Consider the following 72089-nt stretch of genomic DNA (forward strand, 5'->3'; position numbering starts at 1 on the left):
TGAAAATATGGTATAATGAGTGATTTATAAGCTATTTTTTATAGGCCGGTCATTTTTGACCGGGAACACCACAAGTGTGACTATGTGCCATATTTTTTACAAAACAAAAGTTTCAAAACAAAATTCCTATTGAAAATTTTAAGTTGACTAGTGTGATCAACAATACCAATTTTCTTCAGATTTTATTTAATATTTCCAAAATTGTTCAAAAATTGAAAAAAAATTACTCAAAAAATGAAATGCCTACTCTCAAATAAATGAGGTCTATGATTATTCAGATGCAAATCAAAATATAAAACCAGTCCTAATTGAAAGAGAACATGTTGACACAAAGATTGAATCCAAGATTGGGTGAAAATATGGTATAATGAGTGATTTATAAGCTTTTTTTTATGGGCCGGTCATTTTTGACCGGGAACACCACAGGTGTTAGGGTTTTGAACACCACATGAGGGTTAATAATAATAACCAACTCTTTATTACCTTTGTTACCACATTCAGTGTTATGGAAAAGAAAAATTATCCTGGGTCCAATTCAATTAATATTAAAATAAAGTGATGCGTGATAAAGACAACCAACACTCTGGTGCTGATGTTGTTGGTTCACTAAATAAAAATTGTGTAATTATTGTCTGTTTAACATACAAAAAAAAAAAAAAACTGTCTAGGAGTTTTGAATATGTTGGCAAACATAAGCTATAAATGAAGACAGGTGACATGAAACTGTGATCAAAGATCTACAAAACTGCCAAAATGATTGGGGGGGGGGGGGGTTATGTCGCCACCAATGTCAAAAGCAAACCTACGCCGTTGGGATACAGTGATATAACTGCAATTTATTTACTTTTCAAATATAATATCCATCCTACAAGTCTCTGTGATTTCAGGTTTCCAATGCCTAAACCTTTAGGGCAAAAAAACAAACAAAACAAAACCAGGTTCCAGCACCACCTCTGGCTATATAAATTAGTTCACCACGTCGTGGAAGAAACATTATTCTCTTTCATGGTCATTCTCACTTCCGCTGCTGATTTCTAGTCAACGTAAGCTTCAGTACTGTTGTAAACCTGCGTGCGTGTTAGGTTCTCTGTACTTTCGCCTGTTCAAATACAAGTAAACAAACGACATACTGTATACGAGCTCTCAAAGCGCAAACATACGGTAAGAACAACTGTATATGAACTTTATACGGCGATCCTGCTCTTTTAAAGAAGAATGATGACCGTTTTATCCTGTTTGACTGTGGTCTTATTGTTTCATATCGTCTGCGTCAGAACAGGTAAGTTTTATTCGTAATATAACAGGCTTTACGCGAATGAATGTACCTCAGTAATTAAAAAAATAAATAAATAAAGCTTTTAGCTAATAATTCATATTCTTTAACACTGCTTTCTTGTTATCAAACTTTAGTCGTGGAGTATGTTAGGGGAAAAACGTGTCTGTGTCTCACATTAAATGTTCTGAACTTCCTGTTTCTGTATTACTGGATGATTCACGTCAACAGAGATTCAGACACATTTTTGGACTAACTATAACTATAATACTATTACAGGACTAACTGTAATACTGTACTACACTTTAGGCAAACTTTTAATGCATTGTATTATTTGTGTTTTTAATTTGTATTTAGTTAAGAATATACCTCAGTAATAAAAAATAAAAAAAAATTTAGCTAATAGTTCATATTCTTTAATACTGCTTTGTTGTTATCAAGCTTTAGTCATGGTATTAAGCAGTATGTTACGGGAAAAACATGTCTGTGTCTGACAGTAAATGTTCTGAACTTCCTGTTTCTGTATTACTGGATGATTCACGTCAACAGAGATTCAGACACATTTTTGTACTAACTACAGTATAACTATAGTACTATAACTGGACTAACTGTAATACTATACTACACTTTAGGCACAAACTTTTAATGCATTGTATTATTTGTGTTTTTAATTTGTATTAAGTTAAGATCTATTTAGGAAATATAGTTTTGATTTATTTTTTATTGGTTTATTGGTCGCTGCACAATTCGCTTGGTTGTGGTAGTGTGTATTTTAGTAAACCTTTGTGGCAGCCGTTTAATTAAATATCTATATGTTTGTGTTTGATTGCTGTCAGAGAAGGTTCCAGCCCCTGAGAATGTGAGAGTGATATCTCTGAACATGGGACTAGTTTTGGAATGGGATCCACCACAAAGCACCATGTATAAACCCTTCACCTACACTGCTGAAAAGAAGTAAGTTACTGGTCAAGAGTCAGGTCAAGGTTGATAAGTGCCCTAAAGAAGGTTTTAACAAATGTAGGTTAGTTTAGCATAAGCAGCAGCAGCTTGACAATAATTCTATACTAAAACCTGTTTTAAATCCCAGGATGTCTTTTCAGGTCTTAAAAAAGAGACCTGTGTTTGAAAAGAGACAAAAGTGAAAGTCCAATTTTAATCATGAAGGAAAGCAGTGGTGTACAAAGGATTTAGAAGCAGTCTGTGTGTGAAGCTGTGCTGATCTAGGTGGATGGCTGTTCATTTTTGTTATGTTAATTGTTTTTTTAATTTTCTCCCTGTAGAGGATGGGATAAGTATGAGCCAGTATGTCTAAGCAGCTCATCACTGAGCTGTGATTTCACTGATAGCGTTTCCATTTTTGGAACTTACCAACTTCGTGTTCGGGCAGAACTACATGGAGAGACTTCTGATTGGGTGAAAACTAAAGAGTTAACGGTGGATTTAATAAGTGAGTCACTCAATTTATCATCTTATACATTTATGCTTATTTTGACTTTGTTGCCATTTACCTAGAAAAAAAAGCCTCAAGCTTTTTTTCTGTTCAACACAGAAGAAGAGTTTTTTTAAGTATGTGGGTAACCAAAGAGTTTCTGATCCTCAATGACTTCCATAGTATTTTATTTTCCCATACTATGACAGTCATTGGGGATCTACAGTATATTGCTGTAATACAATATTTGAGTTATGGAAATTATTTAAGCAGGTCATAGACATTAAAATTCAAGCATATTGTGTTTTTTTTAATGCTGTTTATTAAGTTTTACTGTGAGATATACAGTACAACATACAAATTAGTTTGAACAGATCTTCCCATACAACCCTACAACACAACCCTACAATCCCACAGTGCCACAGGTAAACCGAATAAAACAAAATAAAAATAAATAAATAAATAAAACAGTTATTTTGTTATAATCTAGAGATCTACTCTAAGTAAGGGAGCATAGTTTAAGTTATATACAATAATAGAAAAGTATCCCTGGGTATTTGTAATCCCTGATATGTGAATTTATCTGTACTCCAAGAAAATGGAAAATTTTTAAGGGGAAGTCGAGTAGCAGCCATACTGAGAGGCATAGCAATACGCAGATTCACATTAGCTTTATAGCTGTTCTCCTGTAATAAAGTCATCAAGGCTGGTCTATATTAGTCAGATTAGTCAAATACAGCATGGTATCATCTGCATCATATGTATGAATTGCATTGCCATTCAGCTCGGTCAAAGGCCTTTTTGGCCTCTAAAGAAACATCAATAACAAGGATGTCCACCTGAGAGGCAGACAAAGTTGCATTCGGAAGTCTCTGAACATTATCAACAAGAGATCTATTCTGAATAAATCCTGTCTGATCAATGTGTACCAACTGTGAAATTACTTTTTCCAATCTTAAAGCAATAGTTAAAGTATGTGTATTTTTGGCTCAGTGGTAGAGCATTGCGTTAGCAGTGCAAAAGGTGGTGGGTTCAATTCCCAGGGAACACACATACTGATAAAAAATAAAATAAAATAATAATAAAAATAGGCTGCCTTTTTGAAGATGTCATTATGTTTCATGGGAATTTATAGCTTAGTTTCTGTAACTGAAGAACTGGGAGGTGTCGGTGTGCCAAGCACCCACCGGCAGAAAAAGAAATCCGCCCCTATGATGTAGAGCTTTCTTCAGTTGTCATTACTTTCTTGTTCTTTCTTTGGTTTCTTAGGAGACATCCTCAAAAGTTACTCATCGAGGTCTATCCAAGAAAATTAAAAGTATAGTTGTGCTTTACTCAAATAAGTGCAATACAAACTGGATTGTTTTCTATGAGTGTATACGCACACTGGCTTTGTAATATCTCCATGTTTTCATGCAGCTTCAAATGCATCAACGCCATTTTGTTAATTTTTAAAGCTGAAAAATGCCATTGGGAACTTTAGCACAAAAGTACAGAATGATGCTTCAAGTGTTCAGGTGTCCTAGCCGTGATGCAGCTTTGGGCTTCTCGTACAGTTTGCTAACCGCCTTTACTATACTGGAATCAAGAAATGTAAACCAAACTGGACCAAGGACAATAAAAGACATTATTTTAGAAGAAGATGGGGAGAAGACATGAGATAATGAAGTAATTTGCACAGTGGATGTTCTGAAAAAGAAAAAAATAAACCATAGTTGTTCTTTCAATTTAATTTTCTTTGTATAGATCTTTTCACAATACTTTTTTTTTAAACAATGTCATACTTTTAATATTTATAATACATTATTTTGATCACAAAAAATGCACCTCAGTATTCAGTCCTAAATTTAAGTCAAGGCAAGGCAAGTCAAGTCACTTTTATTTATTAGCGCTTTATACCATACAGATTGTGTCAAAGCAGTATACATATATTCCAGTGGCAACAGTGTCAAACAGCAAAATAGTTTGTAAATAATGCTAGAAGACAATAACAAAGAGTACTTTTTTCCAGATAAAGTGAGTTCATTAAAGATTCAGTGATGTCATCAGTGTCAAACAGCAAACTAGTTTGTCAATAATGCTAGAAGACAATGACAAAGAGTCATTTTTCCAGATAAAGTCAGTTCATTGACAGTTCAGTTCTTTTCCAATAGTGTCTGTGCAATCAGTCAAGTGTCCCCAACTAAGCAAGCCAAAAAGACGACAGTGGCAAGGAACCAAAACTCCATCGTTGATAGAAATGGAGAAAACACCTTGGGAGAAACCAGGCTTAGTCGGGGGGCCAGTTCTCCTCTGGCCAGATGACACCAGCATGGCATGGTTTAATTCAAGCCTGCAGCACAGGTGCAGAGGACTTGTCTGGTTCCTGTGGTCTTGTGCCGATGGTCATCGAGGTGATGAGGTTTTCACAGGGGATCTGTCTCTGGGTCGCATCTACTGTAGTTGACATGGTCTCCGCTGACATTCAGGGCTGTAGAAGTCTCTAGATGCTGATCCACCATCTGATCTGGATACAGACTGGATCCATATGGCTACGGTGACCTCGGAATAAGAATGAAAGAGACTAATATTAGTGTAGATGCCATTCTTCTTACGATGTAGCGAGTACATCAGGTGTTATGGGAAGTGTTCCCGGTCCCAGTTGACCTAATCGATGCAGCCTAACAATCCTTTAACAGATTTGAATTATAGAAATGTGATGGTGTATTATGTGTATGCCAGGTTAAAGAGATGGGTCTTTAATATAGATTTAAACTGACAGAGTGTGTCTGCCTCCCGAACAAAGCTATGTAGATTGTTCCAGAGTTTGAGTGCTAGATAGGAAAAGGACCTGCCACCCACAGTTGATTTTGATATTTTAGGTATTTTTAAATGACCAGAGTTTTGAGATGGCAGCGGATGTGAAGTACTGTAATGCAATATGAGCTCACTCAAGTATTGAGGAGCTAAACCATTCAGGGCTTTATAAGTAATTAGCAAGATTTTAAAATGTATTCGTTGTTCAATAGGGAGACAGTGCAGAGTTGACAGAACCGGGCAAATGTGGTCATAGTTCCTGGTTCTAGTAAGAACTCTGCTGATTTTGGACCAGCTGGAGTTTGTTAATTAAGCGCGCAGAGCAAGTACCCAATAAAGCATTACAATAATCTAACCATGTGGTCATGAACACTTGAATGAATGTTTCTGCATTTGACATTGAGAGCATAGGTCATAATTTCTATATATTTTTCAAATGGAAATATGCGCTTTTTCAAATGCTAGAAACATGGTTTTCAAAGGAAAGATTGCTGTCAAATAGCACACCTAGGTTCCTAACTGATGACGAGGAATTAACAGAGCATCCATCAAGTGTGTTAGACAGTGTTTTAGGTTATTACATACAGAGGTTTTTGGTCAAATAATTAAATCCTCTGTTTTTTTTTTTTTCAGTAGGAAATGACTAGTCATCCAGTTTTTTATATTAACTATGCATTCTGTATGTTTTGCAAATTGGTATGTTTCATCGGGCTGCATAGACATATAGAGCTGAGTATCATCAGCATAACAGTGAAAGCTAACACCATGTCTCTTGATGATATCTCCCAAGGGTAACATCAAAGTCCTTTAAGGCAAGTCGTGCAACTCAGCCGCCATCTTGGCAATGCCTCCGGGCAGCTATTTCGGACTAACAAGACCAGGCTCCTATCTAAATGAATGGGCAGTGAGTCAGAACTGCACTTTCACTGGTCACCGGGACATAAAAACTGCATGTATAGAAACAGCAGTAAAATATGATAAAAATCGCTGAAAAAGTTTGATGACTTTGCCCCAAAATAAGGTTTAAAACGCCTTTTTCCCCACAGGTAATACTTTTACTACGCATGCGCAAGGGTTCACGACACCAACTTCATTTACGTCTCTATCCAGAATGCCGGTGTTGTGCCAAGCACTTAAACAAATGCTCAATGTCATTTGTTTTATCAGTGTACAGTACAATATTTTTGAATTATTTTCTTGTGTCTTGTTCTTCTTTTTCTTTGCTTTGTCTACCCCTGATATGGACAGAATTTTTTGTAATCTCATTGTATAACGTTATGTGTTCTGTTAAACAAAATTATTTTTTAAAAACCCTTGAAATGCTGTGCTTATTGACGTTAGGGATACAGTCAGCATATAACCGGAGACAATTTATATAACATTGCCATCTATATTTACACAACACACATACACTGCATATCAAATCTGCCGCCTTTTCAAACAGTAACGTATTTTGGCGGACAAAAATAACATTAGCATCAAGACAGTAGTCCGGTGCCTTCACGTTGTTATCACCCTCTTCTATGTGGATTCCATCTGATCTTGCACACACCACAACTCGCTGTCGCCAAATCGTCTCCGCTGTCGCAAAACCTCAACTGTGCACATGCGTCAGTGGAACCAGACGATAGGCTTAAATGTTTCCCGGCTTGACTGTTAAATGCAGATGATTGGCTTTCCAGCGGGAGGGGCGGGACATGTGCATACAACCACCATCTTTGCCGTTACGGGTTTTCCTTATATAGTTGAGGAAGTGACATGTTTCTTATAAATTGTCTCTGGTAACATGTAAAGTATGGAAAACAACAGTCCTAGTACTGAGCCTTGTGGCACGCCATACTTTATTTGTGATTGATATGATATCTCTTTATTTACTCCTAAGAATTGATGACGGTCAGATAAGTAAGATTTGAACCATGACAATGCAATTCCACTAATGCCAACATAATTTTGTAGTTTTCTTTAAAGAATATTGTGGTCAATAGTGTCAAACGCAGCACTAAGATCCAGTAGTACTAATAGAGAAATACAACCATGATCGGATGATTAGAGGAGGTCATTTGTAACTCTGATGAGAGCAGTCTCAGTACAATGATACGGTCTAAATCCTGACTGGGAATCCTCAGAGATATCATTTCTCTTTAAGAATGAACATAGCTGAGAGGATACTGCCTTTTCTAGTATTTTGACAGAAAAGGGAGATTTGAGATCTAATAGCATTAATCTTGGAAGTAAAGAAGTTTATAAAGTCATCAATGCTGTGCTTTTGGGAAATGTCTGCTTCTGTTGATGTTTTATTTTTCTATAATTTAGCCACTGTATTGAATAAATGCCTGGGGTTGTGTTTGTTCTCTTCTAAGAGAGATAAAAAATAGATCTAGCAGTTTTTAGAGCTTTTCTATAAGTAGAAGTACTTTCCCGCCATGCAATGCCGAAGAGCGCATCAGAAACATAGAAGGTTAATTCAGAAAAGAGCAATATGGAAGAAGCATCTAAGCACATTGCTTTTCTCACACGCAAGCTTGATGATCATGAAAACTGTCTGCGGAGATCGAACCTCAGGTTGGTTAATCTTACCAAAAAGGTGGAAAGTCCAGATGCAGTTGCCTTCCTGGAAAAATGGCTGCTTGAAACGCTGGGTCCTGAAACCTTCCCTGCACCGCCTATTATAGAGAGAGCGCACAGGCTACCTGGTAGGCCACAATCCAATCGATCATCTCCAAGAGTGCTGATCATGAAGTTTCTGAACTTTCAAGATAAATTCAGAGTGATGCGTGCTGCCAGGGCGAAAGGCAGAATTATGTATGGTGAACTAGAGGTTAAGTTTCTTCTTAACCTCTTTCTTCTTTCTTCTCTGCTTCGTCAGAGGAGACGATTTGACAGTGTTAAACAGTGACAGCGATCCTTGGACATTAACTATGGGGTAGTTAACCCAGCCAAAATTCATCTGACAGTTGAGTGAGTTTGAAGACCCGTCTGATGTCGAAAAGTTCATACAGGGAATACAGAGTGCAGCTGAAGCATAAAGGACTTAAAAGGAGGTTTGTCAGTTTTCCCTGTTTAAAAATGCTGTTTAAAAAAATTTTTTTCACTTTTGATATGCAGACACCTTGTTTTCTGCTGGGTATAATGTGGTAATTCTCATTGTTTCCGTAATGACAGTAGCCAATGCAGGAAAGAATAAGATAATTAGACGCATTGTTAATGTCTATTTTCTTCGAAGTGTTCAACTATATAATTTGAAAGACCTTTCTGGGGTGAATGTTCAAAAATCTACAGAGTGATGCCAGGAGTTTCACACAATTCCAATTAGTTTTTGTTTTTGTTTTTAGCTAATCGCTTAGTTTTCTTTAACTGCTCCCTTTTTGATATCAAATCATCTTTTTTACATAAACATCTAAGTTAATTTTACGTGCATTTACGTAACAAATACGTGTTACGTTACGTGTTTCCCGCTTGAGGTACTTTGTGTTGTATGACCAAAGTTTGTGACGTGTTACATACTGGCTTGTTACATGTCCTCTTTACGTAACAAATACGTGTTACGTTACGTGTTTCCCGCTTGAGGTACTTTGTGTTGTATGACCAAAAGAGTGACCAAATGTCCTCTTTTTCCAGGATATGTCCTCTCTTTGGACCTAAAAAAATGTCTGGGATTCAGCTTAATCTTAATCCCGCTCCCACTGAATTTCTGACCATTACAGCCTGCTCCCATGATTTTTGTGTCCAGTGCTCCCGCAAACATTCTAATATTGCCTAATTTTTGCGCATCAGGGAGCCACTATCAATATGCAGAGTATTTAAATCTCTTTTAAATGAACTCTCTCTGTTCATGTCACTTTTGATTTTGCGATCACACGCACTGTGTAAAGGAAGATCATATATTTGTCAATGAGCTCAGGATCTGTTGAGCAGCAAATCCTCCAGCATAGTCTATCAGCCATCTCTCATTCCTCTCAACCTGTGATTAGTGAAATCTGACTCCTGCAGCTCATGTTAAATGCAGGGCTGCCAAGTCTGCATTTTTTTCCTATAGAATTTGGGTACTTTAAAACTGTTAATGTGTTGATTTTCCCCCATGGGTTAAATGTTTGAAATGTTGCTTTAATTACATTTGACTGAAATGCTTGTATTGAAACATTTTGCATTCTACCTATGATAAAACAGATGTTAAGTTTTGTGAAGGAGGGCCACAGGTAGGAAGCTTTTAAGTGTTGTTTATGATCAATATGCATAACGGTGACTGTAAAATATGTATTTTTGGTATGGAAATGACATATCTTCAGTTTTGATATTTGTGATATGGTTATTGTGCTACTTTGGGCACTACTTTAACCACCAACCAGCTACACCCCAGCCCCCCACCCTGCCCACGACCGCTGACCTCTTTTTGGAAAACTAAAATATGGTCTCCCTACATGACTCAACATTTCACAGACACACCGTGAAATTAATGTTGAATTCTTTTGCTTGTTAAGATAATGTAAACCCATGAGGCAAGAAAAACTTAAAAGTATATTCATATATCTTAAAACTTCCGGTTACATGAGCCTAAATGCTTTTCAATAAAATCCATGCAAAATTTAATATCAGATCATTTTAGAATAAAGTATAGGATGTACTGAATATTTTTCAGTTTTATGCAAAACAGAAATACGACAAATAGAATATCAGATCTCTGTCATATGGCCAAAAATAAATGCACACAAAAAAGCTTTTTTTGCATAGTTGTGTTGGAGACATGAAAACTGAAACAACGTATCTTACAAGATAACACGATGTAACCTTGCTCTCACTTGAAATGTGTCCCCACATTAAGTCCTTCAATTTGAGGGTATTGGACCTGGAAAGTCCTTGAAAGGTCCTTGAATTTGAAGTGAACCAAGGTGTGGGAACCCTGATATAAAGATGTACAGGTGCATCTCAATAAATTAGAATGTCGTGAAAAAGTTCATTTATTTCAGTAATTCAACTCAAATTGTGAAACTTGTGTATTAAAATAAATTCAGTGCACACAGACTGAAGTAGTTTAAGTCTTTGGTTCTTTTAATTGTGATGATTTTGGCTCACATTTAACAAAAACCCACCTCATCTCAACAAATTAGAATATGGTGACATGCCAATCAGCTAATCAACTCTAGCCTTCAAAATGGTCTCTCAGTTTGTTTCACTAGGCTACACATTTATGGGGAAGACTGCTGATCTGATAGTTGTCCAGAAGACAATCATTGACACCCTTCACACGCAGGGTAAGCCACAAACATTCATTGCCAAAAAAGCTGGCTGTACACAGAGTGCTGTATCCAAGCATGTTAACAGAAAGTTAAGTGGAAGGAAAAAGTGTGGAAGAAAAAGATGCACAACCAACCGAGAGAACCGCAGCCTTATGAGGATTGTCAAGCAAAATCGATTCAGGAATTTGAGTGAACTTTACAAGGAATGGACTGAGACTGGGGTCAAGGCATCAAGAGCCACCAGTTGGCTACAGTTGTCGTATTCCTCTTGTTAAGCCACTTCTGAGCCACAGACAACGTCAGAGGCGTCTTACCTGGGCTAAGGAGAAGAAGAACTGGAATGTTGCCCAGTGGTCCAAAGTTCTCTTTTCAGATGAGACCAAGTTTTATATTTCATTTGGAAACCAAGGTCCTAGAGTCTGGAGGAAGGGTGGAGAAGCTCACAGCCCAAGTTGCTTGAAGTCCAGTGTTAAGTTTCCACAGTCTGTGATGATTTGGGGTGCAATGTCATCTGCTGGTGGTGGTCCATTGTGTTTTTTGAAAGCCAAAGTCACTGCACCCATTTACCAAGAAATTTTGGAGCACTTCATGTTTCCTTCTGCTGAATAGCTATTTAAAGATGCTGATTTCATTTTCCAGCAAAACTGATTTCAGAAACCTTGGCTTCCATACCACCTCAGCAGTGCCACAAACTGATCACCTCCATGCCACGCCGAATTCAGACAGTTATTAAAGCAAAAGGCGCCCCTACCAAGTATTAGGTACATGTACAGTAAATGAACATACTTTCCAGAAGGCCAGCAATTCACTAAAAATGTTTTTTTTTATTGGCATAAAGAAACATACTAAACAAACTATATAAAAAAATTCTTTTTAAATGTTAGCCAAAATAATCACAATTAAAAGAACCAAAGACTTAAATTACTTCAGTCTGTGTGCACTGAATTTATTTAATACACAATAGTGTTGTCAAAAGACCCGGTACTTCGGTACCAAGTCGGTACTAAAAAAATGAAAATGTCACAGTACCAAGTTTCTTCAAGTACCAGTGGTACCGAGTACACGGTCAACCCGGTTCTTGACGCATACAGCGCTATGATTTCCGCGAAGCAGAAAACGCGGACGGAATCTCAAAATCCAGTCATGAAAATGAAACCTAGATTTTAATATGGACAGTCACGGAATTTGTCAAAGTTAGCATAAATTAATCAAATCAAATCTCCATATGGACCAGTATCTGTAAATGTTAAGCGCAAAAGTTGGTTGAAATATGAATCTTGCATGTTCTGCGCGTCTCTGTGTGAATGAATGAAGGGCAGAGACTTTACTTTACATAGACTGAGGCGCATGACGCTTGCAGTAATTTCAGCATCTGCCGTCTCAATGAGGACATTAATACATAAACAACATCACCAGAACTGTTCAGAGTCACTTAAGCATTTTACCGTTTCATTTGAGTAAAACCAGTGTCAATTTAAAGGTATTCACGGCAACCCATGGTTTCCCACACATTAATTTATTTGTGGCGGCAATAAGTGGTGGCCATAATATCAAAACTGACCGCCACAAATAGATTTTCCAAAAGGCTTTGACTATTGAATAAACATGAGCACTGCACGTTTCAAAATCAAAAACCGTTGCGGGTGTTTTTATATCACTGTATTTCAGAAGGAAACCGACTATATTTAGAAAATTTTCGGTTTCATTTTCATTTCATTTTGCATGTAATGCTTGACAAGGCAGCGTTTGTGATCTCAGCGCTGCTTTGCAGCCGTTACCGGAGAATCCTGTATCTCTCCCGCTCTTAAAGCGCCTCCTGCTGGCAGAAAATGAATTTGCATATATATATATATATATATATATATATATATATATATATATATATGTGTATATATATAAATATGTGTATATATATATATATACAGACATCCCAACCTGCAAAAAGTCATTTCAGGGAGGTATCCCGAAGCCAACCCCCCCCCCCCCCCCCCCCCCCTCCAAAAAAAAGGGGGAAGGAGGACAAGGATATGACATTTCACCACAGAACATGACTTTACTAAAAAATATAAAAGCATAAAATATTATTTCTATAAGCTATAGGCCTGTGCAATTATTCGTTAATTATGTTTAAATATGTAGATTACTTTTACTATTTACATAAGCTGCTTATACTATTTATGTAAACTGCTTTTATTTATTTTCCATTGCACTCTCCCTCTGCCATTGTGCTCCTGTTTCTAGATAGACATAAATGATTAATTTGGTTCGGGAGAAGACAGATAAAAGCCCGCCCACACTGACAATTGATTGGTTGATTTGCCGAAACAGGCCAATCAGGATGCTCTCTGTCTTACGTGCGCTTCGCACACACGCACACTAGCACATACACTCAAGGTCTCTCGCTCCGTCTCCCTCTCTGCCGTGCGCGCGCTACACGATTTGAAACACAGTCTCTTCTTTGCGCGCTCTTGCTCGCTCGCTCTAGATTCCGGGAGATTCTAACTAATTTGCGGGCATCAGGGAGCCGCTATCAATATGCGGGAGACTCCCGGGACTTCCACAAAACTATGCATCATCCTATATATATATATATATATATATATATATATATATATATATATATATATATATATATATATATATATATGTGTGTGTGTATATATGGGGGCGGGGGAGTGCCGCCACAAATAGAGTGTAAGGCTGTGGGAAACACTGCAAAAATAAAAAATAAAATTTAAATAAAACAATAATGCAATAAACAATAAAAATAACTATTATTTAATAAAATGTATGTGATACTGCTACTACTGTTGAAAAAATTAATAAAACTTTATTTTTTAAAGAAATAAATCACACAATATTTCTTCCATGTTTTATTTTAATAGCAAATCCCCTTTATTTAACAAAAAATAAAATGTGTTTAAATTTTATTAATTAAAAGAAATTAAATATGGGTGAAACTTGTTTACTGTTTTTCATAATTATATAACTTGTAGAAAAACTAAACAGAATTGTAAATAAGTATAAAGAATATCATTGGTTTTATTTTTAGTGATAAAAAGTTATTTTTTTTGTTTTGTTTTTTTAATTAGCATATTTTTGTGTTTTGCTTTGGTACCGAAATTGGTACAGAGAACCGTGGATTTTCACTGGTATCGGTACCAAATACTGAAATTTTGGTACCGTGACAACACTAATACACAAGTTTCACAATTTGAGTCGAATTACTGAAATAAATAAACTTTTCCATGACATTCTAATTTATTGAGATGCACCTGTACAATCTATCCTAATTTAAAGAAAATCTCATAAAATAAGCTTTAGTTCACATCTTGGAATGTTAGGGGGATGATCAGAATGGTTAAACTTAAACAAGTTATGACAAGGATTAAACAACTGCAATCTTCCATAGTATTTTTACAGGAGACTCATTTACTCAAAGAGGAGCTATCGAATGTGCAAAGAAGATGGCCAAGTCTTATGGTGTTGATACATAAGTCTGCACCCTTTTAATAAATAAAAGTATTACAGACAAGGCCGGTATATATGTGATAATACAGGGAAGCTATATGAGTAAAGTTATTAATCTGGCCCAAATGAGGATAACCCAACATTTTTTGAATATCTTTTTATACTGCTAGCCTCTCTTTTAGGTATAGTCATAATAGCCGGTGACTTTATCTGCACTCTTGGACCCGTTGTTTGACCGCTCTTCTGGAATGGATAGCTCTCACTCTGAAAGCAGGAACAAAATTAAACAGTTTATGAAAGATTTAAATTTATGTGACTCCTGGAGAACATTAAATCCCTCAAAAAAGGAATATTCTTGTTTTTCATCATTGTCTAAAACCTCTTCACGGATAGATTATTTCTTAATTCCAATTTCTTTACTTCCGAATATAGACAGCTGTAGATATGATAGTGCTGTTTTGTCAGATCATTCTCCCACTTCATTTTTTTTATATAGAGTCATAATTAACAAAAGTTTCCTCTAGATGGCGCCTGCATCCTAATTGGCTGCAGAACCCTGACTTCATTAAATTTGTTGGTGAACAAATAAACATGTACTTTGCTACAAATACTGATAAGACTTCTGCAACTATTCGATGGGAAGCCTTTAAGGCATATATTAGGGGTCAAATGATTGGGTATACTTGCTCTAAATTTAATAAATTTAAACAATAGATGATTAAAGAGAAATATCTCCTTTATTGGATACATATGGAAACTTTTCAACAAGGTTATCTTCTTCCTTCGATGAGGAGTGCCCTCATAACTCTTATTTTAAAGCCAAGAAAGTCACCTGTGGAGTGTGGTTCATTTAGGCCAATCTCGCTTTTAAATGAAGATGCCAAAATTATTGCTAAAGCTTTGGCAATGAGACTCGAGAGGGTTCTACATCAATTGATACATATACTGGTAAGGGGTTAATGGAGGTGCTAGCAAGATTTGGATTTGGTGGCTTTTTCCACAGATGGATGGAAATTGTTTTAGTTGATTCTTCTGCAAAGGTACTCCCTAACAGTCTAATCTCACCTTCATTTAAACTTAGTCGTGGTACTAGGCAAGGCTGACCACTTTCACCTCTACTTTTTATACTACCTATGGAGCCTCTGGCAATAACAATAAAATCACACCATGGTATACATGGTATTATACAGAAGCTTTAGAACATCGCAATGCCCTATACGCTGATGATGCCATCATATTTCTATCAGAACTTGAAAAATCTATCCCATCCCTCTTAAAGCTTATTGGCCTTTTTGGCAATTTTTCTGGATTTAAAGTAAATAAAGATAAGTATTCAATTATGTTTCTCAATGGACAAGAGAGATTAAATCCTAAAGTGAGTCACCCATTTGTAAATGCTCTAAATGGTTTCGATTATCTAGGAATTAAAATAACCCCTAAAATAAGCCTCCTCAGTTCAGCTAATTATGAACATTTGATGGCTAAATTATCTGAAGATACGACTAGATGTATGACACTGCCTCTTTCTTTAATGGGAAGAATAAACGTGATTAAGATGAATATACTACCTAAATTTTTATGTTTTTCAATCAATACCGCTTCCCCCTCCCCCAACATTTTTTTCTAAGAATAAGAAAACTTATCTCTAATTTTATTTGGAACAGGAATCCAAGACTGAGGGCCCTATCATACTCCCGGCACAATGCGACGCAATGTGCAGCGCAAGTGTGTTTGCTAGTTTCAGTCCGGCGCCGTTCGCATTTTCCCGTCCAGCGCCACATCGTTTAATTAGCAAATGCATTTGCACCCATTTGTGTGCCCATGGGCGTGCTGGATTTAAAAAAAAGTGTGTTCAGGTCCATTGCTATTTTAAGGAGCTGAAAATAGACTGCGCCATAGACCAACTCAAACCTGGTCTAAAGTCTGGCGCAATGTTTTTTCTTTGTTATTTAAAGAGCGTGTTAGTATAGGCGGGTACACAACGCGCGTACACGCTGCTTATTAAACACAGGGACGCACAGCAGCACACAAACATTTAAAAATTAAAGGATTGCAATGCATAAGAATTTTTGTAGGCTAATTAAATATAAAAATGGCTACATGTAATAATGGATAGTCATCACATGTATCAGAATAAGGCTATCTATTTGCTCAAACACGAGCAGCTCCGTTTCATCTCGGAGACGCGTTCTGTCTTTGCGCTTGGCAAATTCCGCCTGTAAATAGCAAATCCATCATGGCACGAGCGCAACTGGCTCTTAAAGGGAATGGAAGATGAGACTCTGATTGGTTTATTGCACGTTACACTCAAAAAACACCCATTACTCATTAAGAGAATAGGGACAATCCGTTTAGACCATGCGCCCGGGTGCGCCAACCGTTTTTATGACGTTAAAATAGCAAAAGTGGATTTGGACACGCCCTGAGTGCACCTGCGCCGTGCGCTTTACACTTTGCGTTTAGATCGTTAAAATAGGGCCCTAAGACTTTCTTAACTATATCTGCCCTATGAAAGGGGAGGGCTCCAACTACTTAATTTCTTTTGGTATTATTGGGCTGCACAGTTGAGGGCTGCATTGTTATGGTTCTGTAGTGAAGCCGTTGTGTCTTGGTTGCATGTTGAAAAATTGGCCGCAAAAGGCTTGACACTCGACAGCTTGTTATTAGGGCTGCAACTAACGATTATTTTGATAATCGATTAATCGGTCGATTATTTTTATGATTAATCGATGAATCGGTTTATGTACTTATATTTTAGTTTAGCCCATTTTTTCCCCAAGTAAATTATTAACAAAGGGTCTTTATCATTCAACATAGACTTTTTAGAGATTTTAACCATTTTGCATTGTCATATCCTCATCAAAAACATACCTGGAGTTGTGTTTTATTATGTGTTATTTATCCCTTGTCGAACTCTTCTGCAATCAAAACACTGACCCATACATACTCTAGCAAATTTCACAAGGAGATTTCAAATAATGTTTTCACCATGGCAGTCCTTAGGGCTCCTAAAGTAGTTTAACACCCCGAACAAAGCTTATTAAGGAATCTTTCAGAACATATTATCACGAAGAATAAGAATAAAACAGAATTAAAATTGCAGTAAATTGCATTTTATTATTTTTTTCCTGTAAACACACAGCTTATACCTGGGAAACAGCTTTATAGCTTATGCTGTGAAATTGTAAACAATCCTTCCAATAAAGTGCCAATGGCATGAAACCTGAATGGAACTCACATTTTAAAGTAAAATTTAAAGTAAAATCCATCAGAAGGTTGTCCAGAAAAAAAAATTGGACACACACAAAAAACACTGCTGTGTGAAAAAGAGCAGTGAATACTTAGAAAAAAGTGCATTTCAAATACATTTAAACATTAACCTCTCTCATTCAGTCATAATTAGGCTGCATAACCTGAATTATGAACTGGTAAACGACAAAGCTTTAAATGTTAATTGTTAAAAAGCAATGTTATCAGCTTTCACGACTAAACATTTGCAAACAACATTGTACTGCAGAATCTGCACAAATAAAAGTCTTTGCACACTGTGATTTTCATCGGATTTAAATATGTAGTGGTCCTTATAACAGTGCAAAATTCAAAAATGTAATAAAGCGATAAAATGTTAACAAAACAGCTTATGCCTGAACTGACAGGAAATCGACTACCTGTGGGAAATGAGGCAGAACACTATTCACTCATTATTTGAGAAAAACTTTGCATTGCAGTGCAAAAAGGTCAACATGTCCAAATGTTCAGGGCTTAACAGTTAGGCTTGCTCTCTTTTTGCTCCCACACTTTGGATGACTTCGTCCGATTAGTTTTATCTTCCGCTTTTTTCTTTTTCTTACTCGAGCTTACTCCACTGCCGCCTGCCTCACCCATCACGCTGAATGCTGCAGAGAGACGCTGTGCGGGAAGCACGTGACATAAAACGAGGCCAGCTATTGGCTATTCGCTACTTCTCCTGCTGTACTGGCTGAGTAAAACCTCCGGTGGCTCATTACTGCCACACTTTGGTCACCGCAGATTTAAAATATGCACGAAATGAGCCGCTTACGGCAAATAAAAATTATTTAGCAACGAATCGATTACTAAATTAGTTGACAACTATTTTAATAATCGATTTTAATCGATTAAATCGATTAGTTGTTTCAGCTCTACTTGTTATACTCAGCACCCCTTAAAGAACTAAAAAAAAAGGACAGATAATCTATTTGTAAAAAATTCTATTGTGATCTGGTACGAAGCCCATAAATATCTTGGAGACCTCCCAGTGCTTTCCCTTTTTCTCCTATCTGGGGAAATGATCATTTCAGCCCTGCTAAAAATGATATATGGTTCATATTGTGGAGGAATAAGGGCATGATTAGATTGAAAGATTTGTATGAAGATAATATATTAATGTCATTTGATAATCTTGTAGTGAAATTTCACATACCTCAGAAACACTTTTTTAAGTGTTTGTAGAAGTTTTATTTTTACACGTTTAAGAATTCTACACAACTCCCCCCAATGTCGATATTGGAAACATTCACATTGCAAGACTGCTATATTAAAGGGCGGATACCCAATAATATAACATACTAAGGGGAAATCATAAAGAAAGCTCTGAAAATAAAAGACAAGCATGGATCCAAGATATGCTGTAAATATGGATATTTCATCAGATGACTGGAATACAATTTGTTTAAATGCACAAACACAAACTTTGAACTCTTGGTTGAGACTCTTACAGTATAATTAGGTAATGAGAAACCCCTGTAAGAGTAAATAAGTTTAACCCTAATATCCCTGATCTGTGTTTTAAATGCAATAAGCTTCAAGGTAAACTTTTCCATTGTGTGTGGAAATGTGAGGAGGTGCAGAAGTTTTGTGTTGGTGTGACTCAGTATGTTTCTCAGTTTACTTCCTCTCCAATTCCTCTAACTCCTGTATTATGTGTATTGAGTATGTATGAAGATGATTGCTCTTTGTCCAGTAAAGAAAGAAAGTTGGTGGATTTGTGTCTATTACAAGCAAGATTTTATGGAAAAACTTTGTAAAAACTCAATAAAGATATGTTATACAAAAGACACCTGATAAAAAACTTGTCAAATTTCTGGACCTTTATAAGGAAACAGCCAAGTGAACAAAACTACATAAATGTTATGATAGATAAATAAAATGTGCACTGTATTTATTTTATTTATTTTGTATTTTTTTACATGATTCCCAATTATTTATATTCACGATTACTAGTATTTGTACAGGCTTAACCTTTTTAGTTCAATGTTGTAATTAGCAATTAATGTAATTTTATCTTTGAAGCAGATTTGTTATGTGACAGCATTAATTAAAGTTTCTTAAGGTTCAAGATCAAGTTATCTGCATCTCCTGCAGATCCAACACTAATCTAATATTATTTGAAATATGCCTCCCCGATTAAAAAAAAAAAAAAACAGACTGGGATTCATCTATAATAGAATCTATTAGTTTTTAAAGACATTTAGCAAAAGTTACGGCTAAAATTTTGTAATCATAAAGAAGACATATTGGACGCCAATTATCAAGACAAAGAACATCTTTTGGGGTTATGGGAGTAATGGAACAAGGCCTTGTGTGAGTGTAGGTGGGAGAGAGCCTTTTAAAATACTTTTTTTCTGAAAACTTGCAAAAGAAAAGGTGCTAATGGTTTTGCAAATAATTTGTAGAACTCAGAAGACAAGCCATCCACTTCTGGAGATTTGTTAAGTTTAACACAGTTAATGGGTTCAGTGACTTCCTCCAAACTAAGAGGTAGATCGCACACGTTTCATTCCCTCCAGGATTTCACTGAAATTTTTTCTGATATCTGCGGCCTAAAATGACTGATTATGCTGCGGCTTTTCTCAGAATTTGCGGGGATATTTGCTGCAGTTCTTATTATTTTGCAGTGAAAATATACACCAGACAACATTCTTCTAACACTTTTCTGACTTTTCTGACTTCGAGAACCATTGTAGGGCTCCAGACTAACGTTTGACGACACCAGCACCAGTGCCATTTAAGTTCTACAGAAGGTGGCACCAGCATCGACATTAAACCTGACCCTAATCGCACATGTGCATCTCGGAGACGTCTATTTGATGTCTGCATTTACATATGCAAGATGAATTTTTAAGAGAGCTTGTTCATCTGCAAGACGTCTCTAAGATGTTTCCTGTCAGATGTCAAACAGACATTTATTAGAATGCATGTAAAACTGCTTCTGATACGTTTATCAGAGTACACAGTCTACAATCTTTAGCAGACGTCTTACAGATGTAATAAATATATTACATCTGATAAAATGTACTTTTATTACTGTCATTCATAATGTCTAAATATAATTTAATGAATAAAAAATGTATATAATAGGGAGTGGAAATAGCCTATAAGTACTTCTCTGCAGCCATCTACTAGTGGTAATTTAATATATTTAATATTTTTAAATAATTGTTTGCTTTCCTACATTATGAAACTTTTAGTTTTATACATGGGGGAAACCTATTAAGTATGAACAAATATTGTCACATTATAAATAACTTTCAAATTCGGTAATACTTAAAGCTTTAATGTGCTGGGAAAAGTTGTGTCAGTCATTTAAAATCACAGGAAAACATTAGACCATTTCTGCCACAAGTTGTTGCTGTTGTTTTACTGTTAAATCCATGGTGAATGTTGGTGATTTGTGTTGAATGAATGAATTATGTGGGAAATTTGCGGCAATTACAAAATTGCGGCATTTGCTTGATTTTGCGATAAATTCAGCAATCGCAAAATAGAAAAATCCTGGAGGGACTGATGTTTCTGTCTGCCCCATTAATTTGACAAAAACTAGGTAATGAATTGAAGAAAAATTTAGTTGCTTCATAATCAAAATAAATCAACAATTTTTTATAAAAATCAGCACAAATTTGTGCAATTTCTTTTGGACTGTCAGATCTATAAATTGTATTTAATTGTATTAAAGGAAATGTGCTCTTTTACTATTCATATTCAAGTGTTGGTGCGGAAAATTATTGATGCGTATACATGACAGGGAGGCGCCTTCACAATCATTTTTTTCTTCTATTTTTCCCTTTTTTCTTGATAATGAAATAAACCTGGGGTGCCTCACATACATGAGAAATATATCTACAGAAATCTTGAAATGTCCACTTTTAAACGAACCAATTCAAAACGAAAGCAAATACTCCCTGATTATGGGCATCCTGTGGAGATGAGAGTCAGCACCGTGAATTTCATCTTGCAGCCGACAAGAAAACATTAGTTTATTAAAAAATAATTAAAATGTCTAATTTTTCACAATTATTAAGCTACTTCTGCCTGTGCTTTGTGGCAAACTTAATGCGTGTGCTTGAGCGCGGAATATATTAAGGCTCATTATTGATTAGACTGTGTTAATTTAATGTAAACGTGTGATTAGTTGAATAATGACTTGAAATGAATGACTACTAGTAACTAGAAAAATCTTACGTGGGGGCAGACCTATTAAATACCCTCTAGACATCTCTGTTAAAGTTTTTAAAGCATTTTATGCACGTTTGCATAAATTCTGCTTTTAGAACTTTCCATAATGGAGAGATGCCTTAACATTGATTTTTCCTCTGAAACACAAAAACGAAAACTGAAATAAAATTGATATATATTTTTAATGTCTCAATATATTTTTACATTTGTATTGCCAAAACGACTGCAGCGTTGCTGCGTACAATTAAAAGTGAAAATAGTTCAAAGCAGCATAGACTATAGGCCTACATTAGCCGCTTTTCCACTGTCGAGCCATCGCTTTAAATGGGCCGGGCGGGGCTAATAGCCTCGTACCTGTAGCACCGAGGCCAAAATAGCGCTGCGTTTCCACCGTCGGGCCAGAAGCTCCGCTGCGCTTCACTAAAACCCGCCCTTTACACGCCTCTCAGGAACAACGTCATGCAAACCCATCATTTCACCAACAAACAGAAATGATCAGAAACCTAATAAGAAATAAGTCACTGGAACTAGCGCGATCACAAAACGAAAACGATAAAAGCGGCTGTTTGTTTGCATGCTTTGTTAAATATTTAAATCCAAAAGCGTTGATGTTTTACTATAATTGGCCTAAGTGATACACATCATAATGAATTAATTTATCAGGATTTACAATTAGTCACACAGAAATAAAGCGTTATGAACATAGCCTGCTTATTCAGTCGTTTCTGTTCATTTGTATTCACAGTAGCCTATATACATCACATTTAGAAATAATGATCATTTCTATATTTTTATAAAAGATCCCGAACAAAAACCATTATTATATTTTTATAACATTTACATTTACATACATTTATCATTTAGCAGACGCTTTTATCCAAAGCAACTTACAAATGAGAACAATAGAAGCAATCAGATCAACAAGAGAACAACAACGGTATACAAGTGCTATGACAATTGAATTTGATGTGAGCGGCTACTGGTAGCCAGTGTAACCTGATGAGGAGAGGAGTAACGTGAGCTGTTTTTGGCTCATTGAAGACAACCCTCGCTGCTGCATTCTGGATAAGTTGCAGAGGCTTGATAGTACATGCAGGAAGGCCCGCCAGGAGAGCATTACAATAGTCCAGTCTGGAGAGAACAAGAGCTTGGACAAGAAGTTATGTGGCTTGCTCTGACAGGAAGGGTCTGATCTTCCTAATGTTGTATAAGGCAAATCTGCAGGACCGGGTCATTGTAGCAATATGGTCTGTGAAGCTTAACTGATGATCCATCACAACTCCTAGGTTTCTGGCTGTCCTGGAAGGAGTTATGGTTGACGAACCCAGCTGTATAGAGAAGTTGTGATGAAACGATGGGTTAGCTGGAACCACCAGCAGTTCAGTCTTAGTAAGGTTGAGCTGAAGGTGATGGTCATTCATCCAGCTAGAAATGTCACTCAGACAGGCTGAAATGCGAGCAACTACCGTCGGGTCATCCGGTTGGAATGAGAAGTAGAGTTGAGTGTCATCAGCGTAGCAGTGATAGGAAAAGCCACGCTTCTGAATGACAGATCCTAATGACATTATGTAGATGGAGAAGAGAAGTGGTCCAAGTACTGAGCCTTGAGGAACCCCAGTAGCAAGTTGTTGTGACTTAGAAACTTCACCCCTCCAAGACACCATGAAGGATCTATCAGAAAGGTAGGAGTTAAACCACTGGAGGGCGGTTCCAGAGATGCCCATCTTTCTGAGGGTGGACAGGAGAATCTGGTGATTAACGGTGTCAAAAGCAGCAGACAGGTGCAGCAAAATGAGTACTGAGGATTTTGAAGCTGCTCTTGTCAGTCGCAGGGCTTCAGTAACTGAGAGCAGGGCAGTCTCAGTTGAGTGGCCGCTTTTGAAGCCAGATTGGTTGCTGTCCAGGAGGTTGTTCTGTACAAGAAACATAGAGAGCTGGTTGAACACAGCTCATTCAAGTGTCTTTGCAATGAATGGAAGAAGGGATACCGGTCTGTGGTTTTCTAGAAGTGCTGGATTTAAAGATGGTTTCTTCAGCAGTGGGCTTACCCGAGCCTGCTTAAATGCTGAGGGAAATGTTCCAGAGCGAAGAGAGGAGTTGATAATGTGAGTAAGTGAAGGTATGACTGAAGAAGAAATCGCTTGAAGGAGGTGAGTGGGGATCGGATCCAGTGGTCAAGTAGTAGGATGACTGGACAGGATAAGTTTGGAAACATCCGTCTCTGAGAGTGGAGAGAAGGAGGAGAGAGAGTGTGCATTAGTCGTTGTGAAGTTATCCTCAGTGTGCAGTGTGGAGAATTGGTCACTGATGGTTCTCGTCTTATTTGTGAAGAAAACTGCAAAGTCGTCAGCTATATATATATATATATATATATATATATATATATATATATATATATATATATATATATATACACATATCAGGCCCAGATTGGCTAATCGGCAGCACCAGGAGGATTCCCGGTGGGCCTTGAGGGCTGTGTGTTGTTGTCATGCTACTGGGTTGAGATATGCTGCCTGCACTCACAGCAGCCCTACTCTTTTTATTTATTATTTTCTCGCAGCCCATATTATTATTTTCACCAGACCATAGTAATAACAAATTCTCAATTGATAATTAATTATCTTTCTGCAAAAATCGATGTTATTTGTGAACGAAGGCATTTGATGAAGGCTTTCAGACCAAGCGGAATCCTCTGCCGGCTGCTCCCACTTCACAGCGAGCGTGACTCATGCTAACTGCACCCAAGTTCACCGTCCCCGTTTTGATTTTTACAAAATCAGTTTGGGCAAATGCAACTTATCATATACATATCAGGCCCAGATTGGCTAATCGGCAGCACCAGGAGGATTCCCGGTGGGCCTTGAGGGCTGTGTGTTGTTGTCATGCTACTGGGTTGAGATATGCTGGGTTGAGATATGCTGCCTGCACTCACAGCAGCCCTACTCTTTTTATTTATTATTTTCTCACAGCCCATATTATTATTTTCACCAGACCATAATAATAACAAATTCTCAATTGATAATTAATCATTCTTTCTGCAAAAATCGATGTTATTTGTGAACAAAGGCATTTGATGAAGGCTTTCAGACCAAGCGGAATCCTCTGCCAGCTGCTCCCACTTCACAGCGAGCGCGACTCATGCTAACTGCACCCAAATTCACCGTCCCCGTTTTGATTTTTACAAAATCAGTTTGGGCAAATGCAACTTATCAAGAGCCCAACATTTAGCAAGGCAGGAAAACATTCAGTCTACCTGAAGGAAGACATATTTCATTGTAAGTTAATGCTGTTAAATATATAGAGAAAAAAATACATTGAAAAAAAAAACTAGTGTTGGCTATTCTTAAACTTGGACCTCATTATACTGAAGTATCAATCCAAACACCAGAGGCAACCTACACTCTCTTTGTGTTCTTTCATTGAAAAGTATGCATTTTTATTCATTCTCAGGCTATATGGTTGAAATAATGTTTTAGTTCAAAACTTTAAATGCCATTGTTTAAAAAAATGCTTTATTGACTGACGTTTCATAGACCTTCATGTTTTTTTTTTCTTTGTACTAGATTTAACTTGAATCTAAATACTATTAAACTGACTTTAAAATCTCAAGGAGTTTATAAGTTGAAACGGGTGAAAATGTCACAGTGGATGTTAAATAGCCTAAATGAACTTGTATCTTGTATAGTAACTGAAGACCTTGATTGCATGTTACCGTGAAACTAACAATATAATTTAATTGTTTTTAAAATGAACAATTCCTGTATAAAATGGGACAGCAACCTTTATATCAAACATACTGTATAAACAAAAATAAATTGTTCACAGATTAGCAGTGCGGGAGGCAGGTTCTGCGCCAGAGCGCACAAAGTGAATGGGCATGCACAATTTTTAGGGGGGAGAAGGTTTTTTTGTTTAAATATAAGTAATTTTCAGATGCAATGGGAAAAAATGGGATAAACACAAACACGAAACTTGTAAACAGTTAACAACATAGTCTAGATTAACCCACAGTAACAAAATTTAACCGATGAATTTGTTAACCCACAGTAACAAATTTTAACCGATTAATCGCATATTTTCGTTTGCTGCATGTTTTTTAAAAACACGCTAAAAATAAAGCTTAATAAGTTTAACTTAGTAAAAAATAATTTTTTGGGAGGAAAAAAATGCATATAAGTCGCATTTTATTACATTCAGAAATAATAACGGCAGGCCTAATAATGTTATAATGTACCAACAGCTTATTTTTTAGTTCCCCTCACTTTACAACAATCCTTTAAATTTAACACAGAACAGAACAAGAATTAAAAATATATAATTCTAATGGATAAATATAATTGCAGTATATAATAATATAGGCTTAGCTATAAACAAAACAAAACAAAACAAAAAAAGTATAATAATTTAAAGCGAAACATAAGGTAAGGTTGGCTTACCTCTTTCATTTGGGACAAATCCAAACGTTTCCATATTCGTGATGTTGCAGACATCGCCACAGAAGGGGGATACACCTCCCTCCATTCAATAAAAGCTTGGTCACCCACAAAATGTGCTTTCTTGCCAGCCTTGCGTGCGCTATCAATCACAGGTCATAACAGCTGTCTCTTTTCACGATCAATTTTATACAGGTCTTCATTGAATCGAAGCTTGTTTTCTTGCAGAAATAATTTTTTTGGACGCTTTCCAAACTGCTTCATGAAGAGAGAGATGAACTATATGATGATCACTCTGGAATTCTTCTGCTCTTTACTCTTGGGACCCAGGCGATGTACTGCCTCTATGCCATCCACAAGCCTAGATTTCTCCACCGGTAACAAAGCTTGGCAGATCTTTATGACTTCCCTCCGGACGTCCTCTGCCTCGGTCTCACAAACTCCATATAATTTGAGGTTCCATCGCCTAGGGTACGCTTCCATCCTACACATGCTTTTCGGTCAGATCGGCTGAATAGTATACTTCTGTAACTTTTGTATCATGCAGGACACGTTTTCTTTAAGCATAACAACTTCCGCACAGCTTGATTAAATTTTTTTTCTCCAATTCGTTCAATAGCACCCAACATTTTTTCAAGTCTGTCTGCCTGATCATTAATGAGCTGGAAAACTGTGGTGATGATATTGTCACTATCCATAGTGATTTATTTTCTACTTTCTCTTTTCAGAGCAGGGGATTCCCTAGGAGTAACTGGCAATTTAGGGAAGTCTTCGTCATTGACATAATCATGACAAGCGTCCATTAAGACATTGGTAGTAACAAGGGAGTTAGCACCTGTGTTCGATCCTTTTCTTTTTTGCTTTAAATACATGTTTCCACCACAAGTCAACCAAGTATCATGAGGCGGCTTGTAGATGGGTGGTTTAGCCAGTCTGTCTGCTTCCTGACCTGGGCCCCAGTTAGTCAAGTACAAACTCTAAGACTATGTGCCACATTTCTAGAGAGAAAAGCGGCACCACCCCTGGGGGGATGTGGACCATCTCTTTTCAACAGGTCAGATCTGCCCCCAAAACTCATCCAATTGTCTATGAAACCTATGTTATTCTGTGGGCACCTCTTAGACATCCAGCCATTGAGTGACGACAGTCTGCTATGTATCTCGTCACTACGGTAAGCAGGGAGGGGACCAGAGCATATTACAATGTCTGACAAGTTCACACACCTCTTTAATGTTATTTTTTTTTTATCTCAGACTGGCAAAGTCATCATCTTCATCAACATCATTAGTGCCGATATGAATAACAATCTTACTGAATTTACGTTTGGCATTAGACAGGCCTTTTAAATTTACCAAGATGTCAGGCGCTCTGGCTCCCGGTAAACATTGAACTATGGTGGCTGGTGTCTCTATAACTAGGGCTCTTGAACTATGGTGGCTGGTGTCTCTATTTTGACATTCCATACAAAAGAATCACCAATAACTAGGGCTCTTTCATCATATTTCTCAGTGGGTGCGTCACTGAATGGGGAGAACCTGTTTAATGTTTTGATCAGAATGGTAGAACAGAGATTTGTCCTGCGACTATCCCACCTTAGAGTCACCCAGTCACCCTGCTGCAGGTGCTCTGCAACCGGAACCGAACAATGTAAGGGACTCGCTAAGCTAGTTGCATCCAAAGCCGTATCTAAGGCCCTCATATTCTTACTATCCTCAATTAAAATTTGGATGCGTGTCTTTAGTTCTGAAATCTTCTCTGTTAGCTTTTTTCCCTGCATTTATCACATGTGAATCCCTCGCCACTGACAGAGAAAGTTAAACTATATATGTGGCAACCAGTGCAATTGACAGTAACAGGAGAAGCCATTACTCACTGTGATTGTTGAATGATTCCGACTAACCACAGTTGTTTGATGAACTCGTGAAAAATGGAGCAAAAGATAAAAGAAACAGAACAAGAGAGCGAAAGAAAAAGAAATGGTAGGCACGAATGACAGGCTACCAGGCTAACTGAATGTAAACATGCTGCTCTCGGGATTTAGATTTAAAATGTTAACTATATCAAATTAGTATGTTAGATAATATCAGAAGTGTGGTGATAATTAAGTTATATTTTAGCAGTTTAAACAACAGAAAGTGATAGTAAGATAAAGATTCCAACAGAAAAACAAAGCTACATGGAGCTACAATCGCAAAATACTAAGTAGCACAGCAGACAGGAACCCAATTTACATGAAATCCATTGATCACGTCTAAGTTCTGCAGATGAAGGAGCTATGTTGGTCCCTTAAACGTAGGCAAATTGCTTTGCTGTTCAGACTGCATGACTTGATTATCTGTCTTTAGATAATCAAGTCACTGAATTCAGTGATGAAATGCCTTTAACTGTCATTTTGCATTATTGACACACTGTTTTCCTAATTAATGTTGTTCAGTTGCTTTGACGCAATCTTTTTTGTTTAAAGCGCTATATAAATAAAGGTGACTTGACTTTAAGTCGTTGTGGTGTTTACACTACGTGACACTATGTAAATGATCTGCAACCAGGGGTTACACACTACACAAGCTGACAACAACTCTGTCACCCAACGACTCTACAAACCACACTTTGTCACGAAAACACAAGTGAGAATTGGAACAGGAATGACACGAAACAACAAGTGAAACAGGATTTGTTTATTTAAAAATGGATGTCTGGAAGAAATAAGCTCTGCAAACTGTTTGCTCTATGAAAAATGTTGTTCCATTTATTGTGTCTAAACATTTCTTTAAGCCATGTTGCTGCTGTTGTTTTTCTCCCGGTGACCTCAACCTATGCCCTGCTCTCTCATTGGCTGTAGCTCGTCATGACACCGGACACCACGTGATGTTGAGTCGGCCGACAGGTCCAGATATTTGGCATGCTAGATATTTGTTTGTTGTCGGCAAGATGTAAGCGACGCATCAGTGAGCCTGCTTGATGCATCGTTGTGTAGTTCACACATAAAGATTGCAGAGCGCTGATCACCCGCTGATTTTGCCCCGATCACAGCCCAACCTGTCAGCGAGCTCTTTAACTTGCAAATCAGGCTAAAATCGGGCTTAAAATCCTGTAGTGTGAACTAGGCATTAAAGGGTTACTCCATCCCAAAATGAAAATTTTGTCATTATTCACTTACCCCCATGTCGTTCCAAAACCCGCAAAAGCTTTGTTCATCTTCGGAGCACAATTAAAGATATTTTGGATGAAAATCGGGAGGCTTGAGTCTGTCCCATAGACTGCCAAATAAATAACACTGTCAAGGTCCAGGAAAGTATGAAAAGCATCAGAATAGTCCATCTGCCATCAGTGATTCAACCGCAATGTTATGAAGCAACAAGAATACTTTTTTTACATGAAGAAAACAAAAATAACGACTTTATTCAGCCATTTTGACAAATCTGACTAGTACGCAAGTGGCTTACGCTCTTCTGTGTCAGCCGCACCATAAGGATACGTTTTTTACGTGTATTTACATTTTGTTTTTTCAAAGCAAACAGCGCATCAACGCAGCGCAGCTGACACAGAAGAGTGTACACCATCTGCGTACTGCTCAGAATTGCCATTTCTTGAATTGTGAGTGGTGGGGGGGGTATATGGAGAATTGTTGCTTAATTCCAAATAAATAGATTATGATCCACAAATAAATTTAAAGAGATTAAAAAAAGAAAAAAAAGAAACATATTGACAAATAAATAAAATGAGATCCACAAATAAATCTAAAAGTTTCACAAACATGAATTCAATTCACAAATAAATAAAATGAGATTTGCTAATAAAAAAAACATATTCACAAATACATATTTATGTCACAACCACAACTTTGCCTGGCATTTATTTGTGAATTGCGTCCTATGCATTTGTAGATAGCTGCACGCATTTGTGAATCACGTCCTGTGCTTTTGCAAATTGTGAAACATTTCTTGCATCAAGACATGCTGACAATTCACAAATATGTGGACTCCACCCACCATCTACTCAAGCCAATCAGAAAACAGCCACATTTCACTTACCAATCGTAGCACGATCTCGCTATAGCAAATTATTTTTTAATATTTTTTGTTTTGCTTTACAATCAGGGCGGTCTCGTCCTGAGATAACTTCATTCATCTGCATTGGCTCAAATAGGTAATATAAGAGCCATAAAATGGGTACAGTAAAAGATGTTTAAAATTGGATTTCGTTAGACCATTAGACTGTGTATCATGCCAAGCCACATTATTATATTTTACGTGCCTTTGAAAATGCCTAACGAAATCCCATTTTAAAAATCTTTTACTGTACCCATTTTATGGCTCTTATATTACCTATTTGAGCCAATGCAGATGAATGAAGTTATCTCAGGAGAGACTAGCCATTTCTCAATATGCGTTCTTGTCTGTACTTGCGTTCTTGTGAAACGTCATCAGTTGTCGCCCAGGTACTGTTGCAATTCAAAGTTCACATCAGAGAATGTCTAATATGGCGAGAAGTTTCACTCTCACTACACTTCCGGCTTCTGAACTGGTTGCAGTTCCACTCTGATTCCATATGAGGGTGCTCACAGGACGAGTGCAGAATGAATGGAGGTCAATGGCAGAAAACCCCTCAAAATCCACTTTTCTCAGGATATAATTTTTTATCTAGTAATTTGAATGTTGTATTCGAAAGGAGATGCAAAGAAATTACACATTGCTTTTTAGAGTCACTTATTTGCTTTAAAAAGTCTTTTAAAATGTCAATGACGTCATATGTTATACGTTCATTAGCAGAATGCTAGCGTGTTATGGGCAACAACAACTCAACCTGTAAGAAATCGAAAGGACAAGTACTTGTTCATTCAACTTTCGACCTATAACCCATGTTGAACTTGCAAAACCTACAATCAGATCTGAGATTTCTCAACGGCAATCGGGTGAAAAGGACAAAATTTAGCCGTCTAGCCCCATAGACTCCCATTCATTTTGCACTCATGGCGATCGCCCCCAGTGGAACTCTGGTGGAACTGCAACCAAAATTCGGTACAATAGGACTTAATAGGGAGTGGGAAGGCTCTCCGTAGATGGGCTCTGGTTCACATCTAGCCAAGTACAGTTCAAATCCCCGGATGTGTTCTTGCTCCACCCCTTTTATCAAGGATGCATCAGGAGGTGACTTGTGCGAACTTGAGGCAGCCAGGTATCCCAGAATGCATTTCGACCAGCGAGCGTTAATGGTGGAGGAGAAAACCCGCATAATTTTCAAAATATTACTGTTATTGTGTCATGAAATGCAGTTCTAAGAGTATTTCTGGCGAGAATGTAGTTGTTTAAAACTCAAATCTGTGGTTTATTTATAAAGATAGCACCTATTTGAAAATTTGCTTCGCCGATTTTGGAGACGTGAGACCCACACGATCAGCGGGCGCTCAGTGCTCATGTATCCGCTGAGAGCAGCCTCACCTCGGCTAGTCCTTCTGACATTTACTGCTGGCTCTGATGTCTCTGTAGTGGTTAAACATGAGGTCGTGTTGTTTTGGCTGAGCACAAAGTTATGTTTAATAAATTATTTATTAATCGTAATATGTTACAACGCTGACTTTGTTGCATACATTTGACCGAATTGTTTGCTGTTGTCTTTTTCCCCAATTACACAAGTCTCTTATACTTTATACTTATTATTTTATAATGGCTATATTGTTCATTAAAACTGCATTTTAACAAAAAAGGCAGAGTTGTGCTTGTCATATTTCATTTTATTATAGGCTATACAGTGAAGATTATCAGAGTATAAGTGCACACATTACCTAAACCACATATTAATGTTTTATATTGTTAAAATGAAAACGAAATGGGTTGTGTTTTATATTTTGAAGAAAATGACAAGGCAGGGGGTGCTTGATATCATTTCGTTTTATTGTAATGCGTGTATTCATTGCATGAACCACATTTTTGTGAGCATATTAATATTTTAAATGAAACAGAAAGAGGCACTGCTGTTTGATATAATATTTCGTTTCACTGTAATGTATGTATGTTCCCGAACTACATTTTTGTGGCTATTAATATGTTTAAATGAACACGAAAAGAGGCAGTGTGTTTGATATCATATTTCATCATATTGTATACATACCTTGAAGATAACCAGAGTAGCCAAAGCGAGCTGACATCTCGGTTACGTATGTAACCACGGTTCCCTTTCATAGGTCACTTCGATGCTGCGGTGACGTCACCGTATGGGAACACCTTTCGGTGTGATGAATGTCTGAAGCCCTATACCATCCCGCCAATTTTATTGGCCAAATAGCGCTTGGCACCTCCTTACGCATGCGTACGCATAGTATACCTGAGTGCCGCGCGCTATTTCGCTCAGATTTCATGAACTGAAGAAATGCTATCAAGGTACGGAACGGCCGGGACCGCAGCATCTCGTTCCCTATTCAGGGAACCGTGGTTACATACGTAACTGAGATGTTCCCTTTCATAGGTCACTTCGATGCTGCGGTGACGTCACCGTATGGGAACCCTATACCATAACGCCTGACGTACCTGATAGTTGGGATCCAAGGAAAGCATCTGCTCTAGCGGATAGAACCCGGGAGCCAGGAGCCATCCTCACATCAAGACTGTAAAACTTGACAAAAGTGCTCGGAGAGAACCATCCTGCCGCAGCACAGACATCATATATAGAAGATCCACTGAGAAATGATTTCGATGAAACCACTGCTCTCGTGGAATGAGCTCTACTTCCTAAGGGCGAAGCGAGTCCGCGCGCCTCATAGGCTAAAGATATAGTCTCCACCAACCAATGGGACATGTGCTGCTTTGTGACAACACAGCCTCTATTTTGTGTCCTAACAGACAACAGCTGGTCAGACTCACGCCATGGAGCTGTTCGATCAACATAAGTCTTCAGCACTAGACAGGGCAAAGACTCAGATCTCCTAGCCCCGCCTCAGCAGGGAGTAAAGCTTCCAAGACCACTTGTTAAAAGTGAAAGGGGTTCGAGGCGACCTTAGGGATATAATTAGGCCTCGGTCGCAGCAGTACTTCCACAAACCCTGGTGAAAAGTCCATGCACGAGGGCGAAACAGAAGAGCCTGCAAATCCCCAACTCTCATGAGGGAGGATAAGCCACAAAAAGAACTGTCTTTTAAGTAGGATTTATTTATTTTTTATAATTTCCAAGGGCTCAAACGGATGTTCTGATAGACCTTGCAACACAATAAATAAATTCCATGAAGGAACTCGCACAGGGCGGAAAAGCCCTTAGCCATCGCAAACCCCGTATAAGCAAGAGACCAGCGGATGATGGCCCACTGAAGTACCATCTATATATACGTGGTTAGCTGAAATGGCTGTCACGTAAACTTAAAGAGTGGCTGGTGTTACTTCATCAGAAAAACAGTCTTGAAGAAACTCCAGTACTGAAGCCACGGGGCAGTAAACTGGATCTAAATTATGAATTCCACATCAGGCAGTAAACAGTTTCCATTTGAAAGCATAAAGTGTCTCGTAGAAACTGCCCTAGAATTCATTATAGTCTCGGTGGTTCCAACTGAAAAACCGGGACATATTAACTCACTCCGCTCAGAGGCCACGCCAACAGCTTCCATAGATCTGACCTTGGGTGCCAAGTCATCCCTCGTGCTTGTGATAGTAAGTCCTGCCTGAGGGGAATCTCCCATGGAGAGCCCGCTACAGATTGACCAGATCCGCAAACCACGGATGTGTGGCTCCACACTGTCCTGCCAAATTCTGGATAGCACTGCTGGAATTAGTCGAATTGGAGGAAAAGCATAAGCTGGTCCTGGGCCAATCATGAGCTAATGCATCCATGCCTAGGGGCGATGGAGGGCATAGGGAGAACCATAGCGGGCAATGCGTAGTCGTGCTCGACATGAATAAGTCCACTTTCGCTTCTCCAAATACTTGCCATATAAGGCTACCGTTTGGGGGTGCAACCTCCATTCCCTTTGATCCAGGCTCTGTCTGGAGAACAAATCAGCTCCGAAGTTCAAGTGCCCGGGGACATGAACCACTCGGATCGACAGAAATCTGTTCTGAGACCAAGAAGAATTATCCTCGCCAGCCTGCACAGGGGGTGAGAGCGTAATCCTCCTTGCTGATTCAGATACGACACAACCGCCATGTTGTCTGACCTGAGTAGTACATGACGGCCGATCAGCAGATTCAAGAAATACTGGAGAGCTATAGAAACTGCCAGCAATTCCAACCTGTTTATATGCCAGCCGTGTTGTGTCGTCGTCCATGCTCCGTGAGCTGGGCTTCCTTGACAAACAGTTCCCCAACTGGTCAAAGACACGTCCGTCGTGCCAGTCTCGGAGGAAGCACGAATCCCCAGCTGAACTCCAGTTTGAAGGAATTTAGCTGACATCCATGGTTTTATCAACATAACACACCTCCGTGTCACCGAAATCGTACAATGCGGAAAACAACGGGGTGAAATGTTTTGGCTTTTCGTCCGACACTGAAAATGGGTGCATGTGAAGCAAGCCCAGACAGATTACAGGGGATACTGCTATCATTAGACCCAAAAGTCTGAGGCACAAACTCACCGTCACTGCGCGACCTGCTTTGAAATGGCGCAGGCATAACGTGAGAGACTGAATGCGCGGGAGAGATAGTCTTGTTGTATCGCGCGAGAGTCCAAGTCTATTTCCAGAAGGTTATCCACTGAGAGGGAATTAAAAACACACTTCTGGAAATTTGTGCATAAGCCCAGGCTGTTTAGATGATTCAGCACAAGATCCCAATGGGAGTGTGCTTGAGTCTGCGATTGTGCTAACAACAGCCAATCATCCAGGTAATTCAATACGCGAATGCCCTGGAGCCACAATGGGGCCAGAACTGCGTCCATGCATTTCGAAAATACTCGATGAGCCAAGGCTAAGCCGAAGGGAAGAACACAGTACTTATACACTTTGCCCTCTAAAGCGAATCTGAGGAACTTCCTGTGTCTCTTGATGATCTGAATATGAAAATATGCATCCTTCAGATCGATCGTGACAAACCCAACTCTTTGGTTGAATCTGAGACAGAATAGACTTTACCGTTAACATCTTGATTTCTTTGCTCATCCTGAGCGCAAGAATCAAACAGCGTAAATCGCCACTTTTTTTTTTTTTTTTTTTTTTTTTTTTTACACACAAATAGCGGCTGTAAAACCTGACTCCATCTGAGAGGGGTGTACTTTTATAGCCCCTATTCCCCGCAGAGATGCTCCTGCCGCAGCACCACGATTTCCTTTGGTTTAACATTAATTTCCGTGGCAAAGAGACGGGCCTTTCTGAACTGAATGGTGTATCCGTGATGAATTGTGCGTAACACCCATAGTGAAAATGCCGGGCAAGCGCTACCCTACGGCCCGGAAAAACGTAGTGGTTTCCAAGCCTCCGCCTGAAGAGTTCCCACATGCATTAATGTCCGAGCACGGAAAGCTCACAGCATCCGTAAGCAAGGAAAGCGCATGTGTCAAAGTCACTACGTTTCATTGTGTCTAATCCTGAAGCATATCAACGGCAGGATTAAATCCAACAAAATGAACATCAGGCCACGCCGCTAGCGTGCTTACGGCAGCTGTGTGGGCCGTCATAAACGGGCCGTCTTAATCAGCCTCTTGTGCCATCCCTCAAACTCTGAAGGCTGGATTGTGCAGAGTGTCTGAGGGGGCGCTCAAGTGATAGCTCGATCCAATGATGCTCGAGGTGCCTTTGCTGCGAGACAGTCAATGTTAGAGCGTGGGGACTGCAGTGAGAGGGTTGGATGTGCATTAGCGGTCCAACCGCGCTCTCCGGTGGAGGGCACAGTCCCTGACGAACAGGAAGGGAAGTGCATGCGTCAAAGTCACTGCGTTTCGTTGTGTATAATCCTGAAGTGTATCCACGGCAGGATTTAATCCAACAAGATAAACATCGGGCCCCGCCGCTAGCGAGAACGCGGCAGCTGTGTGAGCCGTCATAAACGGGCCGTCTTAGTCAGCCTCTTGTGCCGTGCCTCAAACTCTGAAGGGGGATCAGAGTGTCTGAGGGGAGCGCTCAAGTGATAGCTCGATCCAATGATGCTCGAGGTGCTTTTGCTGCGAGACAGTCAATGTTAGAGCATGGGGACTGCAGTGAGAGGGTTGGATGTGCATTAGCAGTCCAACAGCGCTCTCTAGTGGAGGGCACAGTCCCTGACGAACAGTAGAAGTATCAGGAACTGCTGTAAGGGGATTGAGGACGAGAGGCTTTTGCCGTCCAACTCAGGTTTTCTGTAATGTCGGCGAGATTAGCCAAGGTGGAGCTCGACCATTAACATCCCCGTCATAGAATGGTTCACTGCTCGGGCAGTATGTTTGGTAGCACTTAGCGCCAAATCTGTTGCCTCCCGCAGCTTTTTCACAGCCACCCGCTGCGATATCTTTCTCGTTAGAACCGCCATCAAGTGAAGTAAATTTGCCGAGATTAGACGCGACTCGACACGCCTTCAAGAGGGGGCGAGACTTTAGGCCGCGGCCGAGTTCGGCGCGATACGTTCGGCTAGAGAGTTCGTCCACCGGCGGCATCGCTCGATAACCGCGGTCCGCCATGTCAGCAATGGTGGTGAAACCCGCGGCGTTCGTGACGCGCGCTGATCAAGGCTGCTTCCAGAACCTCAAAACCTCTTGGTGGAGGTCCGTGAAGAAGGGTAGCGGCTCACGGGGGGGGGATAGTTTATCCACCACGCGGGTGACCACATTCAACAGCTCACTGAGAAAGGGGAGGCGCGTTTCTCCTGTCCGCTTGGAGGGAGAGAACCGCATGTGCCGGCCAGAGCGTACTCTGAGTCCGAAGCCGCGGTGGACAAACATAGTTTGTAAAAGCAAATCTGTTGATTTAACACACTCGAGTGGGGGAGAGCGAACGAAGTGGAAAAACTCCAGCTCATCACTGTCCTCATAGTCCAAGCCGCACACATCGCCCCAAACCACCGCCTCGTGCGGCGCCTCGGCGACCGCAGAAGCGTAACGGCGGGGGTTAGACGCGAGGCGACCTAGAGAGAATACACTCCCGAGTGCAGAACTGTAGCCGCAGGCTATCACAGAGAGAACATGCAGAGAGGCTGCTAAACGAACCTCTCATGAGTGCCTCCCCGTGATAAACCCGTTATATGGCTCTTACCTTTCGTTGACTCATCGTGTCCGCGAAGAGGAGTTGAACACTGCTCGAAGAAAAAAAAACGCTGAGAACGCGAGATGGTTTCCTTAGGGCACAGATGATTCGCTTTCCTGAAGGAAATGAAATCGAAATAGCACGCGGCACTCAGGTATACTATGCGTACGCATGCGTAAGGCGGTGCCAATCGCTATTTGGCCAATAAAATTGGCGGGATGGTATAGGGCTTCAGACATTCGTCACACCGAAAGGTGTTCCCATACGGTGACGTCACCGCAGCATCGAAGTGACCTATGAAAGGGAACTGACGTTATCAAGTACGTTGCTGTTTCATTTGCAGGATTTTTGGACTTGCGTCCTCCCGTCCTCAGGAGTTCACACTCCCGAGTCGAACTTGTAAAGTCCGAACTACCGAGGACGCAAGTCTGAACTTTGTGTACTTGGTAGTAGTAGTAGTAGTTTATTTCTTCAGTCATTCAGACATAACCACATACACAAACAGAATTATTATAGTACAGCGATGACTGAAGGGGTTTAGGCTGAAGTGAAACACTTATTAATGCCTAACCCTATTTACACCAAGATTTAAAAACCCAGCATGAGGCAACAATAATCAGAAAGTAGCAAAGTGGAAACAGATGTAAGAATATTACCAGCTATATATAAACAGCTCATACGACTAACATATTAACGAAGATATTTTTCAAATGTAAACCATTACTAATAACATTACACAAGTCACCTTGTTAATTTTCCTCTAAACATTTCATTACCTTAATTCTGCCATGAATCATTTCATTATACACCGGCCTTCTACTTATTTTAATGGTATTTAAACTAAACAATATCATTCTAATGCAATATAGCTACCAATCACATTTGATTTAAAAAAAATTTGAACACCTTTATTGATTTAGATTGTTTTATTGTGTCACCCAGGCTATTCCATAGATTTACTCCTCTAACTGAGAAACACCTCCCTTTGGTATTGGTCCTGGCCTTATTTTTTTGATAGACCCCGATTCCTCTCAAATTATATCGAGTCTCTCTGGGCTTAAACCTCTCCTGAATACAGACTGGAAACTTGAGATTGTGAACCTTATACATCATTGCAGCTGTGCTAAGATCAACTAAATCCTGTAATTTCAATGCATTTAATTTAATAAACAATGGGTTAGTTGGTGCATAATAATTAACCCTGTTAACAATTCTAATAGCTTTCTTCTGGCAATATGAAGATAGGTTTGATAATAGATTTATAATTATTCTCCCATATTTCTACACAATAATTTAGGTACGGAAGAATGAGTGAATTATAAAATAAATATAGTGAATTTTGATTAATACATGATTTAATTTTACACATTATACCAATGACTTTAGATATTTTTGTCTTTAGAAAGTTTATATGTAATTTCCAGTTAAGTTTTTCATCAATATAGATACCCAAAAATGTTGTGCTACACACTCTCTCAATTTCCATATGATTAATTTTAATTTTAATTGGTTCCTCAATTTTTCTATTACCAAAAATAATATATTTAGTTTTATTCAAGTTCATTGATAATTTGTTATAATCAAACCAAGTTTATTAATTTGGAAAGCTCTTTTTCCACTATCTCCAAGAGGAACTCTAAATTTTGTCCAGAGCAATAGAGACTAGTATCATCAGCAAACAAGATACAATTTAAATTTTTCAGGACCTCCGGAATGTCATTTATGTACATTATGAACAACTTTGGCCCCAATATAGAGCCCTGTGGAACTCCATGCGTTATGTTTGTTCTTTCAGAGTCAAAGTTGTTGATATGTACGTATTGATCTCTACCACTAAGATAATCTCTAAACCAATCATGGGCAATGCCTCTGATACCATATCATTCTACTTTAGCCAACAGCTGATTGTGATCAATGGTATCAAATGCCTTGCTCAGGTCGATAAAAACATTGACAGTGTACTCTCCATTATCAATCGTTGTGGATATTTCCTCAACCAGTTCAGTTGCTCTGTTTGACCTGAAACCAAATTGATAATCTGAAATAAGGTTGAATTTATTGAGATAACCATCAAGTCTTATAACATATAACTTTTCTAAAATTTTTGAAAATTGTGGAAGTAGTGAAATTGGCCTGTAGTTTGTAAATTGATGTTTGTCTCCATTTTTAAAAATGGGTACTACCTTGGCCGTTTTCATTTTAGATGGAAAGATGCCAGTAAGAAAAGACTGATTAAAAATATATACGAGTGGAGCTACAATACTATATATAATTTCTTTAACTACGATTGTGTCAAATTCAAAACAGTCGGTTGACCTCTTATTCTTAAGTTTACTCACAATTTGGATAATTTCATTTTCATCCACACTCCTCAAGAACAGAGAGTTCACATTTCCTTTAATGATGTTTTTATCTATTTCCTTTACATCTGACGGTTGAGGGATTTCATTGGCTAGAGAGGGTCCAACATTTGCAAAAAAATTGTTGAATGCCATTGACATTTCCTTATTACCATTTAAGATTTGGCCGTCTTTCACAAAGTAATTTGGATAATCATTTCTTGATAATACTATTTAGTACTTTCCAAGTACTCTGGATGTTGTTTTTGTGCTGTTCCAACATATTATGATAATAGAAATGTCTATTAGATCTTATTATGTTAATTAACTTATTTTTGTATGATTTATATTTGTCCTCTGCTTCTTTGGTTCTATGTTTTATGAATAATTTGTGAAGGTATTTTTTCTTTTTGCAAGCATTGGCTATGCCCTTTGTTATCCATGGTTTCTCTAGGTTGGTTCTATCTTTAGTAGAGTATTCCTTTAGTGGGCAGTGTTTATCATAAAGACTTAATAGTGTGGACAAAAAAATGTCATAGGCCTTATCAGGGTCAGAGGTGGCATATACCTTGTCCCATGTCTGGTTAAACAAATCGGTTTTTAGGGCAGTCATGGTTTCAGGGGTTCTATAACGTATAATTTTAATTTGATCTACTTTGGAAATAGTAGCCCTATTAAGGAGTTTGTGAAAAATACTGAACACAGGAAGATGATGAGTGATATCATTTATAAGCAGTCCAGCAGTTATTTGGGTTTCAGGTCTGTTCGTAAATATATTATCTATTAAAGTAGCTGTATCAGCTGTGATTCTTGTGGGTTTAGTGATAAGTGGAAATAGATTATTACTATACATAGTTGTGATGAAATCACTTGTTTTCATATTATTATGGGGATTTAAGAGATTTATATTAAAATCACCACACACGATATGCATCTTATTAAGGTTACCAAACAAATTGTCAGCATTTTTATTAAATAAATCTAAACATGATCCTGGTGTTCTGTAGAGACTGCTGACAATAATATTTTTAGATTTTAGAACTGTGATTTCGACAGATAAACACTCTAGAACTCCCTCAGTGGTGGTCGACAAACTATCAACAATTTTACAGCTCAGGTCGTTATCCACATATAATGCGACACCCCCACCTTTTTTATTAATCCTATTCTTAGTAAAGAGCTCATATCCCTCCAATTCCACTTCACAAGCCTTGATCCAACCAAGTCTCCGAAACTGCAATGACACTGAATTTGTTAATTTTACTAAGGCATTCTTTGATATCTTCAAAGTTTTTGTACAGGCTTCTGCTATTGAAATGTATCAAGCTAAAAGCTCCTTCCATATTAATGTTGTTACTTTGCTCTTCAGTATAATATTCACATTCATTTATTATATTATTATAAAAATTATTATCTGGATCTATATGTTCCCCAAACTCATTTGTTTTATAGTTTAAAAAGTCATGCACAATTAAATTACTATGTTCAATCAGTTCACTTCTATAAGGACTACCAGTATTTTCTAATTCATGTTCATCTTTATCACTATTAACTATCTTCAAATCATAATCACACTTAGTCATATTGTTTTAGAATTGTTCTTATATAGCTCTTTATGTATTACCCAATATGCATACACGCACACAAGACTCGCCTCACAAAATGCTCCTAGAACCCCAGTACTCCCAAATCCCCACAGTGCAGTCCACATTTTATATAACATTTTAAGTCTTTTCCCAATTGTGAAATTATAAGTGATGCCCATAAGTCGGATCTCCATCCACAGTAACGATAATTTTGTAGCAGTTTTCCTCCATCCAACGTAAAGTGGACCCATCATCCAGTTTATCCGCGCATAAGAATGTGCCTGTAATCCACAGTCCAGCACACAAAAGTTTATCCGACAGTAGTCAACGTAAAGTAAGCCTATAATAATCCATTCTCCAGCTTGCTGAAAGTTTGTCTGCGCGTTTTCATAATCCACATAGCTCAAACAGAAGACAAAGAGATCCATCTGAAACAGTCTAAATGAACAAACATAATATTCTTGTCCATAGCGTAAAGTAATGTTCATCAAACCTGCGTGAAGAATGTCTTTTTTCGTTAGTTGTTTGTTTAGTTCAGTCAACATTATCTAAACTGATCAAGGTCTTTAAGTTGTCTTACCAGTATTACCCTGGCTTGTTCTGGAGTAGATCCCTTTAGCTGAATGAAGATCTTACAGTTCCTCGTCCATGTTGCTTTTATCTTGTCGTTTCTTCTCAGCACGCGGGCTTCTCGAGCGATCTCGGTGTTTCTTTTTGTAAGATGCTCATTTAAATAGACATTAGTTCCTTTCAACTTCCTTCCTTGACGCAGTAGATCAGTTTTGTGTTTCCTATTTGCAAAACGCAAAATGATTGCTGGCTGTTTTGTGTCCTTTCTTGGCAAAGTGTGACTCGCAGCGATGTTGTTCGCGTCTAGATGTATGTCTTTTCCCATCAGAAATGTGACAACTTGTCTCTCCAGTGACTCTACATCCTCAGTGTCAGCATCCGCACTTACATTTCTCCCCACTGCTGCCGCTTTGGCATATGAGAGGGGTTTGACCTTCAAACCTGTGATAATAACGTCTTCCATCCGCGTGTATTGTTCAAGCTGGTCGATCCTCAATTCAAGCTCATTGATGGTTTGGTCTTTTTCTTTTATCAAGTCTCTCAATTGTTTCACCTCGTCGAAAAGTCCCATCAGCTTCGTCAGCTGGTGAGTCACTTTAAACAACTCCTCAGTCAAGTGATTGAGCGACTTACGAATTTCCTGCATCTCGTTCTCCATCTCTGCTTTACTAGTTATCTTCTTTGGTGGCATAGCCACGTTTTTCCGTGCTATTTCGGTTTTCTTACGTGTGCGTTGTGCAAGTAAAGTTAGTTTTTGTCGAGTAGAGATACAGCATTTTCACAGGGCGCCGCCATGTTGGTAGTCACGTGTGCTTTTCACTTGTTTTCACTTGTTTCAAAACTGATCGGCTATAGCGAGATTGTGCTAAGATTGGTCAGCGAAATATGGATTTTATCTGGTTGCTTGAGTAGACGGTGGGTGGAATACACTTATTTGTGGATTGTCAGCACGTCTTGACGCAAGAAATGTTTCACAATTCGCAAATGCACAGGACACGATTCACAAATCCGTGCGGACTTTCTGAATGCTATGTATATCAAACATTGCATTTTGTTAATAATCATAAAAAGCATTTTGCATCAATGGAATCCTGTTTTATCTATTCTGATTTATTACATGTGTATGTGTGTTTTGTGTCTGCAGCTGAGATTAGCGCTCCTCAAGTAGAACTCAGAAGCAGAAAAGGACAAATAGAAGTTGATATCACTGATCCTCCTATGAAAAAAAGGAATTTGAGGGATGTCTTCAGCAATATTTCCTACCTCATCCGTTTCTGGAAAAAAGACGAAACAAAAAAGGTAATGAATGCATTGGTGTCTCTGAAGTTTTTAGGCCTCAAAGGAAACCACCCTTTGGGCCCCCACAACACACCATTCAGCCTGTACTCTACCACAAGAAAACAATCTACCCCATTACAGAATATTGCTAAATCAATTTAGTGTTTAACATTAATCACAGTTTGTTCCTATTTGCCCATCACCATTCCCATCACATGCAGTTACTTCTATCTATGGACTTCTGTCTATGCCACAGTCCACATGTGGGTCTGTGATTGGTAGATTTAACTCACAGTCTTTAACATCTACCAGTCATGTCACTTCACAGTAATAGATAACAAAATACCGTAGGACACAGGGTGAGCTGCTGCAGGAAATATAATTGACATTTTATGGTTGGATGTTAAAACTTTAAAAGGACTTTTGTAATGTAAATGTTTTGAATTGTATGCTGTCTTCAAGTCAAGGCAAGTCAAGTCATCTTTATTTGTACAGCCCTTTATACAATACTGATTGTGTCAAAGCAGCTTTACAGTGTCAAACAGGGAAAAAAGTTTGTCAATAATGCATGAGGACAATAACAGAGTAATTTTCACAGATAAAAGTCAGTTCATTGATGATTCAGTGATGTCATCATCCAGTTCAGCTCTCTTCCAATAGTGTCTGTACAATCAGTCAAGCGTCCCCAACTAAGCAAGCCAAAGGCGACAGTGGCAAGGAACCAAAACTCCATCGGTGACAGAAATTGAGAAAAGAAACCAGGCTCAGTCGGGGGCCAGTTCTTCTCTGGCCAGACGAAACCAGCATGGCGTGGTTTAATTCCAGGCTGCAACACAGGTGCAGAGGACTTGTCTGGTTCCCGTGGTCTTGTGCTGATGGTCATCGAGGTGATGAGGTCTTCACAGGGGATCTGTCCCTGGGGCGTATCTAGTTGACAGGGTATCTAGTTGACAGAGGTCGTCTCTAGCTGCTGATCCACCATCTGATCTGAATACAGACTGGATCTGGTGGCTACGGTGACCTCGGAATAAGAATGAAGTAAACTAATTGATGAGAATTGTATGATCTTTGATTATATTAGTCTTTAAATTCAAGATATTTAAAGTGTACCTAAAGTATACTTGCAATAGTTCCACTTCAGAACAATCAAAAATACTTCAGTATATCTTTAGTTTAGATTCACTGCTCTTTATGTGTCATGTTGCCTTCATGTTCAATCTTTTTTCTTGATCATCTTCTCACATTTTGTAACAGCTGAATATGAGTCCTTCAGCTGTCCTCACACACTTGTAGGAAAAGATTCAAATATACAGAAAATGCTGGAAAACAGTGGGCAGTTTAAAAGTCCTCAGGACAAACAAGGGAATTTGTATAACAGCTTTCCAAAAAAAAGAAGAAGAAGATCAGCCAGGTAACATGACAGACAGTGTTAAATAATTAGTACAGTATTATGGCATGAAATGAAAAATCACACTATTTTCTAAATGCATTTTTTATTAACCTATTTGACCCATAATGTTTAATAAAATGTCATCACTGCACCTTGAAAACAACAGGGTACAGTAACAGGGTAATTCAGCTTTTTTTCTTGTGCACAGTCTGTCGATTCATAAACTAATCAGCTGTTTCCTCACACGTTAGGGTATTGAAGGCTCTCTTACACTGACATCCACATCGGTTTCAAACACGTTGTTTTCTATGAGTGTATCCACACCGTTGCCACCACTTTTCATCTATCTGTGGTGGCTAGCAATAACTCTAAAGCAGGGGTGCCCAACACTGCTCATGGCTATCGAAAACTCTGCGGTGATGTGAGGCTTGCATGTGGCTGCTAGGCCATGGAAACCCATTCTATGAAGCTCCCTCCACACTGTTTCCAATCTGAACACACATTTCTCCCTTCAATACCAAATTAAATACACAAGACATCTATTTTGGTTATATCAGTGACATCATCAGATCATTTCCTGCTTAATGTGTTGTTGTTGTTTTTTTCTCAACAGGAAGAACTAATAACAGAGCAGGACAGAGTTATGTTACCAAGACTGGAGCCTCTTGTAAACTACTGCGTTGAAGTAGAAATTTTGTACTTGAAAAATAAATCAAGTCAGTCCAGCAACATAACCTGTTTAACCAACACACCCAGCAGTAAGTAAACCAGTTTGTGTTTGTACACTTGTACATGTTTAATCATTTATGTTTGTGGTGTTGTACACTTTTACGGAATGTTTTAATGCGATGATTTAACCTTTATTCTCTTAATCTCAACATCCTTTAATATTGAATATTAATGTTAATGTTATATTACGTTTTATGTCTGCCTAGATGAAGTAGAGTCCTGGCTTATTGCAGTTGTGCTCCTGGTCAGTTTTCTGGTGGTGTTAGTCGCTGTTGTCCTGATCTTTCTGGCTGTGTGGTATGGCTACAAAGGATTCAGAATTATGTTCCCTGATGCTGACCTGCCAGAGGACCTAAAAAAGGTGATGAAAGAATAAGAGAATAGTGAACTGTTTTCTGTTACTGACTTTCTCTCTGGCATTTCTCTTAAAGTTTTTGTCACAACGGTCCCAGTCTTCAATACTTCAGGCAATGCAGGAGAGCACGCTGATGAAGGAGCACTTTTGTGAGCTGAGGATATTGCACAAGGAGCCAAACAGCTCTCAGGACAATCAGTGGATAGAAGGACCAATCGGGATTCAGACACATAAGAATGAGTGTTGTATAGGAGCCAATGTAAAACAGAACAATGAGGAGAAATCTGAAATGATCATCATCACAACAGAACAGAAACCCTTGCTTGCTGAAATAAGACTGTAGTAATACCATTTCATAATCAGTTATTATTGTTCATTTTGCCAATTTATACTATTCTGTGAAATTGGCTAAATAAATAAATAAGTAAATAAAAATATGGTCAAGCTATTAAAGTTAAACATGTCAGCCATGGCTGGGCTGACAATGTTTTTGTTTGTATGTTTGTATTTATTCAATCTTCATTTTGATTAACCAATATTGATTCTTAAATAATCTTTAAAAACCATTCAGTTATCGCAATAAGCTTTGTTACAAAGTCCCAGCTTTGAAATTGTCAACTGTATAACAAAATTAAAATAATAAATGTCATATTGGCATATAAGTTTAATAAAATACAGTATACATCTCTCTATATTATCAGAATTTCAGAATTCTTCCGTGTGCTTTTATTATACCATGTCAGCTCTCAAGTGATGTAAAAGACTTTGTTCATTTCCTCAGGAATCTAATTTCGACTTAATTACCCTGAATAATCATCATCATCTTCCTCTAAAATGTTCATCTGAATGGACTCAAAGTTTTGGGAGTGTGAATCAGAAATCCATGTAAAACCTGCAGAAATTAAAAATAAATACATAGATAAATAAATACATTTAATAAAAGGAAAATAAATAAATAAATGAAAAAAAAAAAAAAAAAACATTTCAAATAAAATAAAATCCAAAACTTAAATTATATTTTAATTTACTTTTTTCCTTTATGTATTTATTTTACATTTATTTTTAGTCTTTTTACTTATACTCTCATTCATTTTTATATGTAATTTATTTATTTTTAAATGTATTTATTTATTATATGTAGTTATTTACTCCCACATGTATTTATTTCCAGATATATTTATTCATTTATTTATTTTTACTTTTCCGTGTGTTACATGGAAATGAGGGAGGCGGTCCTTGTGGAACGCCGGTGAATCGTTGGTTGAGAGCTCACGCAGAAGCATCAGTGTGTTGTGGCCATGTTTTTATACAGTCTATTGTTGTGCCAGATCAACTGGACTGGAGAGATCATATATATTTTCACAGATTCACATTATTATTTCTAATTATTTTATAGCGACTGAATTCAGTTACTTTTCCCTCATAGTTACATCATTAAGCCTGGAACCATCAACATCGTAGGTTGATGACGCTACTAGACACTCGGTGGAGGTTTCTAAGGCTTGTCTTCTTTTGTAATCACAGAGAAAAGACTCCCAAAAACATTGTGAGCATAAGTTTTTCAAAAAACCAGTTGCACTAAATGTCTCTACAGTCTACTCAGGCTCACAATGCTTTTGGAAACGCGACCCAGTGGCATAAAGTTGGTTTTGCGCTAGACTAGACGATATTCGCAAGTTTAGGGACCATCTCTAAGGTTACGACATTGGTATATGCGTTAGATTTTTATATTTATAAAAATTATATATTTATAAATATATATTTATGTAAATATTACTGAATATACCTGACTCCTAAAATAACACTTTACAGTTGGTTTTGTGACTGTAAGCTATTCTCTTAAAATGCTATTGGAACTAGAAACGTGTATACTAATGTCGTATTTAACTTCAGAGTTGGTCCCTGAATTTGCAAATACCGAGCGTCTAATATCAAGCCAACTTTACGCCAGTGGGTCGCGTTTCCAAAAAGCATTGTGAGCCTAAGTAGACCGTATAGAGACGATATAACTGGTTTACGATAAACTTATGCTCACAATGCTTTTGGGAGTGAAGATTTTCTCTGTGATTACAAAATGAACACATGCCATAGAAACCTTCACCGAGTGTGTCTAGAGATGGTTTCGGGCTTAATGATGTAACTATGAGGATAAGTAACTGAATTCAGTCGCTATTAAATAATTCAACATAATAAATGGGAATCTGTGAAAATATATTGGATCTCTCCAGTTGATCTGGCACATCCAACTCTCAAACTCCGATCTCTATTATTAGTTTAAGCTGCTTCTGCGAGCTCTCAACCATTGATTCACCCGCGCTCCACAAGGAACGCCTCCCTCATTTCCATGTTGCACATGGAAAAGTAAAAATAAATAAATGAATAAATTAATCAATCAACAAATCTGGAAATAAATACACGTGGGCATAAATAAATATTTATAATAAATAAATAAATGCATGAATAAATACATTTAAAAATAAATTAATTAAATATAAAAATGAAAGTATAAGTAAATACAAGTTAAAAAGAATAAAAATTAATGTAAAATAAATACATAAAGGAAAAAAGTAATTTAAAATATAATTCAGGATTACATTTTATTTCAAATGAACTATTTTTGTTTTTAATCATCATTTATTTATTTAATTTATTTATTTTTAATTTCGGCAGGTTTGGTTCTCCATAGTGGAGGGCACCATATCCCAGTAGCTCAAAGAAATAAAAAAGTTTTGTTATATATTAATATTAACATATACATAAAATAAAAATCTAAACATGAGCATATATATTATATATATAATTATAAAAAATGCATTTTATGATGAACGCAGTAGGCAGTATAATAAGCACACGTGACGCGCCATTCCTGCATCTGCGCCCTCGCCAGCGCACCTGCTTTCACCGCATGTTGGCGGCTGAATACAAATGATCATCATAATTAATGGACAAAGCTATATCAGGGAAAAGACATCAACGCAGTCCAGCGCAGAGAAAAGAAAAAGCCCGAGATGAAGTCCGTGCTTTACTTGCAGGTAGCTATGTTCATAATCCTGTTAAACTTTTTTGACTTGACGTGAGTAACTTGTTTTAATGTCGGTAATAATTTCACCACCACCAACGACACATTTGACATAATATTCTAGTTTTCATGACTTAAAATGTAGTCTATTATATAAAACAACGAGGCGATTGGTTAATTAATAATAATCATATGGTTTAATTGAATAACAGTGTTAAAATACATAATGTAGGCTAATACAAAATAAACAATTTAGCTACATTATTACAAATGCCTGCAAAGGGCACCAAAGGCCTGATAATTGCTGTTGTTACACTTACATGACGATCAAATCATTTAATTCAAATGTCCACATAATATTTAATTTTTGGCCACCTTTTTGCGATAGAAATGCTACAGCCGCTTTAATTTCTTCAACAAAAACATGTGGACATCGCAACCCTTACCAAAATTAAACATGGTTTTACCATAGTAAAACTGCTTAATTTTATTTAGTTTGATTTCTGAATTCTTGAGACCATAAAATCAATCAAACAACTGTATTAATAAAATCATAGCCATAGTTAACTGTCTAGACTCTAGAGCAACAGTTGTAATTTCTAAATAAGAATCAGAATGAGCTTTATTGCCAGGTATGTTTACACATGAGGAATTTCTGCAGTACAACAGAAAGACAGTGACAGAACAAAAAACATTAAAAAAAATAAAAAAAAAAAAATAAGTAGGTAAGGAATAACAGTATACAAATTGACAATTGTATGTGCAGGTATATTACAATAGGCAGTTTTGTATGTACAGGTATATTATGTGCAAATTTGAAGTGTAGACTATGTGTGTTAGATAAATAAGTGTATGTGTGTATAAATAGTGTTTGTGTTTCACAGTTATTATCAAGTGTTCATTAGATGGATTGCCTGGGGGAAGAAACTGTTCCTGTGTCCGGTCGTTCTGGTGCTCAGAGCTCTGTAGCGTCGACCAGATGGCAACAGTTCAAAGAGGAAGTGTGCTGGATGTGAGGGGTCCAGAATGATTTTGCCAGCCCTTTTGCTCACTCTGGATAAGTACAGTTCTTGAATAGAAGGGAGGGTTGTACCGATGATTCGCTCAGCAGTCCAGACTACCCTATGTAGTCTTCTAAGGTCAGATTTGGTAGCTGAGCTGAACCAGACAGTTACTGAAGTGCAGCGTACGGATTCAATGATGGCGGAGTAGAACAGTTTCAGCAGCTCTTGTGGTAGGTTGAATTTCCTCAGCTGGCGAAGGAAGTACAACCTCTGCTGGGCATTTTTCACAATGGAGTCAATGTGAATGCCCCACTTCAGGTCCTGAGAGATTGTGGTGCCCAGGAACCTGAATGACTCCACTGCAGTCACAGTGCTGTTCATGATGGTGAGTGGGGGGAGAGCAGGGGGGTTTCTCCTGAAGTCCACGATCATCTCCACTGTTTTGAGCGTGTTCAGCTCCAGGTTGTTGAGACTGCACCAGACAGCCAGCTCTTTAACCTACTGTCTGTAAGCAGACTCGTCACCGTCCTTAATAAGGCCAATGAGTGTGGTGTCGTCTGCAAACTTCAGGAGCTTGACAGAGGGGTCTTTAGCTGTGCAGTTGTTGGTGTACAGGGAGAGAACGCAGCCCTGAGGAGCTCCGGTGCTGATTTTATGGGTGGTGGATGTGTATTTTCCCTCACTAGCTGCTGTCTGTCTGTCAGGCAGCTGTTTATCCACTTGACAGACGGAGGTGGGCACAGAGAGCTGAGTTAGTTTGGGCAGGAGAAGGTTTGTGATGATAGTGTTAAAGGCCAAGCTGAAGTCTACAAACAGGATCCTCACATAAGTCCCTGGTCTGTCTAGATGTTGCAGAACATAATGCAGTCCAATGTTTACTGCATTGTCCACAGACCTGCCTACTCTGTAGGCAAACTGAAGAGGATCCAGTAAGGGTCCGGTAATGTCCTTTAGGTGGGCCAGCACCAGTTTTTCAAATGACTTCATGACCACAGACGTTGGAGCCACAGGCCTGTAGTCATTTAGTCCTGTAATTTTGGATTTTTTGGGGATGGGGATGATGGTGGAGCGTTTAAAACATGAAGGGACTTCGCACAGCTACAGTGATCTGTTGAAGATCTGTGTGAAGATGGGGGCCAGCTGGTTGTGAATGGTGTGAACGGTTGTTTGGAGAGGTGTTCAGGGCGGGTTGCAAGAGGTGTAAATGGTGTGGACGGTTGTGTGGAGAGGTGTTCAGGGCAGGTGATGGGTGTTCATTCAAACCTGCAGTAAATCTCGTTCTGATCGTCTGCCAGTTGTTGATTCTCCACAGTGCTGGGGGATGGTGTCTTGTAATTGGTGATCTCCTTTAGACTTTTCCACACTGATGCTGAATTGCTGGAAGTGAACTGAGTCCTTATTTTTTCAGAATAATTCCTCTTTGCCACTCTGATCTCCTTTTCCAGTGTGTATTTAGCCTCTTTATACAAGACATTGTCCCCCTTCCTGTAAGCATCTTCTTTGGCCTGACAGAGTTTTCTGAGTTTTGCAGTGAACCACGGTTTGTCATTGTTGTAAGTTAGATGAGTCCTGGTAGGAATACAGATATCCTCACAGAAACTGATATAAGATGTTACAGTATCTGTGACCTCATCCAGATAGGTGGCAGCAGCTTCTAAAACACTCCAATCAGTGAGGTCAAAACAAAATTGTAGATCCTGCTCTGCTTCATTAGTCCATCTTTTTACAGTCCTTAATACAGGTTTAGCTGATTTCAGTTTCTGTCTGTAGGTCGGTATAAGATGAACTACACAGTGATCAGAGAGCCCCAAAGCTGCTCGTGGAACAGAGTGATATGCATCCTTTATTGTGGTGTAACAGTGATCCAATATGTTACTGTCTCTGGTGGGACATGTAACATGCTCTCTGTATTTTGGCAGTTCACGGGAGAGATTTGCTTTATTAAAGTTCCCGAGAATGATTTAAAACAGAGTCCGGGTGTTGTTGTTCTGTCTCTGGGATCTGATCAGCGAGTTTCAGTAAAGCCAGGCTCACGTGTGCTTGCGGAGGGATGTAAACACTCACCAGAATGAATGAGTGAAACTCCCGTGGCGAATAGAACGGCTTGCAGTTAATAAAGAGTGTTTCGAGATCTGAACAACACCTCTTCTTTAACAGTTACATCTGTACATCACCTTTCTTTGATGTAAAGCATGTCCCACCGCCGCGCGATTTCCCCGTTGATTCTGCGTCGCGGTCTGCTCTGAACAGCTGAAAGCCCGGCAGATGGAGCGCGCTGTCTGGAATGGCGTCGTTTAGCCAGGTTTCCGTGAATCACAGAGCAGCAGAGTGTGAGAAATCCTTATTTGTCCGGGAGAGAAGAAGGAATTCGTCCATTTGTTGAGTAAAGAGCGGAGATTTGCCAGATGGATGCCAGGCAACAGCATTCGAAATCCGTGTTTTCTGAGTTTCACGAGCGTGCCAGCTCTCTTTCCTCGTCTTCGCGTCTTGAAGCGAGTGATCAGCACAGCTGCTCCACCGACGAAAATGTCCAGCAAAACATCAGAATAGTTGAAAACCGGTAATATATAGGGAGATGTGTAGTGCCGAATGTCCGGCAATTCGTCCCTGGTGAAACTGATTGCAGGAATATAACTAAAGACAGGACAAACTAACAAAAACACAAAAACAACTGCAGAGCACGCACGGAGGTGGCCTGTATCGGTGCCAGCGAGATTAAATACAATTTAATTAAAATGTATTTATTTTATTAAAGTTCTATTTTGTACAATGGCGTTTTAGTGCCACGTTGAAAAAAAAATAGTCGAAATATTACGAGAATAAATATTCACATATTTGGAATTTTCACAAAGAAAAGTTTAATTTAATTAATTGTTTCACAAATACAGTGATATCGATATCTGATCATTAAATAGGTTGAAAACACATTATTGTAAAACACAATTTGTGTTTCATTATAAAACATAGGTCTATCAAAAGCATGAATCTTATTGCTATTGGGTGGCTGGCGCACTACAAATAACGAATGCAATGGAAGATATGAAATATTATTTCCAAGCATACTGTCCTCACGAGTATGGCAAATGGTATGATTTCTGCTAATAATCCCACATATATTTGTAGTGTATTTTAAAAAAAAAAGCGTTAAATAGAGCTACAGCCCAGGAATGTCGATTGGCTGTGTGAGCTGATGTTAAGATAAAAAGTTGTTCCTGTTCAGTCTGTTAATAAAAATCATATTCTTGATATTAAGCTGTTTCCGCAAGTCCTTAAAATGGACTCTTCCTCATCCCAGTAAGATGATGCGGCCACTTGGACGCAACAATATTCAAATCAATCCCGGTGCTCTCAATCCGGGACATTTACATGCACAATAAAGGCCAACTCTCAAAATAATAACTTTAATTTCTACTATTTAAATTCTCGAAACATTTAGACTTTAATATCGTAATCGTAGAATGTTTTTTTTTTTTTTTTTCTCAAACTGGCACTAAAACGCCGTCATAATTTTGACCCCTTATAGTAGGTGTTGTTGTGGGTTTTTTTTTTTGTTTTTTTTGAGGGAGGGGGCACAACAAAACTATTCTGCTTAGGGTACCCATTTGGCCAGCAGCGGCCCTGAAGCACGCACACAGAAAAAGTGATTTTAAATGCATCTGGTTGACAGATAAATCATGCTTGATCTATCAGCTAGATGCATGTAAAATGCATACGATCTTATTTCAATGTCTTAGTGAGGTTATTTTAGCTTCGTACATTTAGTTTAACTGCGCTGTTAAAGAGGGCGATTTTTACCATTCAACTGAACTATGTGCATGTATTTTAGATACTTATTTTGTTCTTGCTCCATTCATGCAATAACTGCATTCTTCTATCAACCGAGTGTAATATCGACATATGACCCATTTGAGGAGCTGACAAAATTATGATTTTAAAATCCAAGCATAGCTCACATTCACTAAAATACTGAAATGCTAATTATGCTGATTCAAAACGACAACGCATGTGATTGACAGTCAAAGCATAGCGTGGTTAGAATGGCCCACCCCCGCAGCTGAGCTGGAAGTTTTGATGGTTTTTTGTAATGGAAATTCTAATTTAATAAAGTAATGAAATAATAGTGAAGACTGAGAATGAAAAACCAAACAGAGTTTTGTCTTTGTCTTGCTTTCATTTCTGCAGAAATGATCAGTCTATACACAGAGAGAAAAGTCTTTGAATTGAAGGCATTTTTTTAATGAACAAATTTGGAAAAAAAAAAAAAAGTTAACAAAGTCTAATGTAGTTTGGGATAGATCGTGTTATCTGCCTCAGGCAAAGGGCAGCACAGAGCACAAGTTAAATGAAAAATTTTTCACTTTAATACAAGTTATAACATGAATGTTGTAGGGTCAAAAATGATCAAAGACTACTGTTTTCCTGTCCCAAACCTATCTTGAGTAACAAAAGGGCCATTTGGCATTCCTGAAGGCACAGAAGTGCTGATATCGATCAAGGCCTGTAGGCCAACAAGTGTATACATCGGGGTCTGCTAATTGTCACACCTTTTGCACAGTGGGTGAAGCTGTAATCTGCTGATTGGTCAGAATGAATGTCTCACATTTGGGTTTTAGTCACATGGCCAAGGAAGGGGTAAAAGAAGACTGTTAACGTTGCTCTGTCTCTTTTTCTTAGCTGCCTTTTTTCTTCGCTGGAGCTTTCTTCTTGAGGCTCAAGAGGCTCAATTCTTAAAAAAATAACATGGCGTATGGGTAAGGTTGGGCATCGTTTGAATTTTTATGATTCTGATTCTTGTCAATTCCTAATTTTGATTCCAATAAGGTAAAAAAAAATAATAATACAAAAATAAATTAAAAAAAATTTAAAAACTTGGATAACTCTAAGCCTGACTATGTCAGACTTCATACTTCTGCTCAATTTCAGTTCGCTTCTGTACTCAGTCTGATATAGCAAACCAGCTCCCAGATTATCTCCGGCTCCGCACCAGCCGTCCAACCAATGAACAGAGGGCAGGCTGAGAGCCATGACGTAGATGCTTAGCACCGAATTAAAGATTGTAGCTTAGGTTAGGAAAATCTAAAACGACAGTGGACATGGAGATGCAGGATGCTATTCGCTCTGTTGTGGAGAATATTCCCGACATTTGCCAATTGAAGCATTGTAGTGTTTAACCCACCTCGGTGACACTGCTCCGTGATGGCAAGTCCATGCCCTTCCTCAGATATTTTTTATGGTCCTTGGAGTTTTAGAGGGTGTATCTCAGTCTCTTTTATCTGTCGAGCTTGAACTGGCACCCTTTTGACAGGTCAGTGTCTCCTTTCTTTTCTAGTCCTTGAATATTGCCATGTCATGCTGTAGTCTTGCAATTAAGTTGCAGCATTTCTGACAGACTCGAAATGAACGAAGAGCTGTGTTTAACAAACTAATCCTAACTATTTTCTTGTTTGTCTCTACTGTCAAATACTAGTTTAGATGCACTAATTGTACCATGGATGCGTAGATTTATGCTGCGTTCCAGGAAGGTTTTTGAGCCTGTAAGTCACGACTTCAAACCACGACTCACGACTTTGTAGCATTCCAGGCAAGTCACGCCAAACTTCTGGAGCGCAAGGAATTGTAGCTAGATTATTAATTTTATTGCAACGTTATATTGTCCTAAAATCTATTTTTCAACGTGTACCACTTGCATAAACACCGCATCCGTAGGCAATATTATCCGTAGGGGCTGCCATTGTTGTTTCACGGGCTATGTGACGTCAAAGCTCGGAACTGGGAGTACATCAATCTAGTACGAGTTTACGGGTGGGAAGTCACGGGTTTGACTGCTCTTCCAGTGCACTTTCATGGGTAGAAGGTTGGAAGAACACGGGTTACGGGTTGCCTGGAACACGGCATTACTTCACATAATCTGCAAAAGTCGTTCACAGCCATCTTGACCCCAGTATTTCGCTCGATGGTTTTGTTTTTGCCGCATACCTGTTTACAGCGGAAGTTTGAGGCGGCTGAGCCGGCGCATAACACACGTCATAACCAAACGTTATGTGATTGGCTTACGGGTACACCAATGATTTTAAACTTCAGACAAGCGCCCCCCCCCCACGAGAAAGTAAACGCTTGTCAATTATACCCTCCCAGACTCTGTCTACAAAGCAAAGCGAAGTAGCAGAGTTTGGTATTACCAGGCTACATAACTCTAACTCTTATTGCAAAATATTTCGTTGTTAGCTGAATACTATGAATAAAAATCAACAGGCTAAAGAACACAGTAAAGAAAACACAGAAATGGGGGGCAGAAATGTAAAAATAAAAAAATAATAAAAACTTTTGCCTTTTGTCTTATTGACATGCTTTATTTTTTTTCTTATGTATTTTAATTGGATAAGAAATCAAATACAGGCCCTACTCAAAAAATTAGCATATTGTGATAAAAGTTCATTATTTTCCATAATGTAATGATAAAAATTTAACTTTCATATATTTTAGATTCATTGCACACCAACCGAAATATTTCAGGTCTTTTATTGTTTTAATACTGATGATTTTGGCATACAGCTCATGAAAACCCAAAATTCCTATCTCAAATAGAAATTAGCATATTTCATCCGACCAATAAAAGAAAAGTGTTTTTAATACAAAAAAAGTCAACCTTCAAATAATTATGTTCAGTTATGCACTCAATACTTGGTCGGGAATCCTTTTGCAGAAATGACTGCTTCAATGCGGCGTGGCATGGAGGCAATCAGCCTGTGGCACTGCTAAGGTGTTATGGAGGCCCAGGATGCTTGGATAGCGGCCTTAAGCTCACCCAGAGTGTTGGGTCTTGCGTCTCTCAACTTTCTCTTCACAATATCCCACAGATTCTCTATGGGGTTCAGGTCAGGAGAGTTGGCAGGCCAATTGAGCACAGTAATACCATGGTCAGTAAACCATTTACCAGTGGTTTTGGCACTGTGAGCAGGTGCCACGTCGTGCTGAAAAATTAAATCTTCATCTCCATAAAGCTTTTCAGCAGATGGAAGCATGAAGTGCTCCAAAATCTCCTGATAGCTAGCTGCATTGACCCTGCCCTTGATAAAACACAGTGGACCAACACCAGCAGCTGACATGGCACCCCAGACCATCACTGACTGTGGGTACTTGACACTGGACTTCAGGCATTTTGGCATTTCCTTCTCCCCAGTCTTCCTCCAGACTCTGGCACCTTGATTTCCGAATGACATGCAAAATTTGCTTTCAACAGTCCAGTGCTGCTTCTCTGTAGCCCAGGTCAGGCGCTTCTGCCGCTGTTTCTGGTTCAAAAGCACACGCCTGTGAACGGTGGCTCTGGATGTTTCTAATCCAGACTCAGTCCACTGCTTCCGCAGGTCCCCCAAGGTCTGGAATTGGTCCTTCTCCACAATCTTCCTCAGGGTCCGGTCACCTCTTCTCAATGTGCAGCGTTTTTTTGCCACACTTTTTCCTTCCCACAGACTTCCCACTGAGGTTCCTTGATACAGCACTCTGGGTACCAGCCTATTCGTTCAGAAATTTCTTTCTGTGTCTTACCCTCTCACTTGAGGGTGTCAATGATGGCCTTCTGGACAGCAGTCAGGTCGGCAGTCTTACCCATGATTGCGGTTTTGAGTAATGAACCAGGCTGGGAGTTTTTAAAAGCCTCAGGAATCTTTTTGCAGGTGTTTTAGAGTTAATTAGTTGATTCAGATGATTAGGTTAATAGCTCGTTTAGAGAACCTTTTCACTGATATGCTAATTTTTTGAGATAGGAATTTTGGGTTTTCATGAGCTGTATGGCAAAATCATCAGTATTAAAACAATAAAAGACCTGAAATATTTCAGTTGGTGTGCAATGAATCTAAAATATATGAAAGTTTAATTTTTATCATTACATTATGGAAAATAATAAACTTTTATCACAATATGCTAATTTATTGAGAAGAACCTGTACACTTCTGGATGATAACCAATAATTTGTCAAGTCAAGTCATCTTTATTTATACAGCGCTTTAAATAAAAAACATTGCGTCAAAGCAACTGAACAACATTAATTAGGAAAACAGTGTGTCAATAATGCAAAATGACAGTTAAAGGCAGTTCATCATTGAATTCAGTGATGTCATCATGCAGCTCAGTTCAGTTTAAATAGTATCTGTGCAATAATTTGCAATCAAGTCAACGATATCGCTGTAAATGAAGTGTCCCCAACTAAGCAAGCCAGAGGCGACAGCAGCAAGGAACCAAAACTCCATCGGTGACCGAATGGAGAAAAAAACCTTGGGAGAAACCAGGCTCAGTCGTGGGGCAAGTTCTCCTCTGGCCAGACTAAACCACCAGTTCAATTCCAGGCTGCAGCAAAGTCAGATAAGAATAAGAGTCGGAATAAGAGAGAAACAGACTAATATGAGCGTACATGCCATTCTTCTAATGATGTAGCAAATACATCGGGTGTTATGGGAAGTGTTCCCGGTTCCGGTTTACCTAATTAATGCAGCCTAAAAATCCTTTAACGGATTTGGATAATAGAAGTGTATTAGTATGTTAGGTGTAAGCCAGGTTAAAGAGATGGGTCTTTAATCTAGATTTAAACTGCAAGAGTGTGTCTGCCTCCCAAGCAATTTTAGGTAGGTTATTCCAGAGTTTGGGCGCTAAATAGGAGAAGGATCTGACGCCCGCAGTTGACTTTGATATTCTAGGTATTATCAAATTTCCAGAGTTTTGAGAACGCAGCGGACGTGGAGGACTATAATGTAACAAGAGCTCGTTCAAATACTGAGGTGCTAAACCATTCAGGGCTTTATAAGTAATAAGCAAGATTTTAAAATCTATACGATGTTTGATAGGGAGCCAGTGCAGTGTTGACAGGACCGGGCTAATATGAATATTATAGAATTTGTATTCTATAATATTTTTTCTGTATTTTCCTAATGACAATTTTAGGATTGGTTTATACAAACACAAGGCAGAATAGTTTCTATACTGTATTAAATGTTATGTCAATTAGCACTGGATTATTCATATATTATATTTATTACCTCGAAATGACCTGGGGGGTATTCCAGAAAGCAGGTTATGTGACATACCTGGGTATGTTTAAGAGTAAGTTAGCGGATAACCTCAACTTTCGGTTCCAAAAACGGAGGTAACTTTCAGGGTATGTTAGTAGTCATAGCAACTCACTCTCTGAACTTAACCTGCTCCGGAGGTTAACATATATATATGTTAATGAGGAAGCGTTAATATAAGTAATAAGGTAATGTATTATTCTAATATGATTATTTCTTTTATTGGCATATATAAGAGTCATCTGTATAAATTATAAAACACTATGACAAGGTAATGTTTAACTTATATATATTTATTTATTTATTACATTTTATATTATCTCACACATGGATCTGCATTTTCTACAATGATTAAAATCTAAATCAAAATACATATCTGATATGACTTAATATATATTTAGCATAAAACAAACAATATAATTCACATTCTCAAGGATTAAAGTTTAATGGAAAAAAAATAAAAATGATTACACAGCCATCAATTAGGTGGCGATATGCACCAAGCATGTAAACAACTAATGGACAAAAGAAGAAGAAAGAAACAGCTTTTTCTTAGCGTCCGTTTCTATAGTGACTCGTCGATTCATCGCTCTGTTGAGAATGTCTTGAGTCTTAATCAGATACATACTCTGAGTTGAATGAACTTACTCCCGGACGCGTTTTTGGAACCACATACCTCGAGTAAGCAAGGTTTGTGGTTAATCAACCAAGAATTCAGGGTACATTTCATGGTAAGTTAACCCTGCTTTCTGGAATACACCCCTGAAATTACCTTTTTAGCTACAGCAATAGTGGGATGCCTTTGTCCATATTAGGGATTTCCTGCATGTCATAAGTTATTACTTCTACTGGGCGTTTTGGATTTGAATAAATCTTCAGGTCATACATAGACTACCTTGTTTATACACCCATGTGCTCACACATCAAAAGCACGCCAGTACTGCTGCTCCCTATACGCAGAGTACGCAGCTTGCGTAGGGCACCAACTGCCTGGTGGGCACCATATCCCAGTAGCTCAAAAATAAATTTACCACCACCACAATGACACATCTGACTTAGGGGGAGACCAGGGACAGTTGTAACACTTTTTGCAATTTTTAGCAATACATCAAAAACCATTTTTTTACTGGAATAACCAATTTGTTATATTATAAACTTAAATCTGTCAACTGCTGAAACAATGTATTTAAGTGGTTTTATGAAATATGTACAGGTTGCAAAATTGATTTTAATACAGTCTCTCCACTGTTACAACCGCCGAGTGTACAGGGATGGATGTAACATGTCTAAAATATACATAATGAATCAATCATATACTTTAAAAAAAAATATTATTTATCAGTCATGTTATTGTGACTATTCATTTCATGTTTTTAAGTAATGATTACCTTTTTTTTCACACAAATGACAAAAGAGGATGAAACTCAAATTATAATGCAAGAAAATTATTTATTGGGTAGAACACCTCAAAAAAAGTTTAAACATGACCTCAAACATTCTTAACAACAGAGAGAGAGTGGGTGGGGGGCTTGGTAGGCCTAGTCTGAGTCACAGTTGTGGCAAGTGTAAAAATCCCTTCTGTCTGTGCAGTCCTTGTGTGCCCAGGCTTTACAGGACCAGCACTGGAGCCAGACCTCCCTTGACCTGGAGAAGCTTTCCAAGCACACAATGCAGAATTCATTTTCATCATCAGATGAGTCCTGAATTTTCTGCTTCTTTGGTTTGGATTTTTAGTTGTTGCTGAAATTCATTTTTCTTTTTGCTGCAGACCTGCTTTTCTCGGCCTCCAGTTGTTTTTTCATGGGAGTATCTGTAAGGACAGCGGTTTCCCTTTTTTTCCTGCCCTTTGTCGTCTGCTTTCTTGGGCCAGCTTTTGGGTGTGGACTGATGGACACGGGTGAAAAGGTTGTGTCCATAGCAGAGGATGATGGCTTAGGCTCAGGCATGGACACCACACATGGTGTGATGGGATGATGCCACCGTTGCCACATTGGATGATGGAGTTGTAGAGGAAGCTGGAACCTCTGGTGTGACCGCTGGCATTGGGGCGGTCTGTGACTAGGGATGGTGCAAAGTCACTGTCAGTGAAAATATTCCTATTAAAAGGCCAAATTCCAGTGCATGCAAACCCTGCCTGAATATTTGCCGGTAATGCAGCACGGGGAAGGGCACTCTTCACAATGCCTGCCAGATCATAAATGGTCAATGTGGCTCCTGGATGAGCTTTCATCCAGCTGTCACAGCAGTTGTATACCAGTCTCTTCAGTGGACCATATACATTGCGATCCAAGGGCTCCAGCTTATGGGAACAGTGTGGGGGGAATGAGAGGAGGACGATGCCATGGCTCTTGCAAAAATCAATCCCCTTCACAGAAAGGTGGGAGGTATGGTTGTCCAGAATTAGCAGCATTTTTGAGTCAAGTGAGGACTTGGTGTGAGTCTGGAAGTGCTTGAGGAAGTCCAAAAAGTCCTCCCCTTGCATCCACCCAGACCCATTTGCTGTACCGATACAGCCAGGAGGGCCATTGCTGGTAAAGTGTCTTTGATCCCTGGCTCCTCTTCTTGTGGAATCGGTGCAGGGTCACATGGCAAATGCCATATAATTTGGCCACTCCCCTGACTGACTTTCCCTGTCTGATTTCATCGGAAGCCCTTTCCAGCACAGGAAATGGGACTCCCCTGTCTGTCTTCCTCTTTCTGATATTTGGCATGCTGTCTATCACACTCGCTATCTTTATAGAAAAAAGATAATTACCTTTAAATGTGATTTGATGACATTTTACATTTAATTTGCAATGCACATTGCACATTTTACTTTTAATTTGCACATTAAAGGGAAACTATGCAGTTTTATTTTTAGCTTGATTAGTTTTTAAAATATAAATGAAACTTGGTTGGGGATACTGGGACAGTTGTAACGGGGCGTTACAACCGTCCAAGTATCACCAACGATGTTTTCATCTTTTGTGAGCTAGCTTGACTGCTAGTTTGACACTTGTTAGCCATTTCTATTTTTAGCTTACAAAACAGTGATTCTAATAATACTTGTTTGAATTCATAGACATTTGATCCTATAAAAGCATCCAAAAAAGTACATCAGAAAGAAAAGGAATTTTTTTAACTCAAAAACAATCTTTTGTAGATAACTCCATCAGGAAGATTCAAATGTGGCTCCCTTTATGGCAAGAATGGAGGGAAACTAACTGAGCATGTGCACAGAGAGTGTCATCACTCTACGTTTTTTCTGATTGGAGGAATTCAAGGTGTTACAACCGTCCCCCGTTACAAGTGTCCCTGGTCTCCCTAATATTCTAGTTTTCATGACTTAAAATGTATTATATAAAACAACGACGCGATTGGTTAATTAATAATAATCATATGGTTTAATTGAATAACTGTTAAACTACATAATGTAATACAAAATAAACAATTAAGCTACATTGTTACAAATCCCTGCAAAGGGCACCAAAGGCCTGATAATTGCTGTTGTAACACTTACATGACGATCAAATCCTTGTTTAATATTGATCAAATATTTTATTCAAATATCCACATAATATTTAATTTTTGGCCACCTTTTTGTGATAGAAATGCAACAGCCTCTTTAATTTCTTCAACAAAAACATGTGGACATCGCAACCCTTACCAAAATTAAACATGGTTTTATCGTAGTAAAACTGCTTAATTTTATTTAGTGTGATTTCTGAATGCTTGAGACTATAAAATCAACCAGACAACTGTATTAATAAAATCATAGCCATAGTTAACTGTCTAGAGCAACATTTGTAATTTCTAAATGATACAATTTAATTAAAATGTATTTATTTTATTAAAGTTCTATTTTGTACGACAGCGTTTTGGTGTCACGTTGAAAAAAAAAATTTAAGATTACGAGATTAAAGTCGTAATATTTCGAGAATAAAGTCGAAATGTTTCGAGATTAAAGTCGTAATAGGCCTACTTCGAGAATAAAGTCGTAATAGGCCTACTTCGAGAATAAAGTCGTAATTGGCCTACTACGAGAATAAAGTCGAAATATTTCGAGAATAAAGTCGGAATATTTCGAGAACAAATTTTCACATATTTGGAATTTTCACAAAGAAAACAGTTTAATTTAATGAATTGTTTCACATAAATACAGCGATATCAATATCTGATCATTAAAGAGATTGAAAACATTATTGTAAAACACATAATTTGTGTTTCGCTATAAAACTGATTTTGAAGACAAAAAGTTGTTCCTGTTCAGTCTGTTAATAAAAATCATATTCTTGATATTAAGCTGTTTCTGCGAGTGCTTAAAATGGACTCTTCCTCATCCCAGTAAGATGATGCGTCCGCTCGGATGCAACAATATTCAAATCAATTCCGGTGACCTAGCTGGAAACTTATCCCGGTGCTCTCAATCCGGGATATTTACATGAGCAATAAAGGCCTACTCTCAAAATAATATAACTTTAATTTCTACTATTTAAATTCTCGTAATATTTAGACTTTATTCTGAAGTATGTTGACTGTATTCTCTAAATATTATGACTTTAATCTCCTAATTAAAATTTTTTTTTTTTCAAACTGCCACTAAAACGCCATCGTAATTTTGACCCCTTATAGTAGGTTTTTTTTTGTTTGTTTGTTTTTTTGAGGGAGGGGGCACAACAATACTATTCTGCTTAGGGCACCCATTTAGCCAGCAGCGGCCCTGAAAAAGTGATTTTAAATGCATCTGATTGATAGATAAATCATGGCTGATCTATCAGCCAGATGCACGTAAAATGCATACGCTCTTATTTCAATGTTGTTGTTGTTGTTGTTATTGTTGAGGTTATTTTAGCTTAGATGGTGGGGATAGATCGTGTTATCTGCCTCAGCCAACGGCAGCACAGAGCACAAGTTAATGAACAATTTTTCACTTTAATACAAGTTATAACATGAATGTTGTAGGGTCAAAAATTATCAAAGACTGCTGTTTTCCTGTCCCAAACCTATCTTGAGCAACAAAAGGGACATTTGGCATTCCTGAAGGCACAGAAGTGCTGATATTGATCAAGGCCTGTTGGCCAGCAAGTGTATACATCGGGGTCTGCTAATTGTCACACCTTTTGCACAGTGGGTGAATCTGTAATCTGCTGATTGGTCAGTTTGAATGTCTCACATTTGGGTTTTAGTCACATGGCCAAGGAAAGGATAAAAGAAGACTGTAACTGTTGCTCTGTCTCATTTTCTTAGCTGCCTTTTTTCTTCACTGGAGCTCTCTTCTTGAGGCTCTGCCTTCTCTCCCTCTTTTTCCCCTCTCTCTTATGTATGGAGGGTGTCCACACACTTCCACAAATCTGCATTCAGGACAAATCATACTGCAGCACTTTTTGGGCTGGTCGGGTGGATTCTTACAGTATACATCAGAGGATATGCTGAAAAATAAAGTACAACTTACAATCACGCATAATTTCTGTACCTATAAGCGGTTTTAACCAGGGAAATCATCAGTATAACAGCCCGTGAAGAACGTGTCAGTTACATGACATTTACTTCAGGAAGATAAAACCATCTAATCATATCGGCAAAATTATAAATACATTAGGCCTATACATTCGTGTAGAATATAAACAAGATTTTGTAACAATCATTTAAATGACTATCCCTGGTTTCACAGACTAAAATTTAAGTCTGAGCTGTTTCAACTGAAAGAAACTTGCTCTGACTGATCTTAAACTATATTGGTGGCACACCAGTAATGTTTTTTCTAAGGCACGTTTATAAAAAATTACTTAAATGTCCTAACTGACCTATGGCCTAATCCTGGCTTAGTCTAAGCCCTGTCTGTGAAACCATGCCTACATCTCAAAAATAAAGCATGTCATAATCACAAAATTAGTATAGCTTTTTGTAAAATATAAAAATAAAAATCACAATGTAGCCTAAAAAACCTAATTTTCTTTTAATAAAACTATGATTGTTTTTTGCTCAAATTTATTATATTGAAAGATAATTATGATATCGTAAACAATAAAAATTGTTTTAAATTATGTGCTGGTATTACCTTATGTTATTACATTATAAGTTGTCAGTGTGTTCATAATGTAATAAATTTCTCATACAATAGCCTATTATATTATGTGAAAAATTATTACATTTAAAAATGACCTTCGAAGGTGTTTCATGTCAAATACCTTTTATATTATATACAGTACCTTTTATATTATATAAGGCTGATTTATACTTCTGTGTCGAAACTATGCCATAGGTTGTGCATAGTACGTGCAGGCTACAGTGTAGCCTGACGTACACCTCTCCAAAAATGTCACAGCGCGTCAAATCTACGCGGAAAACAAGGGCTGTGAATGGTCTGCTAGTACCCCTCCTTCCGTATGTATTTGAGTTTTGTGTGTGTTTTTTGCACTTTAATATATTTTAATGTTACACCTTCTTATTTAAAATAAAACAAAGCGTATGTCGACGCAGAAGTATAAATCAGCCTTCACTTCAGATACCTGTCGATATCACAGGGGTTTCATGTCAGAATACATTCATACTGTTATAACTTCAGATACGTGTCCTGATCACAGGTGTTTCATGTCAGAATACATTCATACTGTTATTATAACTTCAGATACCTGTCGTGATCAGAGGGGTTTCATGTCAAATACTTTTTATATTATATACTGTAACTTCAGATACCAGTCCTGATCGCAGGCGTTTCATGTCAAATGCCTTTTACATTATATATAGTAACTTCACATACCTGTCGTGATAACAGGGGTTTCATGTCAAATACCTTTTGTAATATACAGTAACTTCAGACACCTGTCCTGATCGCAGGGGTTTCATGTCAAATACCTTTTATACTGTAACTTCAGATAACTGTCCTGATCACAGGGGTTTCATGTCAGATTACATTCATAATGTTATAACTTCAGATACATGTCCTGATCACAGGGGTTTCATGTCAAATACCTTTTATATTATATATTATAACTTCAGATACCTGTCCTGATCGCAGGTGTTTCATGTTACATTACATTCAGACTGTTATAACTTCAGATACGTGTCCTGTTCTCAGGTGTTTCATGTCAAATACCTTTTATATTAGGTAATGTAATTTCAGATACCTGTGATCACATGAGTTTCGTGTCAGATTACATTCATACTGTTATTAATTCAAATACCTTTCCTGATCGCAGACTTCGTGTCAGATTACATTCACAACTGCACATTTTACATTTTTATGGGTGTTTATTCTAGAAACGCCCATTTTACGTTGTGGTAATGAAACCCCTGGAATTTAGTGAATGCCGTAGCTGAATAAACAAAAGATTTAACTGCTTTCATTGAATCAACGTGACTAATAAACACACGACTACGGCAATATATGATTTATCTAAGTTCTTATTATAATTTTCATCATAATAAGGTACATCTATAATGAAATGCTAATCGACATTATCACTGCTTAGAATACAATGAAATAGTGTGTTCCTTAATTATTCTGTTTAAGAAGTCACATCATCTCACAGAAGGATTTATTTCAAACACTCGACTGATTTTAAGTTTGGAGTAAAAATATGTTATTAAATGTGGTATTTTCACGTGCTCTCAGATGGAGCAACATTTACTGCACAGAGCACAGTTCACTGAGAAAATATGCAAAGAGCTGTCATTATCGTGAACGATTTCATCGATTTCATAATTGTACCATTATATCGTCTGCGATTATGAATGCGATTTTGCATAGTTTGTCAGAGAACTACTAATCATGAACAAATGATGAACAAGCCATTAGTAAATGATCAGTATATGATTTATTGGCTAATTTGTTAGCTGGTCTGTGTTCAAAAGCACAAACATGCAGGTATGCTAAAGCACTATTTTTAAGAAGAGCAATTCATTTGTTTTGAAGTGGATAAACATTTATAAATGCCTTAGTCAGGTGATTCCAGTGGCTTATGTTAAATCCTTTCACTCATCAGCACAAACTTGTGTTCTGTGTGGAGTGTGTGGGATCTAGTGATGAAGTGAACCTCTCAACCGCTTTTACCTTCCACTGAAGCTCACATCAGGTGCACAGAGTTAAAGACTCAGAGAAGACAGCTGTCTATATCCTCACCAGTCAGTACTTAGTACACACTACAAAGTGTTCAACACCTGTTATAGATGATGTGTAAATGCATGAATAAATCATTTACAAAGCTTTCTGCATTCCCTTACCTAAAAGTGAAAACTATTTATCACTTGTAAATATATTACATATCATTTGCAGATCTTTATAAATTATTGACAAACTGCAGTTTGTAAATTTACCATGTAACATTATTTGCCATATGCAAAGGTTCTGGTATACCTTTCAGTTACAGGATATACAAATCTATACAAATCCCTTATACTGTATGATATTTCAATTATAAATATTTTTTTATGCAAACATATTTTACTATTATATAGATATCTTTGAGCCTCTAACTCACTCCTTATACATAACTTTTTAGCCACTTAACAAAAATAAAAAAGCAATATAGATATATTGACCGTGACTATTATCTTAGTTAATATACTGTTATATAAAAAAGATCATTTTAAGCTCCCTACTCCACCCTATAATCTTAAACATAACCATGTTGACAATATACAAAGTGTAACAGGAGGATAAATGTATGTTAGTCACAATAATTTATTTAAAACATTACAAAAAAACAGTATAAAGAACAGATAAAACGACGCGTGTGCGACATTACCAGTGTTCTGACAGCAAAACAATTTTGTGTGAGTTACAGAATGAAATTAAAGTGTTTAATCGCTGCAAACATTCTCCTGATCTGCATTTCCATCCTTTAAAGCGTCACGCTGCATCTCACCATCTCACCATAGACAGCATCTCACTCAACACAATTTGGTATGTCGCAAACAATCTATGGTGGTCGCAAATCACAGGTGACAGCCAATAAGGAGCAGGGTTTGACGTCACTGCCGCAATCCAGTGTCGTTGTGTAGAAGCGCCAATTTTGAAAGTTTTCAAAATTTTCTACTGTTGTTTTCTCTGCGTAATTTTATTTTTTTATTTTATTTTATTTTTTTATTTATTGTTCTGTAATTATATGTTGGATAATTATATGTGAGATGTGAGTGAATATATGTTGGTTTATGTGTGTTGTATGGTTTTGATATGTTTAAGAAAAAATCTAATAAATAAAGTATTAAAATAAATAAACAAATTCAGATTTAAAAATATATGCTAGGGTCTTAGATTTACGTCTTGGAAAATATATCTGTTAGTTAGTTCATAGTGATCAATCTGGCTTTATTCCACATCTTTCGGCTGCTGACAATATACGTCGGTTGCTACATGTTATTAATGAAAGTAAAGATAAAAATTCCCCTTGTGCAGTTTTATCCTTAAACGTGGATAAAGCTTTTGATAGATTAAATTGGGATTATTTATGGAAGGTGCTAGGTAAATTTTGGTTTGATGAGAAATTTATTAATATGATACGAATAATCTATGATAATCCATCAGCAATTATAGCAACAAACGGTTTACAATCCCAACCATTTGATATCTTGAGAGGAACGAGGAAAGGATGCCCCCTCTCACCAGTGTTATTTGCATTGTCCCTCGAGCTTCAAAAAATAAGACAAGATCAAATCTGTTCCATTTCAATTAAGGATACCCAACATGCAATATCTCTCTATGCAGACGACATTTTACTGTATTTTTCAGATTTTGGGAAACAATTACAGAGTATCACAATAACAACAACTATCCCAATCACAAATCAATTAACTTACCTAGGGATTTTTATAAGGCCTTCTCTAAAAGAAATTGTACATATAAATTATGATAAAGTATTTCAAAATCTTAAAAGAGATATTGACAGATGAAGGACACTTCCTTTTGCAATCCAGAGTCTCGACTGTAAAGATGAATATATTACCTAGGGTTAATTTTCTTAGTGCCATGATTCCTTTGCCACCTCTTTTAAAATTGTGGAAAAGACTTGACTCTTTAATTCGCACTTTTCTCTGGAATGGCAAACAACCAAAGTTAAAATTGGCTACACTACAGCGTACAAAAATGGAGGGAGGTCTCTCCCTTTCCAATTTTGAGCTGTATCATGAAGCATTCCAACTGCGTGCAGTCAAGGCATGGTTTGAGTCTACAAATTCCACAACTTGTAGAGAAATAGAAGCAGCAATAGTTTTTTTTTTCTTTTTTTCTTGCAATTACATTCAGCCCTCAGAGCATATGGAGTTCCTTGGGGGTCAGCTCTAGAAGCACATCCAGTTCACATTTGCCTCTCTAATCCTTCTCAACAAAATGAAGTGTCTGCTGTCTATCCTCGCCTTCTTGAAGTTAAGCCAAACAATTACCACTGTACATGATCTGGGTAAGGGAGCTATCTGTGGACCAGATTGATTGGGAGACAGTATGGAAAAATATATTCTGTGCATCAAAAAATCCAAACCACCAAATAATTATTTTCAAATTTTGTCATAGATTGTACTGGACACCAAAGAAACATTTCATTATTAAATCATCTCCTTGTCCCAACTGTAGCTTTTGTCCCTACTAACAAGTGGGAACATTCATGCATATGGTTTGGGAATGTGAAAAAGTTTTCAAGTTTTGGGAAAAAATCTCATATATGTGTGTGTGTGTGTGTATATATAATTCATATATATACATTTAGTTTTGCAAAAAGTTTGTTTTACAATAGCAAACTGAGTTAAAAGTATGTGATGTGCTTATAGTTTTGCAGACTTGGTCTAAACATTAGGTAAATGACTGAATGGTTTCACTGAGTGGGCCTCAAGAACCACTTTAATGTCTAGGCAATTTTTAAAAACTAATGATACAATTGCAGGTTTTATTTATTTATTTATTTTTTGTAACTTCTCTAATTTAGTAATTCAGAATATTTTTTTCTTAATTCACTTTTTTGTCTTTGGGGCTCTGAGCATTGATATTGATCTTGGGCAACCATCACTAATTTAGTAGTTGTGGCATGCATGCACGGAACAGATCTTACGTCTTTATCATTTCTATTTAGGAGAAATAAACATAACATGCCTACCGCTATCAATATCGAAATGAAATGCAGTTAACATTGTACAATGTCAGATGGACACAACAAGGGTGCAGAATCAAAAGGAATTCATATTAGACATGTCTAAAGACAAAAATTCTGAGTTAGAATCGAAGGGGAAGCAAGATGGTTCAGCGGATGTCTTGGGGAACATCAACATGTTTTCAGTCACTTTCAGGGCTTTGGGACCAGAGGATGATTTGGATGAGGAAGAGGCGTGTAAGTCATTACTACCTAAATCAGTGGTAAGTGAAGTTCAAGAATTATCGACATCTCACATCTCTCTACTGGAGAAACAGAAAAGAAACCAACAGTTTTGTGCACCCATACAGAGAGAAATTAAAACAGACAATCCAATGCAAGTGGAATGCAAAGATACATCAGAAGAATATACAAAAAGGTCTGTATGTTATTCTGATTTGGACAAGAGGACTGAGTATGACACAACGTCAGGATATATATATATATATATATATATATATATATATATATACAGGAAACATGCATGAACAGAACAGGTCCTTGTCAGAGGGAACAGACTGTGATACAGACTATATAACACGGTAAAGACATATCAGAACGTTCACAATAGAAATGTTTATAAAATGTTTGTGATAAAAATTGTAAAATGTAAATATATATATGAAAAGTTTGGGAATATTATGACTTTAAATGTTTTTAATGAAGTCTCTTCTGCTTGCCAAGGTTGCATTTATGTGCTCAGAAATAAAGTAAAACACTAATATTTCTTAAATAAATTATTACAATTTAAAATAACGTTTCTATTGTAGTATTTTTTCAAATGTAATTTATTTGTGTGATGCAAAACTGAATTTTCAGCATGATTACTCCTGTCTTCAGGGTCACATGATCCTTCAGAATTCACTTATTATCAATGTTGGAAACAATTGTGCTGCTTACCATTCAGAAACAATGATGTACTACCATTCAAATGTAAGGGTGTTTGTGCTGCTTACCAGTGCAGAAACCATGATGTACTACCATTCAAATGTTAGGGGTGTTTGTGTGTGTGTGTGTGTGTGTGTGTGTGTGTTAAGGAAATTAATGCTTTTATTCAGCAAAAATGCATTAAATTGATCAAAAGTGACAGTAAAATGTCACTGTTGTTTTTAACATTGATGATAATAAGGATCATTATTAATAACTGAGCAACAATAATAACTGAGCAGCAAATCAGCATATTAGGATGATTTCTGAAGGATCATGTGGCACTGAAGTCAGGCATAATGATGCTGAAAATTCAGCTTTGCATCACAGGATTAAATTAAAATATAAAATATATCCACATAGAAAATATTTATTTCAAATTGTAATCATTGTACATTATTATTGTTTTTTCCCTTTTTCTTTTTTCTTCTGTAATTACATGTGTATTGTCACTCAGACCAGCACTGAATCTGGAGCTTAACATAGTGTTGACTCTTTATGAACCTACAGTATGGCACTGTTAGAAAAAGAAGAGTAAGAAATTTAACCTAAAAATGTTTCACATATCTTTCATGTCTTAAATAATTTTAAATGTAACTGCCAATAATAATAATAAATATGTTTTGAAATGATAATGAGCTCTGTTTTTGTTTTGTTTTTTTATTCCTTTTCCTTTTGTCTTGTGTCATTATGGACCATGTCTGATTTTATTTTAAACAGTTGGACTTATGCAATTACCAAATTAGAAAAACAGAAACTGAAGTTTCTTTTTATGAATTGATAAGTTCTATGTATTCAATGCTTTGGAAAATTGTTCCACATTAAACTGAATTCAGTAAAAGTATTTGGCTCCTTTATTTTATGATGGTACTTGAGTATAAGAAACTTTAATTTTGAAAATACTTACTGAGAAATGCATTTGCTTGAATTTTGCAATATTATGTGAAGTGTAATGAGTCTAAACGTTAAAGGGTCATTGTCAAAATTCACAGGGCCTGGAAATACCTGTTGCTTGGCTGCCTCTTTTTTTTAGTTTGGTTTTTTTTTTTTTTTTTTTTTTTGGAGGGAGGACCAAAACTCTTCTGTGACATTGAGTTGACAAAATCTTCTGCTTTTTGGGGCGATTCAAACATCATCTTGCCCTTGTGTTAATTGCCACCAGATGAAGAAAGGCTGCAGAACAAGTGGTGTCATCTTCTTTAAGATTGGATTGAAACTCTCTTTTCTCGAAACTCTTTCTCATTTGTACTGAAGTCAGGAAAAAACAATATTGTGACTGTCATGTGAATATTTTACTTGTATTCCAGTGGAAGCAACCAATCGGATGATGAGTTACAGCAGTAAATGGCAGAACAGCATGTTACAGCAGAACTTAAATGTAATTAACAATATATTGTAAATTTTGTAAAATTGATGAAGTATCCATTTAATCTTCCTCCTCTTGATTCACACTCATGCACGCACACACCTGCCCACGTTCACACACACACTCACTCC

General features: G+C 37.8%; 1 protein-coding gene across 3 annotated transcripts; it reads left to right on the top strand.

Moving 5' to 3' along the window:
* Nucleotides 1-999: 999 nt before the first annotated feature.
* Nucleotides 1000-46179, top strand: crfb4 (cytokine receptor family member b4). 3 transcript variants are annotated; one of them, XM_042755131.1, is made up of 8 exons: nt 1004-1161; nt 1275-1279; nt 2110-2227; nt 2554-2720; nt 42880-43034; nt 45017-45161; nt 45339-45493; nt 45564-46179. In XM_042755131.1, the coding sequence occupies exons 3-8, from the start codon at nt 2154-2156 to the stop codon at nt 45828-45830; spliced, it is 963 nt and encodes a 320-aa protein (XP_042611065.1). In that variant the 5' UTR covers nt 1004-1161; nt 1275-1279; nt 2110-2153; the 3' UTR covers nt 45831-46179. The 3 variants fall into 3 exon arrangements, with proteins under 3 accessions (XP_042611064.1, XP_042611066.1, XP_042611065.1); XM_042755130.1 differs by having other exon boundaries at nt 1000-1279; XM_042755132.1 differs by lacking the exon at nt 1275-1279 and having other exon boundaries at nt 1003-1161; nt 2115-2227.
* The last annotated feature ends 25910 nt before the right edge of the window (nt 46180-72089 follow it).

This window comes from Cyprinus carpio, unplaced genomic scaffold (assembly GCF_018340385.1).
Source record: "Cyprinus carpio isolate SPL01 unplaced genomic scaffold, ASM1834038v1 S000006643, whole genome shotgun sequence".
Taxonomy (NCBI): Eukaryota; Metazoa; Chordata; class Actinopteri; order Cypriniformes; family Cyprinidae; genus Cyprinus; species Cyprinus carpio.

Coding starts and splice junctions, on each gene's coding strand:
- crfb4 (XM_042755130.1), top strand. CDS start 1,216: ATGATGACCGTTTTATCCTGTTTGACTGTGGTCTTATTGTTTCATATC. Junction 43,035..45,016: donor AAAAAGACGAAACAAAAAAG/GTAATGAATGCA, acceptor TTTTCTCAACAG/GAAGAACTAATAACAGAGCA. Junction 45,494..45,563: donor TGCCAGAGGACCTAAAAAAG/GTGATGAAAGAA, acceptor TTTCTCTTAAAG/TTTTTGTCACAACGGTCCCA.